This window comes from Pinus tabuliformis, chromosome 1_1 (assembly GCF_031772625.1).
Source record: "Pinus tabuliformis cultivar Carrire ecotype Pingquan chromosome 1_1, CPIR1, whole genome shotgun sequence".
NCBI classification, from domain to species: domain Eukaryota; kingdom Viridiplantae; phylum Streptophyta; class Pinopsida; order Pinales; family Pinaceae; genus Pinus; species Pinus tabuliformis.
In genome coordinates this window covers 190860256-190932344 of record NC_142297.1, presented here as the reverse complement: position 1 = coordinate 190932344, position 72089 = coordinate 190860256, and positions in this window count along the sequence as shown.

The following is a 72089-nucleotide window of genomic DNA, read 5'->3' as shown; positions in this document are numbered from 1 at the left end:
CAAAATGTGGAGACTTTACAACTTTATTACAAACTTTGACCCAAAATATGGGCTTTTAGCCCCAAAATTGTCCTTGGGGGATCCCGTTCCCAACAGGCCTCCGACCCAAACATCATGACTCGCCCTCAAGTCACTTTGCAAGCATGGAGATCTTAGCATGAAGACCTCCCAGCTCGACCTATATGACCGCAACCTCGACAGTGCATTGTGCAGCCGCCTGCTTCGCGTCTTCAACCATCTGCTCAGTCACTACTCCTCAATTGTCGGCCTGAACATTTTTCTTAGTTGCTTGTAGAGTCGCAAGCTTTCCTGTAATAGAGGTTGTGACAACATAAGCCTCATCCAACCAGGGCTTCAATCGCGTCTTCAGTACTACTTCCTTATGCTGCGCTACATCCACCTATTCTTTTAGCTGCTTTGCCTCCTACAACTTTGCCAGTCTTTGTGTGAGCACGATGGTTAGCTCTATGCCTTTGACCTCATCATAGCGTTGTTGTAGCTCGCATGCTTCTGTCTCCAGTCATTGCACAATCCTCCAATTGCATAGCTCCCCAACCCGGGCAGTGTAGTTTATAGTCCTGCACCTCCTTTCAGCTACCCGGAGTGCTAAGACTGTGCTACCCTCATATAGTCACATGGTCAGACCACCGGTGTATGGCTTCAATCGGCTACCATTCACCTTCCATGGGAAGGGATCTCCATTCAATTTGACCAACTGAATTTCTCCTTTGTTGGTAATCTCGTTAATGACATAGGGCCCTAACCAGTGCATTCTGAATTTCCCTGGCAATTTATCAAACTTGTTGTCATATAACAAAACCAGGTCATTTACCTTAAAGGTGCACAACTTAATTTTTTGATCATTCCATTCTTTTTCGTGCTCCTTTTAGACCTGTTGGTGAAATCAAGCTAGAAATATTTCTTCCTCAAGCTCAGCCAGCTGTGTGAGCCTCTCTTCCAGGGCTTCGCGGTCTGTCATACCTGTGAGTGTGGCTATGCATAGACTAGGCACAATGTATTCCATGGGCATCACCGCTTCAACACCATATACAACCCTAAATGGTGTCTGTCCAGTCAACATATTGAATGTCATCTGATAGGCCCATATTACTGCGGGTATGCGTAGCTCCCAATCACTTCTCTTAGCATTGCAAACCTTGGTCAACATGTTCTCCAACACTTATTGAATGCTTACACTGTCTTGTTAGCCTGCGGGTGATAAGGCGTGCTCTTCTGGTGATATACCTAAAATTCCTCTATCAGCGCAATGATTGTATCATTCAGAAAGTGCATACCATGATCACTCATCAAAATATTGGGACACACGAATCACGTCAGTACATACTCAAAGAGGAACTTTGCAGCAGTCACACCTGCACAATTCTTTACAGGTTGTGCCTCTGCCCATCGAGTCAAATACTCTGTCATGGTGATAATGTACCTTACTCCCATCTTCTTCCCTTGGGGTTGAATGGGTCCTACAAAGTCTATCACCCATTTCTCAAAGGGTTGTAATGTCATCTATGGATTCAGAGGAAGCTCATCCCTCTGCGATGGCCTACTAGTCCTTTGACACACACCACATGCTTTGCAGTAAGCTTTTGAATCCTAATGGAGGGTTGGCCACCACAACCCTGTGCGTAGAATCTTCTGTGTGGTCACTCTCCCTGCATAATCTCCTCCCGTGGTGCCCCCATGAGTGTCCGTGAGGATACTAGTCCTTTCAAACTCCAGTACATAAGATCGCAATGTTTGATCAAACCCATTTTGTACAGGTGCCTGAAAATGAATAAACATCTACCACACGCACCACTAACTCCTTCTTCTGTTGGACAATGTATCCTTCTGGGATAGTTCCTATCATTAGGAAGTGTATGATATCTTCAAAATGACCATCCGCGATACACACCTGCAAATAGCTGTGAGTTAGGCAATCCGTCCTCCAAATTAGTGGGCTCTTCCCTTCTTTCGATGCACGATAGATGGTATGGTCCTGCATTTTGTCGTCCAGGCTTCACAATAAATTCAAAAGCATACTCTTGGAACAATAACAACCACCTGTAGATTCTCCCCCCTAACACAGGCTTATTGACTAGGTATTTCAATGCAGAATGATCTGTATACATCTTAAAATGGCCACCCAACAAATAGTATCTAAACTTTTGGAGCGCGTATACAATGTCTAACCCTTCACACTTAGTGGTGGAATAGTTATTGTCCACCTTGGATAACCTTCTGCATGTGAAAACTATAGGATGTTCCAAGTCTCCTCTGTCAGCTTGTGTTAGTACTACTCCCACCGCTATACATGACGCGTCGACATGTACATGAAACTCCTTCTTCCAATCCAAAAAGACTAGAATCGGCGCGATGACCATACTTTCTTTAAATACACCAAATATTTTCTTACAGTCTATGTTCTAGTAGAATGTGACATCCTTTTTCAACAACTTCTCCATAGTCGTGGTGATTTGGGCATAGCCTTTGATAAACTTTCAGTAATATCCAGTATGTCCTAATTTAGCACGCAACTATTTCACACTCCTCGGTGCTTCTAAGTTAAGTATCACCACGATCTTCATGGGATCTTCCATCAATCCTTCTCTACAAACCACATGACCCAGCAGGGTCCCAAAAGGAACACAAAACAGGGATTTCTTCAGATTGAGAATGATCTGGTATCTTTGACAGGTATCCATCATTAGGCGCAAACTTGCCACATGGTGTTTCACCAGCCCAAACATAGTTCATTCATCAAATTACCCTTCCAGGAACTTATGAATAAATTCCTTGAATGCAGCAATGACTATGCACGAAAAAATCGCAGGTGCATTCTTCAATCTGAAAGGCATTACAGTGTACTGAAAACATCCCCACTCAGTCGTGAAGGTTGTCTTGCTCCTATCCTCCGATGCAATTTTGATCTGATGGTACCCAGAGAACCCATCAGTGAAGGAATATTCTTCTTGGCCACCTACATTGTCCAACACTTCATTAGTGAATGGAGTTGGGAAAGGATCATGTACACAAGCATCATTCAACTTCCTGAGATCTATGCATATCCTTATTTCATCCTTCTGCTTCTTTTCTTGTACCACCATTAGGCTTACACAATCAGATTCTTCTATGGGCTCAATGATGCCTATCACGAGCATCTTGTCTAGCTCTAAGCTGACCTTCTCCTTATACTTCGGATTGAGATGGTAAGGCCTTTGCTTAACCGGCTTCACATTGAGCTTCAATGTGATCTTCATTACACCCAGGTCTCCTAGTATCCCTTTTAGATCCGTAAACTTGGTAGGGAACAAATCCTGGTATTTGCGGAGCAACTCAGTGACCTTATTTAACGTCACATCATCCCAGTAATCTCCAATCTTCGTGAATTTGGGCTCTGCCTCCGTACCAATATTTACTTGTTTTGTTTTTAGTGGCACGGTTATATCAGGATTCTCAATATGCGATCCCTCAACCTCATGGTGACCTTCTATTTCAGGTATGTTAATCTTTCGCAGATCCTCATATTCTTCTTCAATGGTTACGTTATAGCATTATAATGCATGACTCAGCTGAGTAGTCCAATCGGGTTGAATCAGGTCCAAAGGATCTTGCAGTATCCTAAATATTGCTACTTTCACTCCTTGTAGCACCTCGTCAATACAGTCAAACACGTCTTCAAAGTTGAATGTCATTATGGATCCTTTGTGTCAAATATCCCGTTCACTTGTACCATGAAGGATCTTTGTTTCTAAGTACCGGTTCATCAGGATGACATCCAAAGTGTGATAGAACAAGTGCACCCATTCAATTTGGGGCTTTGCTCAATAAGCCTCGGCCCATTTGGTCAAGTGTGCATGCAGATCATCCTTGCCATCATACTTGTCTGTCATTCATACCTTTAGCTTCCCAAAGCATGTTCTCATCATCCTCCTACATTTGCACCAATCATCAAAGCTACCCTTGTGCATACCCCACCATCTTGCGAGCGTAGCATGCAGTGCCTAGTCCAAAGTGTGGAAGCGCTACTTTTCTAGTACCTCCCTCTCAAATGCATCCAAAAATACATCTACATCATTCAGGTCATCATAAGTTGGAAGATTTCTTACCTCTGACGACACACAATGTAGCGACCGAGTCATCATGTTACAGCTTAGTGTGGTTACTTCATGTAACTGATTCTGCCAGTGCTATGATTCTTCATCAAAATCTAAGGTGCAGGAACTCTCACGATCCCATGTAATTCGTCCATCCACTGTTGGATTCACCCAATTTTGGTCTCGCGATGTTATCTTATATATACAGTCCAAATTATCATCTCTCTAATAATTGCAGACTGGTTCAATATAGCGCGATCCTTCAATAGGATCTAGGGGTACTATTACGTAGAGTGATTTCTTTTCGAATATCATCTTTCGCTTCTTTAGGTTGATTACCCATTCATATTCAGTAGCCCAATAAATGCAAAGGAGCGCAGGGTAGGGGTTTCTATCATCCACATTTTCTATTACCTCAAAGTCAACCAGCACGCTCGCACCTTCAATATCTACAGTCATCCCTTGTAGCCGACTCAGGGGGATGATCTTCTGTCGATTTTCCATCCTTAACTGAATCGGAGACCACTGTAGCGCAAGTCTTCCCATATATTCCCAAGTTTTCTTTGGTAGGATGTTCACGTCTGACCCCAGATCCAAAATAACCTGATCCATTTCATACTCTCCTATCTGCGTGGTCAGCCTCATTTCTCGTCATGTCCTTGTTTTATGCTTACCAATCTTTCGTACAATGTGCAGTTCACCCGGAGTGTTTCCGGCGCATCTATTTATAAGCTCCTATAATCCCTCCACGACCTTGCTATCACATAGCAGCTTAATGCAGGTCTCTAGAAAGGTCGTAAACATAGAAGGGTCCATTTCTTGATCAAGCTTATCCTTTCTCCCTAAGGTGGAGGCCTCAGCGAAGCTCTTCTTTGCTTCCATGAATGTTTCAAGCGCGCGCTCCAAATCAAATTCAGCCTCCTTTGCTGAGGCTTTGCGAACCCATGTGTTGTCTTCAGACTATTTCCCCTTATCATCCCCTATTGCAATTCCACTTCGAAGCATTATATTCAAATTCAGATCCTCTTTGCGAGGCTCACACCTCATCATTTGCAAGTTCTAAGTCAGCTGAGATGGTAGCACCCCTTTGTCACATATCCTCGCTATCATCATACGATAGTCCTTCATTTCATGATCAAACAAAGTGCAATATTTGCACGACGAGCACGTTGGGTTAGTGAAATCACAGTCGTAATGTCTTGGTCCTCTGCAATTGTAGCAGATTAGCTGTCCTCGACCTCTACCAAGTCCTCCTCTGCCATAGCCTCGTCTGCACCCCTAAAAGCTTGTTCGTGCCATCCCTACACTCTGGTCAGGGGGCCACGTTTCTACCTGAACCCTATAGGTGGGTGTTATGTCCATCATCAATTCATAACTTCTACAGTTGCGCTCATCATGCCCTACCGACCTACAGAAGTTGCAGAACCATTGTTGCGGTGTTTGTACAAACTTATGTAGCAAATGACAGCTATCCGTCATATGTTTTCCTGCTACCCGACATACAGCGCACCATAACTCAGGCCCCACGCTTGGTCCTGCTTGAGCTTTCGGCCTCAAAGGCTTAAATCCTCCTCCTGCAATATAGTTCACAAAGACGGGACAATGGTCTTTGTCATGACCCTGACCTTTACATTTCAGGCACCATACCTCTTCGCGCACTTCCAACCGAACTGTTATGTCCTGCTTCAAACTTTTCATTTCAAGGCAAAGATTTTGCAACTGTGCATGGATCTATTGAACCCCCAAATTTAGATCTCGCATTGGTGCTTCATGCAGTCTCATTGCAATCTCCAAGGCCTCTACCTAAGTCGTTATTTTATTTTGTCACAGTTGAACCCTTAGGTGTGGCAGGAGCAAAGCCATGAACCATTTGCGGTGTTGTCCATCTTTTAAGTTCATATTAGCTTCGCAGGTTTTACACTTCAATATCTGATCTAATTCCCAAGGTGCATCGCCTAATTTGATCGAGATTTCCTTGAACCCCACAATCGATTGTGCCTCAGATTTATTCCTACTAAATTCTTTATTCAGCGTGGTCTGGATGTTTGCCACTCCAGTGTTTGGGTTATCATTAGAGTATTTAATGTCCCAGGTTAGCACGTGATCCTGCAAAGCACTAGCCAATGTTTCCTTCTTCATGTGATCATCCATGACACCCCGAGCTTCCCATACAACTTTCACAATGAACCAGAACTGGTCTGGGTCCTCATTTCCCAATCCCTTAAACAAAGGTAGCTTCACTGAATTTTCCATGTTGAACTACACTGGAGGCGGTGGTGGTATGGTTGAAGTCGTAGGTGATGGTGGTGAAGCTGGATTTGATGTGGGTGGAGGTGGCAGTCACGGGAATCCTTGTCTTATTAACTGAATAACACTTTGTGGAGAAGCTTGTGCTACTCCCTCTTCATCACCCAATGGAGGTGAAATCAATGCACTATATTCAGGACCCTTTCTTCCTTTGTTCCTTTAAGTCTTTCCACTTCATGTAGCCTTGAACATCAAGGTAGCTGCATAACCCATTTTTCACATAATAGCATATTAATCCAGGTATTCAAAGACTTCAAGTACTTACCTCGAGGGCCTTTGAAAAAGCGTCGCTCCACCTCATTGTAGCTAACTGAGGTATCTACCACGAATTCAGTCACAAATCCTTATATGATGTGATCAAGACAATAATAACAGCGCAGGCGATCTTATCCTCGAAGGCTTCTAATATTTGTACTAACTTCGGGGTCTAGACAATAGGACCGTTAAGTCTCCACCTTCCTTGGCTATCTGTGAGCTTCGCGATCCACTGATATAGCTCAACTAGAAAGGAATAGAAAAAGATCTCATGGATCTCATATATAGGTACTTGTCCAGCCACTATTCCTTTTTCAGTCGTGGATTTCTATTCTCCTACACCGCAAATCCATGGATCTTCCTATCCAACCAGTCTCTGATCTCTTTCTTAGTTGGATTCCAATGATACGACATCACACATCTCTTATGTAGATTCTGGTCCCAGTAATAGAACCATTTGTTGGCTGCATGAGGCCTAACCCAGGTTCACCATTAGTTAGCCAAACAAATCCCTACACTACTATCCCTTTTGGCATCAGCCTGCAGAGCGTAGACCGAAGTCTCACTCGAAGCAGTATGGGGGGATGTTGGAACCAAGTTTTCACACCCTAAGATGGTCATGATGTTGGGTTATTCCTTTTGTTCCTGCTTTCACGTAGGTCGTTAAGTTCTAGGGCTCTATCTATCTAGCCCTTTATTCTGCCCTTTGGTACCTCCACGAAGGGGTACGATTGACCTTCACGCAGCCCTAACCTTTGGTTCAGGTACTTTCATGCTACTAGGGCAACTTATTGTGCAGATTCCCAAGTTAGCTTAACTGTCTTACTTATCTTATTAAATGATTAGGGTTAGTGCTGCGTAAACAGATATCCTTACTTGCATTCAATTAACCAACGTAATTCACACATCACATAAGAATTATAAATGAAATTCATACACAATATGACAAGATGCATTAACAGGAAAGAAAGACACAGAATTTGTAGAATGCTTCTCTTTATTGATATCTTCAGATGATTACAGACTCTATCCGCCATGTGCACACAGCTGCAGGGATCTGCGCACTCAACTACGGACTTCCACCCTAGGCCTCTGTGCACTCAGCTGCAAAGCCTCTACCTACGCTAAGACCCAAAACTTAGAATTCTCTAACGACTTCCTCCTTATCGCTCAAGAATTCTTACTTCTATAAAAAGCTACTGAGAGCTTACTTACTTAGCTCTTTTTATACAATCCCATGGTCTACAGACCATGGGTAGATCTTTACAGCTAACGTTACACTTTACAAAATAAGGGCAGACAACCCCTTATGACTCATGACACCTTCGCACTCCGCGACCACAAAATGCAGAGACTTTACAACTTTATTACAAAATTTTACCCAAAACATGGGCTTTTAGCACCAAAACTGTCCTTGGAGGATCTCGTTCCCAACAATCCCTCAGCCTTGTCTTAGGCTTGGCTAATAGGCTATAGTAAAGCTCACTAAAACACACAAAAAGGTCATCCCGTGAATTTCACGAACATTTTCCTATTAAATTTTCTCTCTCCTCCCATAGGAATGGCCTCCATGTCAGCTTCTCAAGGATATGGGAGGATGGATTTGGACACCTAGAGCCAAGAGAAGTTATCATTTGGAATCAACCATTATGCTAGGGAATATCAGGGCATGTCAAGAAGTGCTACAGTGTGCTAGGTAGTTCAGGGGTGTGCTAACATGTGCTAAATAGTGCCAAGGCATGCCAGGTGCTAAGACATGCTAAGATGTGCAGGGTGCTAGAGTATGCCAATATGCGTCAAGGAGTTTCAAGGCAACAAAAGATATAACCAAGCTAAATTGCAACGAAATGAACCCATAAGAGTGTTAATAAGTCGGGACTTTATCTTTTTCAAAGGGGGAATGTTAGGCACACTAGTAATAAGTTCCAATACATGCCAAGTGCCAATGTTTGCCAAGTGCTCATGTTTGTCAATGAATTATTATGCCAAGGTGTTCCAAGGCATGTTAGGGACAACAGGGCATTTCAATACATGATAGACGAGTGTTGTGCTATGCTAGGGGATGCCAACTTGTGCTTGGGCGTCCTACTCATGGCAAGATGTTCTAGGTACAAAGATGTTCCAAGACATGCGAGGTGCCAAGGAATGTTAGTGTACTCTTCCAAAGCATGTTAAGGTGTGTCATGAGTGTTGAGGAGTGCTAGGTCTCTCTCATTAATAGAATTGACAGAGCTTGATTATGTATTGCATAATATAGTTCCTACACACAATAGTGGATCTTTATTTAAAATAAATTTGTTAGATAATAAGCCTAATAGAGATTAATCATGTGTTGACTCATAGGAAAACTATATTCTTATGACTTGAGGGAAATGATACACACTAATTACTTCTTAACAAATTGATTGACTATTATAACCACTGTGACCTTGGACACATAATGAAAAAGACTCCACAACAATGGTCTTAAATTGTTACCTTTTGACAAAAACTATAGTAACAAGTACATAGCATCATCAAGAACTCATTGGAATGATCAATTATGACAAACATTTTTTGATTGTCACCAAAAGTAACCAAAAAGAGCATTGGTGAGGGTCAATAAAAGATCATCACTAGAAGTGTCACAAAAGAGAGAATTAGCGATGGGTCTTTAACGAACCTTACCAAAAGTGTTGGAAATAATACTGGGGGGGGTGAATTAGAATTATCAGGTTAATAATTTTATTTCCCAAACAGATTTGTATACGCTACTTCAGCTAAGTGAACCAGTGTGTACACGCGACTATACTTAAAGCAACCAAGGTATATGCATAGAACTTTTGATTTACATAATTTATCATGCATTGAACTTTAACCAGTATATCAGAGATTTATTAGACAGTGCAGTAAAAGTAGAATAAAGCATCACACATAAGCAACACACATGAACACCAAGATATAAGGTGGAAACCCAATGTGGGTAAAAACCACCTGCTGCTATTGTCTCTGTCTTCTTTTAATAATAAGAAAATCTGTTTACAATCTTGTACTGGTGCAGACTTATACCAGTACGCAGGCTTCTACCTGCAGAAGGTTACAACCTTCTCTCATTCTCCAGCTTCTACTAGAAGGGAGCTACAACCCCCTAACTCTTGTACTAGCTGATATGTTTACTAGTACGTAGATGGTGACCTACAGAAGGCTACGACCTTATTTATTCCTTCAAGGACCATGTTTCATAAATTTCCAGATTGGATCCATCAACAACATCATAATTCAATCATCAAATACATCTGCATCAACCAATCCTGAAACTTAACCACAACTGAATCAATCAATCATTTTGACAACCTATCATTAAATCACAATCAATCTGATCATTCATAATACTGTCACCAGAATACAGTAACCAGAACCTAGAATTCTGCAACATCAAACAGAAACAATTGAAACATACTTTATGAGCTATACGCTACTTCCATGTGTCTAACCTGCATGTATACACACTTTTATCGAAGCCAACCAGCGTACACATCTGCAAATATTAATTCATAATTCTACAGCTATTCCAAACTTCAGTTATACCTATATCATAATATTTATAGAACAACACATGCGTCAGTATTCAGATCTAGACTATACATGATCATACCACATAATGATAATTCATTTCAAGCCTTAAGATCCTGATCCATCATTAGATCTTATCCTTCATCAACCACTAAGGTTCATCTTTGGTTCAGATCAAGCACGGCACCATAAGCCAATAACCTACATACTAGATCTCACACTTCATCAGATATTTGATATTTGCACTCCTAGCCTAATGATCTTCTCCTCCTTTTATAGTTTTAGGCCTTTCTCAATACCATGGACCAAAGCAACTTAGGACCAATACCTTGGACCAAATACCTAGGGTCAATACCTCGGACCAGATACCTTGGACCACTACTCTGGATCAAAATACCATGGACCAAATGCCTCGAACCAAAAACTTAGTTTTCCAAGATATACGTGTTTTTCCTTTTGTGAAGGTGCATGTGTACGTGAAGGCTAATGTTCCCCCTGAACCAGTGCTACTTATGCATTGTTAGCAAGTCAAAGATCAAGGCATCTTTTTTATTTAGATAAAATTAATGAACAGAGCATATTAACCATCAATATCAGTTACAACACCTATATCAGAGCCTACCGCATTGTTTTTCTTGTTTGAAAAACATATACACTCCTTGACCCATAAAAACCCGCTTGTGTACGCGACTACACTTCAGGAAACATGCATATAATCACCTTTCTCTAAAAAGTTTGAGTTAATATCAGGATGATGTAGCAACTACTCCCAGCTTTTGTCTGAGATATTCAAATGTCTCTCTGGGCAGTGGTTTAGTGAATATATCAACAACCTGTTCTTTGGAGGGAATATATTCTAATTTGACCTTTTGTTCAAGAACTTGTTCACGTTGAAAATGATATTTGATGGGTGTGTTCTTGGTCTTGGCGTGCATGACTGGATTCTTTGAAATATTGATGGCACTTGTATTATCACATAGAATGGAGATGGGTGGAGTACATGTGATTCGAATTTCTTGCAATGTTTGCATCATCCAAAGTAGTTGTGTGCAGCAAGATGCAGTAGCCACATATTCTACTTCAGCTGTAGATAATGCAATGGAGCTTTATTTCTTGCTGAACCAAGACACTGAACATATATAGAATGCACCACCACTAGTGCTTTTTCTGTCATCAACACTTCCTGCCTAATCTACATCTGTATATGCATGAAGAGTAAGATCTATATCTCTAGAATACCATAAACCAAATTTCTGTGTTCCTTGAAGATATTCGAAAATCCTTTTGACTTCCTGAAGGTGTGATTCCTTTGGATTTGCTTGGTATCTTCCAATTATTCCTACTGCATGCATGATGTCAGGTTGGGTACCTGTTAGATAAAGTAGACTACCAATCATGGATCTGTAAGTTGGTTGATGTACTGCTGCCGATTCATCATTTGAGCTGAGACTGCATCCTATTTTTTTTTTCTCAATTAGTCTACTCCTATTATTTATACAGAAAAGTTACAGCAAGGCCACATCCTTGAAAAGTCTTGCCATGAAGATGGAAATTTACAAAATGATCATGATCTCAGTGCACAGTAGACCTCCAGCCGAATTTTGACTTTACATAGAATCAGAGCCACATTTTTAAATGTTCTTGTAATCACCCATCGGAAGCCACCTCCCAGCTGCATATACGTCTATGGCAAGCAGTGCCATGTATAATTATTAAGACCCCACGGCTACCCATATCTAATACACAGGAAAACTTTATAAAACAACCCTTCTGAACCCGCGGTCACACATATATAAAATGAGGAAACTATGTAAACCTCGCGCCAGTTCACATATGTGGACTTCAAGGATTAAAAACCTGCCTTTATAAATATCGGTAGGTCCAGTTATCGGCAGTCTCACTAAGCTCTCGACTCCGACCTTCGATGCCCTCGCGGACCTGACATTACTTTATGTTCCCTTTTATGACAATTTCGAGTCCGCCCATTGGCGGTTCTTCGTCGGCTAGACTGTAATTTCGTGGATCTGTGGACCTGATGCCCCATTACGCTGTTCTTTATGTTGTTTCAGGTCCGGTTATTGGGACAGATAGTCCTGAGTCTTGCAGGCTCGACGCCTTTTACATGGAAATACATAATATTTCAACTCTGGATTTCAGCACTTGCCCCTTTGGTCGTGCTACGGGCTCCTTTCGGACCCGAAACTCTTATGAGTTGCACTTTATATGTCACTTCGGCTCCAATATGTTGGGGCTTCCGCATAATGGTTCTAAGGTCACTTCTCCGATCGCCGATGAGATCAGAACCGTCAATCCCGACTTGTGATCCGATGGTTCATGATCCGTCGCATAATCGCCATTGCAATTGTTCCTTGATAACATCCAAGGGTTCTGCCGATGTGTTGAGGTTCCGCCATTGAAGCGTTAAGGGATCGGATCCTTGATATCTCAAATCCGACAGTTCCTGTGCAATAACCCGTGGCGTGCTTGGGCTGACACCTACCCATTTGATACGCCACCATCGTACCATCCGTCCTATCAAGCACCCTCATCCAGAAGCGAGTAATCATGTTGCACCAGAGAAGTGCATTCCTGTTTGAGTTGTTCATCATCTGAGACTTCTAGGGGTCCTAAGAAGTAGGGGAGTTGCTAGTTTACTCCTTGATTGGCCAGTCTATCTACAACTTTGTTGGCCGTTCGTCTGACATGCTTGAAGGTAATGCTTTGGGGATTCCGCAGCCTTTCCTCCAAGAGTTCCAGTCGGCTGAGAAACCTCCAGCTGGATGCCATCTTGGCTGTCGAGGTGCCTGGTTGTATTCTGATAACTGTTGTTATTAGGATAAGTGAATCTCCCTCAACCTCTAAGGGGAAGAAGTTATTTTGATCTGCAATGCAAATCCCTTTCCACAGTCCTTCCAGCTCAGTTGCATTATTAGTGTCTTTGCCAATCGATCCGTAATAGATATGCAATACTGCACCCGTGTTGTTCTTGAATACTCCTCCAAATCACGTCGGCCCTAGATTGCCTTTGGCTGCCCCATCAAAATTCAATTTGTATGAGTTAATTGCAGGAGGGGACCAAGTGAGGGGAGAGGCTGAGTTGGTTGGTGGACGGGCTTTGACCTGGGCTAAAAAAGATAGGTCCAGATTCCAGGCTTTCAGGATGAGACGTTTCTGAGGAGAGTCTGGTAGATCCGTGTCATGCTAGTTTCTGATAGCTAGAGTTTCTTGCAGATTTTGTTTCAGGAGGAGCCATAGAGCATCAATTGGCCTGCTGATGTTGTTGAAAATTCTGCTATATCTTTCCTTCCAGAGAATCCAATAGAGAAAGCCTGGGATTAGATTCCATAGAGAGTTTAGAAGCGGGCTTTGAAAAGGGTGATTTGGCCATTTTCTAATCGTTTCTGTGATATCTCCCATCCGATTTTCCATTCTCCTATTGCATTGTTCAATTTTCTCCCATAGTTGAGTTGCTAGAGGACATGTCTCCATTAGATGCCTGATGGATTCAGAGTGGAGATTGCAATTGGGGCATCTTGATGGGCCAATGAATCCTCTTTTTTGCAGGTTGTCCCGGGTGAGGATGCGCCTCTTACTTAAAAGCCATAGAAATGTGGAGACCTTGGGCCATATTCCTCGTTGTCAGACCCTTTCCCATATCTGATCCTTGTCTGTCTGGGAGGCTGAGTAGCGAAGCTGGTGAGCTTCCTTAGTAGTGAAAATTCCCTTTGGCATGTGACCCCATCTCAGTTTGTCCGGTTGGTTTGAATATTTGATTCTTCTATAATTTAATTCCTAATCTATTTCAATATGAGTTTCCCCTTGCCAATCAGCCTGCCAGGAGCTAGTGGGTTTCCAAATTTGAAAATCTTGGAGCGTGTGCTGCTACCAGAATTGATGAACATGGGTGAGATTTGCCTGCTACATGGAAACTTGCCAAATTGGCTTGTGAAATAGAGTGGCCAGTTTTGGGAGTTGTTGCCAAGAGTCCTCCCAGAACCTTGCTGTGGTACCTGAGTGAATTTCCCAAAAAGTATGCTCTTGAATGAAGGCGTTGTGGAGCTTTGCGGCATTCCATATCAGAGAACCTTGGGTTGTAGTGCCAATTCTGATGAGGTTGCTCCATTGTCTTCCCGAAGCATATTTTGCTTGGCATAGCCTCGCCCAGGGTGTATGTGGTTTGGAGATCCAATTCCACCATATACGAGCTCCCATTGTGTTGTTGCTTTGGAGAGGATCCCTTAGTTCGAGCCCGCCCTCTGATTTTGTTTGGCAGACCTCCTTCCAATTGACAAGAGCCCATTTCCTGTTGAGTCCCAAGGAGCCCAACAGAAAATTTCACTGAAGATTGTGGATTGCTTTGAGAACCCATTTTGGCGCTGCTAGGATGGAGAAAAGATATAGTTGCATGGCCTGGAGAACCGATTTGATCAAGATGAGTCTGCCAGCCATATTGAGAGAGTGAAAAGTCCAAGATGAGAGCCTTGATTCCAATTTTTCTAGGAGAGTCCTCCAGGAAGCGTGCTTAATGGCCGAGTCTAGCAAAGGAGCCCCCAGGTATTTAGAAGGAAGCACTGTTGTAGAGAACCCCAGAATACATGCAATATTCCTTTGAGTGGAGGCTCGGGTGTTGAAAACGAAGAGTTGGGATTTTGAAGCATTGATGGAGGTGCCGGAGGCTTCAGAGAAAAGAGTGAGCAAGAGTTTGAAAGCTTTAGCCTCTTGAGAGGAGGGATGACCAAATAACATTGTGTCATCTACAAACTGTTGATGGGATAAGGGATGAAGACCATGGAGAGAAATACCTTTTAGAGCTTGGGTGGAGACAGCGCATTTGAGAAAATGATTGAGTCCTTCTGCCATGAGGACAAAAAGGAAGGGGGATAGGGGATCCCCTTGACGAATACCACGGGAGGGGCAGAAGGGCGATGAGGGGGAACCATTGAGTAGGACAAAGATACTGGGAGAGGAAATGAGATTCATGATCCATCTTGTCCAGGTGGAGTTGAAGCCAAATGCCAATAACATCTGATGAATATAATTCCAACTAATTTTATCAAAAGCTTTGGAGAGGTCCAGCTTTAGAATCATACCTGGTTTTTTTAGAAGCTTTAGAGAGTGGATTACCTCATTTGATAGAATGATACCGTCCATGATCTGCCGCCCTTCTACATAACCCGTCTGCTCCGGAGAAATGAGAAGAGGAAGGAGAGGTTTGAGCCTATTCGCCAGTACTTTAGAGATAAGCTTATAGATGAGATTGCACAGTGCTATCGGTCTGTATTTTTTGGGATTATTAGGTTCATCCCCTTTAGGTACTATCGCTAAGAAAGTAGCATTGAGGGAGGGCAGAATCCAGTGCATATTTCTTGATTCCTCCACTAATTCCCATACCTCTGTCTTGATGAGCTCCCAAAACTCGTGAAAGAAATTGGCCGTAAAACCATCAGGACCAGGTGCCTTGCCATCCTTGAGTTGGGCCATCGCATCTTTGACCTCTTGAAGTGAAATGGACTGGAGCCGTTTATTGTTATGATCCTCCGTTATGATTTTAGGAATGTGTTGCGTGATAGTTCGGATTGCTTGATCTCTGTTTCGTGGAGGCTCCCTGAGAATTTATTGAAAGTAATCTTTAAATTCCTTCTCCATGTCTTCATGCGCTTCTAATCTTTCCCCTTGTTGATTGTTAATGAATGCTATGTTGGTGTGCATTCTTCTTTGGATGGTGGTTCTATGGAAGAATTTTGTATTCTTCTCCCCCTCCTTGAGCCACCTGATTCTGGACTTTTGTCGCAATAGGATTTCCTCTTGCTGCCTATGGGCTTCAATTTGATTCCAGAGGGTCTGCTCCTAATGTGCTTGCTCATCTGTCCTACCTTCCAAGATGAGAGTCTATTGTAGTGTGCTCATTTATTGTTCCAGCCTTTTGCGATTTTCAAAAGTGTTGCCAAACTGTGTGTGGTTCCAGACTTTGAGAACTTGTTTTAAGTTCTTTAATTTCTGTTGGAATTGGAACATTTTTGCGCCTGCCGGTGGGAGGAATGAATGCCATGCCTCACTAACCACTGTCTTGAAGTTAGATTTGAGAACCAGAAGGCTTCAAATCGGAAAGGTCTATTGCTTCTTGTACCTGGCCAAGACCATTGTAACATAATTGGCCAGTGATCTGATCCACCTTGGGGCAATATGGAGGCATGAAAGTCCCCTCCCAGGTGTATGGCATTGTCCGAGATGAGGAACCTATCTAGCCTGGAGGCAATGTGTTGAGTGCCCCTGCGCTTATTGGTCCAAGTATATACTCCATTGGAAGTCTGAATGTCCATTAATTGATTATTTTGAATGAATTCTCTGAGACCATTGCTATCACCTTCTAACCTTGTTCTGCCTCCTTGTTTCTCCTCCATTGTCTTGATGATGTTGAAATCACCTCCACCGATCCAGAGGGGGAACTGCCTGTTAGCATTAAGAATGGTGAGAGTGTCCAAAAGTTCTAATTTTTGCTGTAGATTCTGCGGAAAATACACATTTAAGAGATCTCCATGGATGTTTGTGCCGATGAGATGGAAGGATGCTTGGATGAGGAAATGGGTGGCATGAAAATCATGTAGAATGAGAACCTATGGGTTCCACAAGATAGCTAATCCGCCAGAAGCCCCAGAGGCATCTACTGAAACTGAGCAGCTGCCTGACCAGACCTTGTTGCGGATTCTTTCTATAGCAGTACTATTGCTTTTCGTTTCTTAAAGAAAAACTAATGAAGGTTTTTCTTGTTGAATCAAGTTTTTTAACATTCTGTGTTTTGAGGGGCTATTGAGCCCTCTCACATTCCAAGAGATGAGCTTCATGAGGGGCAGTGGGGTTTGGGTTTGTAAAACTTTGTCAACTTAGGGAACCGCCCGGATTCCATAAGTATTTCTCCTACTATGATGGTTCTTTGCAGGTCTATTTTGCGCCCTCTTTTCTTCATTTCTTTGAGAATTTTTTTTCCATCCCATGGGCTTCCAACTTGTATGCCAAGATTTGTATTGCACTGTGATTTGATTAAAACTCCTTCAAGCCTGTCGATTTTCCAAGGGGGTATTGAGTTGTATTCTTTCTGCTTACAAGCTATTTCTAGTTTGAGGATATCTAGACCATCCAGACTGATGTTCTCTGGATCTTCATCTACGATGGTGGGGGAACTCTGATCCTCCATAGATACAATGTCCTATAGACTGAGGGCTAGAGATGCTTCTAGTTCCATTGATGAGGACAGCTGGCCGAACTCTGGAATAGATTTCTCCGAGGTAATGGGGAGTGAGCTAGTATCTGGAACAAGCTTTTTTTCCGGTTCAGGGCAGATTAGGAGGCTAGAAGGAATGGGTGTGGAGGATGGCCTTGGGACGTTGGGAGCTTTGGAGGATGAGGAAAGGGAGGGGTTCTCCTGAGGTTCGGAGCTTGGTTTTTCTGGGGGATCAGGAGAAGAGAGCAAAATGAATCTGTTCTGGGAATCAGGTTTTTTGGGACTTTCTGGGACTGCATGATTTTTCTTTGCATACCTACGGCGATTTGGAACTTTGATGAATCCTTCAGAGTCTTCGTTAGATTCATTGGCAGGGGATTTGGACTGAGAATTCAAAGGACAATCTCGAAAGAGATGGCCATGTTCATGGCATTTACGACAACAAAAAGGTATATGCTCGTAATCTAATGGTTGGATCCATTCAAAATCGTCATGAAAGAGACTTACCGAGTTGGCGAGAGCTTTGGTCAAGTTCATCTGGACATAGATCCGGGCATATGAGGTGTATCTGTGGGTTTTGGTTTCCTCAGCAACTTTGATAAAAACCCCTACTTTGTTGCCAATGTCTGCTAGCGTTTCTTCTCTCTAGTATTCCACAGGAAGGGAGTACATACGTATCCAAACTGGAGCCCAACTAAAATCTTCCTTATCTGGGTTAAACCTAGCTTTCCAATCCTGAAGGTATAGACCTGAGGAGTTAAATAAGTACGGGCCTCCTTGGAATATGCAAGATTTGTCCTCCACACAGTGGAAAATGGCCGTGAAGAAACCTTTGGGTCCGAGCTGCAGAGTGACCTGTCCTTTGGGCTTCCATTTTGAAGCTATCCATTCCTGCAGCGCCTTTTCAGTTGGCCAGAAACTGAGGAACTTGCCTATGAGTGCATGGTCCTATATGTATTGGATATCGCTGTTGATACGATGACTGGGGAGATCGACTTTGATTCATTCTGCAGCTTCCGGGATGCAGGTTTCCGAGGTCACCTTTGGCTGTGACGAAGAGGATGTTTGGTTCGCTCCTTTATCTTTGTTATCTGTGTCACACGCTGCTGAGGGATCAATTTCGCTATTGATCTGTCGTGATCCCTGATCTGTTTCTGGGAAACCGCCAGGAGAGGACAGAGGTATTGCAGACTTTCCCGTGTCAGAGGCAGAAGCATTGTGAGGAGGGGGGGAGGATCCCGCCCCTCCTGCAGGCGCGTCCATGGAAGGGAGGTCAGAAGAAGCGTGGCGGCGCGAGCTTGGAAGGCCAGGGGAGAGCAGGGATTAGGGTTTTCTCGTACCTAACAGAGCGAGGCATTCGCAGAGTAGGAGATCCCAGCCTAGGGTTTACTATCAATGTCCTATTCTTAACAATGTGGAACCATCAGTCAGACTGCATCCTGTTACCATTGGGGTACATACAAGTTTAGAATCTTCCATGTTGTACTTTTTTAAGATTTGTTTGAGATATTTGGTTTGTGAAAGAAAAATACCATCTTTATTTTGTTGAACTTGTAGACCAAGAAAATATGTAAGCTCACCAAGCAAGGACATTTCAAATTCTTGCTGCATTACTGAAGCAAAATTCTGACTCATGGATTCTTCATTACTAGCAAACATCATATCATCAACATAAACAACAATTATCAGCAATTTATCAATGTCAATCTTCATATATAGATTGTTATCTGCTGACCCTTTTGAAAAACCTTGTTGGTGGAGATATTTATCAAGGCAGTAATACCATGCCCTTGGAGCTTGTTTTAGACCATATAGAGCCTTTCTGAGTCTGCATACAAGTTTTGCATCATTTCCAAGAATGAATCCTTCTGGTTGTTTAATATAGACTTCTTCTTCTAAGTCTCCATTAAGGAAGGCAGATTTTACATCCATTTGGTATACTTTGAATTTCTGAAAGCTATAAAGAGCAAGAAACATCCTTATGGCTTCAATTATAGCAACAAGTGCAAAATTTTCTTCAAAATATATACCTTCTTGTTGAGCATATCCTTTACAAACAAGTCTGTCCTTGTTTCTAATAACTTCTCCTTGTGTTTGAATATCCATTTAGTTCCTATGATATTTTTATCATGAGGTCTAGGAACTAATTCCCAAGTATTATTCTTTTCAGTTTGCTCAAGTTCTTCATTCATGGCCTTGACCCAACATTCATCTTTGCATGCTTGTTTTGCATTTTGAGGTTCGGTGGAGGATAATAATGCTAAATAGCTTAAGGTTTTTGTAATAGTTATTCTTGTTTGTACACCTACCTCTTTTTCCCCTAAAATTTGAGTTTCTAGATGATTTTTCTAAACATACCTGGATGGAGTCTTTTATTCTACTGTTATCTCTTCTTCTAGTGCTTCATTGGTTTCTTCTTTAGAATCATTGTGATCTGATGTAGGAAAAAAATCCCCATCTTCTTCATTTTCATAATCTTTTGTTTTTACCTGTTTTGGATTTTTCCATGCTTCATCAACTACAACATCAATACTTTCAACAATTTTCCCAAGTATTTTAATATAACATTTATATCCTTTACTTCAAGAAGAGTAACCAAGAAGAATACCTTCATCTACTCTAGGCTCAAACTGACCAAGTTTTTCATCAATCCTTTTGATATAACATTTTCTTCCAAAAACTTTAAAGTATTTTATAGTAGGAGTCTTACCATATCAAAGTTCATGTGGAGTTTGAGTGTTGTTTACCTGAACATTTGCTTGGTTGAGAATAGTTACGGCAGTGAATGCAGCTTCAACCCAGAAGGTTGCAGGTGTTCCAAATTCATCTAGCATAGTTTGAGCCATTTGTTGAACACTTCTGTTCATTCTTTATACCACTCCATTTTGCTGAAGAGTCCTTGCGATGGAGAACTGCCATTTTATTCCATGTTGTTCACAAAAGTCAAATAATTCATCCGAGGTAAATTCCCCTCCTCGATTAGATCTAAGGCATTTGATTTTGCGATCTGATTCTTTTTCAACCAAAGCTTTGAAGGCTTTGAACTTTTCAAATGCTTCATCTTTATGCTTTAGAAGACCTATCCAACACATTCTGGAAAAAGCATCAATGAACAAAATAAAGTATTCTTCTCCAGGAGGTGACTTTTTCCTTGATGGTCCACATAAATCAGTATGGACAAGTTCAAGAGGCTTACTTGCTGATCCTTCCTTTTCAATGAAGTGAGCTCTAGTTTTCTTACCAAATTGACATGGTTTTCATATTGTATTTTTAAGGATGTTGATATCTGGAAGATCACAAATAGCCTAGAATCTACATGTTTTTCTTATTTGAGAAAAGCTTAGATGTCCCAATCTTCTATGCCACAGCTAGTTTTCATCATTTTTGCTTAGATAGCATTGTTGTTGTCCTCCCTTGAGTATGTATAAGTTTTTTGGAGTTCTTGTACCTTTGAACACGGTTTCTCCTATATCAAGCTCATGAAAAACACATCCGTTTGATTGAAACACCACTTCATTTCCTTGATCACACATTTGACTGACACTCAACAGGTTATGCTTTAGACTGTCTACATACATAACATTCCTAGCTTTAGCCTTTTCTTTCAAGAAAACATAGCCTTTACCTTTTATGACAGCAGGAGTGTCGTTTCCAAATGAGACATTCTTTTCCTTTTCCAAGGCATTATATGAGTGAAGTTTTTCTTTGTCACCTGTCATGTGTTTTGAGCATCCATTGTCGATGTACCACTAATTTTATTTTCCTTCTGCATACAAGGCTATACCACATCATTCTGTTTGAGGTTCTTTCCTTCTCCATATCTTGGGATTTAATGGATTTTTCATCTTTTGAGATGTTTGTCGAAATTTTCTCCTACATTCAGATTCTTCATGGCCAAAGTTGTTACAGATTGAGCATTCAATATCATTTTCAAGAAGATAAAAGTTATTATAGGAACTTTTCTTGATCCTTGTCACATTCCTTTGATTTCGTGCTTCTCTAGTCATGATGGTTTTATAAGAAACACATTGAGCAACTTTATGTCCAAAATTATGACGTGAGAAACATTGACCATTAAAGAAGTACCTGCAATTATCGAATCTATTGACCTAGTGATTGTAGTTTCTATTCATCTTTGGAGAAAATTGAGTATGGTTTAGCTGAGGTTGGTTGTGGCTTCTATTCATACTTGAAGCAAATTTAGACTGATTTACCTAGTGATCTACTTTATGCCTTTGCTAACAATTGTCATACTGTTCACTGTTCTTTGTTGCATCAAGATAGCTTTTAGTGGAGGTTGACAACTTCTGTGATTGAGATGCTTCTTCAGTATATCCAAGACCTGTCTTTATCAAAGGAGAACGCTACACTTTGATAAGTTCATTTAAGGTTTCTGATCCTTTATCAAATCTAAGATTGAGAGATTTCATTTTCTCAAGATCCTTTCTTAGACCCACAATTTCACATTCTAGTTTTTCATTGTGTTTTTCTTTTCCAGCAAGTTAGTATGTCAAGGAATCTATAATCATATTCTTTTCTTCTAAACAGATTTTGAGTTTAGAGATTTCTTCATGAAGGTCATCTTCTTCTAAAGCATCCCAAAAATTATCATCAACATAAGCCATTAGAATTCTATAGTCATTACTATTTTCATCTTCATCACTATTTGACAAACCATCGCTATCTTCATGAGTATAGTAACACTTTTTACTTAAAACTTGTTTTCTATTCTGTTTTGCATATTCCTTCCCTTTATCAGATTCATCTTTATGAGTACATTTGGCAGCATAATGACCGACGCTACCATAGGCAAAACATTTGGAGGGTAGTTTGCCTCTAAATCTTCTGAAACCCCGTTGAAGCTTCTTAACAAAGTTTACTTCATCTTCTTCTTCTGAAATATGTTCTGATTCATTGAGTTCTTCCTTTCCTTTTGTTGAAGCTTTAATGCAACTTCTTTCATATCTGATGGACCTCCTTTCTCATCTCAAAGGCAGTTAAGGTTCCGTGAAGCTATGTCATAGTGATAGTCTGCAGATCTTGTTTTTCTTCTATGGCAGACACTTTTGATTCAAATTTAGTAGACAAGGATCTTAAAACTTTCTCAACTAAGGTAACTTCCTTTATATATTCACCTAGATTCTTCATACAATTGACAACCTCATCTATACGTAAGAAGTAACTAGTTATACTTTCATCATTGTGCATCTTAAGAGTTTCATATTGAATTCTGAGAGTTTGAAGTTTAGCACGTTTTACCTGAGAGTCTCCTTCGTAGCTCAGAACGATTTTGTCCCATATTTCTTTGGCTGATTTGAGCTACATAACTTTGAGAAACTCTGATTGTGACAGACTTCCCAATAATGTATTGATAGCCCTGGCATTGGTTTCATATTGCCTTTTACCTGCCGTATCTGTAGGAATTGTTGATGCAAATATATATCCTCCTTCCACAATTTCCCAGACATCCATTCCAAGTGATTGGAGATAGGTTGTGGTTCTTATCTTCCAAATAACAAAGTTTCTCCCATCAAATATTGGCGGTCTGATGGATCCCATGCTTTCTTGATTACTCATGATGATGGATCTCCCTTCAAGCGATCAAGCTTCTTTGAAGGACCAACTCTGATACCAATTGTTAGAAATAATATTGAGAGGGGGGGGGGGGGGGGTGAGTCAGTATTATCAGGTTAATAATTTTATTTCCCAAACAGATTTTTATACGCTACTTCAGCTAATTGAACCAGTGTGTACACGTGACTGTACTTAAAGCAACCAGCGTATTTGCAGAGAAATTTTGATTTACCCAATTTATCATGCATTAAACTTTAACCAGTATATCAGTGATTTATTAGACAATGCAGTAAAAGAAGAATAAAGCATCACACATAAGCAACACGCATGAACACCAAGATATAAGGTGGAAATCCAATGTGAGTAAAAACCACCTGCTACTGTCGTCTCTATCTTCTTTTAATAATAAGAAAATCTATTTACAATATTGTACTGGTGCAGACTTATACCAGTACACAGGCTTCTACATGCAGCAGGTTACAACCTTCTCTCGTTCTCTAGCTTCTACTGGAAGGGAGCTACAACCCCCTAACTCTTGTACTTGCTAATATGTTTACTAGTACATAGGTGGCGACCTACAGAAGGCTACTACCTTCTTTCTTCCTTCAAGGACCACGTTTCATAAATTTTCAGGTTGGATTCATCAAAAACATCATAATTCAATCATCAAATACATCTACATCAACCAATCACTGAAACTTAACCACAACTGAATCAATCAATCATTTTGACAACCCATCGTTAAATCACAATCAATCTGATCATTCATAATACTGTCACCATTATACAGTAACTAGAACCTAGAACTCTGCAACAGAAAACAAAAACAACTGAAACATACTTTCTGAGGTGTACGCTACTTCCACGTGTCTAACCCGCATGTATATGTGCTTTTATCAAAGCCAACCAACGTACACATCTGCAAATATTAATTTATAATTCTGCAGCTATTCCGAACTTCAGTTATACCCAGATCATAATATTTATAGAACAACACATGCGTCAGTATTTAGATCTAGACTATACATGATCATACCACATAATGATAATTCATTTCAAGCCTTTAGATCCCGATCCATCATTAGATTTTATCTTTCATCAACCACTAAGGTTCATCCTTGGTTCAGATCAAGCACAACACCATAAGCCAATAACCTGCATACTAGATCTCACAATTCATCAGATATTCGATACTTGCACTCCTGGCCTAATGATAGTCTCCTCCTTTTATAGTTTCAGGCCTTTCTCGATACCATGGACCAAAACCACTTAGGAATAATACCTTGGACCAAATACCTAGGGTCAATACCTCGTACTAGATACCTTGGACCAATACCATGGACCAAATACCTCGGACCAAAAACTTAGTTTTCCAATATATACGCGTTTTTCCTTCTGTGAAGGTGCGTGTGTATGTATATGCTACTTGTGATCAGTGAACCTACATGTATACGTAGCTTGGTCAAGGTGAACCTGTGTATACCTCTCTTTCTCCATTCTTTTTATTCTGATTTGTAATTATTTTATGTTAACCTGATGTACTGTGATCTTTCATCTGAGTGAATTTCCATCAAGGACAACACCTATATCATAATGTCAACAAAAAGTGTCACCAAAGAGAGAATTAGTGATGGGCCTTTAACAACCCTCACCAAATGTGTCATTGAAAATTGATTTGGTGACAAACCTTAAAGAACCATCACTATATACACTTACAAAAACGATTTTTAAAGACCGTCACCATATGCGACATTGGTAATGAACTCTAAAGGTTCGTCACATGCATGAAGCGTCATCAAAAACTCATTGGAATGATCAATGATGACGAACAATTATTGACCGTCACCAAAAGTAATCAAAAAGAGCATTGGTGACGGTCAATAAAATATCGTCACTAGAAGTGTCACCAAAGAGAGAATTAGTGATGGGCCTTCAACGACCCTCACCAAAAGTGTCACCAAAGAGAGAATTAGTGACGGTCCTTTAATGACCCTCACCAAAAGTGTCACTAAAAATGGCTTTGGTGGAAAACCTTAAAGGACCATCACTATATACACTTAGAACAACGCCTTTTTAAAGACCGTCACCATATGCGACATTGGTGATGGACCTTAAAGGTCTATCACAGGCATGACCCTCACCAATGACATTTTTTCTTGTAGTGCTAAAAGCTACTTAGAGCTTACTTACTTAGCTCTTTTTATACAATCCCATGGTTCGTGGACCATGGATAGATCTTTACAGCTGAATTTACACTTTACAAAATAATGGCAGACAACCCTTTATGACTTATGATACCTTCGCGCTCTGTGACCACAAAATGCGGAGACTTTACAACTTTATTACAAAATTTGACCCAAAGCATGGGCTTTTAGCCCCAAAACTGTCCTTGGGGGATCATGTTCTCAACAATCCCTCAGCCTTGTCTCAGGCTTGGCTAATAGGCTATAGTCAAGCTCACTAAAAAACACAAAGAGATCTCCCCAAGAATTTCACCAATATTTACCTATTAACTTTTCTCTCTCCTCCCTTAGGAATGGCCTCCATGTAAGCTTCTCAAGGATATGGGAGGATGTATTTGGACACCTAGATCCAAGAGAAGTTGTCATTAGGCATCAACTGTTAGACCATTGGCAAGTCATCATCTCCCATTTCGAATATATCTCCTTGGAAACAAGATGTTCTAGAAGATATGACCTTCATCTCTATGTCATATAGCATCTAAAGCATTGATGACAAGATAATCTCTCTTTTCACACTACAAAAAAATAATGCATTGATCTATATCAAGGTAGATGGAGTGATGAAGCTTCAATTATTGTCTTCCAAGGGTCATGAGAAGTGTATCTCATCCTACTAATGATGTAATTTAGGGTAGGGTTTCTCCTTTGTCTCTAGGGTGTCAAATAGTGTTATAACCATTCATATGCTATCTTGAGTGGGGAATGATTGATGAATCATATACAATAAGAAATGTTACAGATACAGCGACTAGTTATCCATGTATTTTGATGAATGGTAACTTTTTTATATGGAATTCAACAAAGATATTGCGACCAAGTTAATCACACAAGTCAATTTTAAGGCGGGACTGTTAAAGTAGTTAGGGTAAATTTGACTTGGTCATAGAATCAATTTCGATGCAGTAATTAATGGGTTTATCATTGGCAGTTTACAGACCTAATGTTTTAGCTACCCCATGGTATTTTCATGTAATCTAGCCTATTTAAGGTCTTGAGGACTCCATCGTAAGATGTCTCTAGCCCAAAGAACAATAAATATATTATTAGGAGTTGGTTTTCCCAAAAGGGTTTCGAGGAAATTTATGGTGTTCATGTGTTCTTACCTTTATGTGTTCCTATTATACTTTTATTTTTTCTCTCTTTTTACAACAACATGTTCATTAGGTTATCATAATAGACCATGCAAATTAGGTCCACATCATCTATAGCAACTTATTGACTTCTTAAATTTATTCTTTAGTCTTTGAATTATGGTTTTCCCTCGACTTCAATATAATACTATGTATAATGGCCCCTACACTAAAGATTCCTTGCACCAGAGTTAACTGCAACCTATTTATTTTAATAGATATAATATTGATTTAAACCCAAAATATTCTTCTTTGTCTTCCTTCTTCATCTAACTTGATCTAAAAAACATTTATATTCATATTATTATTATTATTTTAACACTGATGAGAATTTATATTATAGTAAAACTTTTGTGCCTATGTCACAGCTTATACATCATGAGATTATAATTTCCTTGAAACCAAGGTGAAATGAGGCTAGGGCTTCTTCTTAATTGTCACATATTATGGCTATCTACCGACATACTTTCCTTAAATACGAAGGGTCTTTGGAAGAGAAAACTTTGCAAAAGACATATAAGATTTCATAAAATTTACAAAACATAAAGACAAAAAAAATTAAATAAATCCTTTGGACTATGTTTAATTATTTCCCTAATTTAGAAGGATCATGTTCAAGTCAAAACGTGTCTTATTTTCAAAATTGACTGTGCTACGAACAATGGGGGAGCATAGGTTCATTATGTTGAGGAGAGCTTGCAATTGCTCCACTAGTTGCCGCAAAATATCCAACTCATCATTTGTTCTCTATGTTTTCGACTTATTTTCCATCGTTGTCTCAAATGAAATTATGATTGCAACAACTAATTGGTTGAATTTCAAAAGCAAGATAGAAATATTTTATTTTATTTTGGTTCAATTCTCAGATATTTTTTTGGTTGTATGGCACATATAAGGAAACACCCACAAGTAGGAAATGCATGCAAGGTTTATCAGTGGGCCAAAGAGGTTCACATAGTCTATAGCATGTGTATAGGATTTTGGGTTGTAGAAAAATGATGTGGGCTCAAATAGAGGTGTACACAAGCTATAGAATAACTTGAATGTGCATATTGGTTAAAAATCATGAATGGAAAAGGAAAAAGGAGAGAATGTAGCTCCAATGTTGTGTTGATGTAAATCTCAAGTGGATAAATCTTACAAGTGGAAAACCAAAGATGATATTTCACCAGAAATCCCTAAATCTAATATAAATATAAGGTTAAAAGTTGAAATAATCTCCTCCTTGGTAGAGTTTCCAAATCCATCTTTGAACTTTTTCTTATGGGGATCAAACCATGAATATGTCTTCATAATTTCTATTTCTTTTTAGTAATGAAATTCCTAAAATTTTAGGATTTTAAAGTCTCACACATTAAATCTCTTAATTGAGAACTTCAATATAGGGTAAAAAAATATATTGTAAAACAACTTCAATATATAGTAAAATATAAATTGCAAAGCATTTCGTCGTATTAATTCATCTCATGTTGTTAATTAGGTCTATCATAAGTGGTTGTATGACATATTGGTATTATGCTCACACATTTTCTATTTATCTAAGTGACATGACACTACTTTGAGATTCTATATAATATAATTTACCATCCTTAGAATGAGAGGAAGTGCCTCGTGAGTGTCCTCGAACTCAACTTAAATTACTATATTTCAACTCATTTAGATTGAAATTTTTTTAAGTATAATCCAAATTGCACATAAATGTAATGAAGTTAAATTTTAATCACAACATAAATTTTAGAAAAGATGGGTGAATTTGAATTGGATTAGAAGAATTTTTACCAAAAATAATATACATCAATAAATTTTATAGAAGATCATGAAAACATTTGATCATTATGATACTAAATATTTGAAATGATTTAGTTAAACATTAAATAGGAAATAGAACACAACTTTGACAACATTACTCCACAATGTATATAAAAATTAATTAATTATCTAATTATCTATCTTTTAAAATGAATTATTAATGATACTAGCATCGAATAGGTATTTCCACATAGGTCTAGGTGTCTTGACATCTAGGATTCATCTAGAAGGACCTAATATCTTTAGCAATTACTTTAATAAATGGAACTATGAAAGTAATTTACTCTTATAAGAAAAAGCATGTTAATATAATAAAATTCTAAGGTTATTTGTATTAGTGAATTAGTTGAATCTTAATCATTAAACTCAAGCGACGTTGAGATCTAATATCAATCATTAATCACTTTGGATATTAGAGTTGTGGATTAGGTCAATAACTCAAACTTATAAAAGGAAGGTTAGGATAAGGGAATGGCACATCTAGGGAGCACAGGTAGTAAGATATCAATGATTAGGTGGAGAAGGAAATTCTTCCAAGTTTTGTAGATTGTGAGTGTTGGGAGTGGGATCCCCCAAGGCTAGTTTTGGGGCTAAAAGCCCATGTTTGAGTCAAATTTTGTAATAAAGATGTAAATACTTTGCATTTTGTGGTCGCAGAGCGCAAAGGTGTTATCTGCCATTAAGGGTAGTCTGCCCTTAGTTTTGTAAAGTAAAGTTGGTTGTAAAGAGATATACCCATGGTTCGTGGACCATGGGATTGTATAAAAAGAGCTAAGCTCTAAGTAGTTTTAGAGACATAGAATAATGACTAATGTAAGAGAATCATAGCTCTATAGTAAGAAGTCTAAGTCTTGGGTTGTAGCATAAGTAGAGGCTCTGCAGTTGAGTTCACAAAGGCCTAGGATAGAAGTCTGCAGCTGGGTGCGTGGACCCTTGCAACTATGTGCATAGGGTGGACAGAGTTTGTAAACATTTGGAAGATATTAATAAAGAGAGATATTTTGCGATTCTTGTGCCTTTGTTATGTTATTGCATCTTACTATGTTATGTATGAATTTCCTTTATTACGCTTATGTGATGCACAAATGAATGCAATTACATTGAATAATTGAACACAATTATGATTATCTGTTTACGCGGTGATAACTATAATTATTGGATAAGATAAGCAAGTCACTTAGAGTAATTTGGGAATCTACATAGCACATTGCCATAGCAGCGCGAAAGTACCTGAGCAGTAGGATAGGGCTGCGCGAAGGTTGATCATACCCTTTCACGGAGGTATTGAAGGACAGGATAAAGGGCTCGTCTTGCAAGCCCTAAAGGAAGTGACCTACACGACGGTAGGAATAGAGGGAATCAAACAACATCACAACCATCCCAGGGTGCGGAAACCTGGTTCCAGCATCCCCCCATACTGCTTCAAGTCAAACTTCGTTCTGTGCTCCATGGGCTAATACCGAAAGGGCCAGTAGTGTAGGGATTTGTTTGGCTAATTAACGTTGAACCTGGGTCATGCCCCTTCAAGCCAACAAATGGTTCCATTGCCGGGACCATAATCTGCATAAGAGATGTGTGATATTGTATCACTGGAATCCAACTAAAAAGGAGATCGGAGACTGGTTGGATAGGAAGATCCATGAATTCGTGGCGCAGGAGAACATAAACCTATGACTGACAAAGGAACAGTGTTTGGATAGATACCTATATACAGAGATCCATGAGATCTTTTTCTGCTCCTTCCCTATTGAGCTATATGAGTGGATCGCGAAGCTAGCAGATAACCAAGGAAGGTGGAAACTTGACGGTCCTATTGTGAGGACCCCAAGTTAGTGTGGAGGTTGGAAGCGTCAGAGGATAAGATCACTCACGTTGTTGATCATTGGCACAATCGCTTCATAGGAGGATTTTTGACTGAATTTGCAGTCGAAACCTTAGTCAACTACAGCGAGGCGGAGCGGTGCTTTTTCAAAGGACCGCAAGGTAAGTATGTAAAATATTTGAATACTTGGATTAAAACGCTATTGTGCAAAAAACAGGTTATGTAGCTACCTTAATGTTCGGAACTACGCGAAGCGGAAAAAATTATAGGAATGAAGGAAAAACGGGTCCGGAGTATAGTCCATTGATTTCACCTCCGCGAGGTGACAAAGAAGAGATAGCGAAGGTGTCTCCACGAAGTTCTGTTCAGTTAATAAGACAAGGATTTCCATGAATACCACCTCCGCCCACACCACCTCCAACTTCACCAACATCGCCTCCAACTTCACCCGTACCACCTCCACCACAGTTGAGTATGGCAAATATAGTGAAGTTGCCTTTGTTCAAAGGCTTGGGAAATGAGGACCCAGACCAATTTTGGTTCATTGTGAGGGCTGTACGGGAAGCTCAAGGTGTTACAGATGATCATATAAAGAAGGTGACGTTGGTTAGTGCTCTGCAAGATCGCGCGCTAACCTGGTATATTAAGTACTCTAATGATAACCCGAATGTTGGAGTGGTAGACATTCAGAAAACATTGAATAAAGAATTCAGTAGGGTTAAATCTGAGGCGCAATCGATTACGGGATTTAAAGAAATCACAATGAAACCAGGTGAGATGCCTTTTGAACTAGATCAGAGGTTGAAATGTACAATCCATGAAGTGAACATGAACCTAACAGACAGACAACATCACAAGTGGTTTGTTGCTTCACTCCTGCCACACTTAAGGTTTGCGCTATCGCAGCAGAAGATAAACACTCAGGTGGAGGCTTTGGAGATTTCCATGAGACTACATGAGACTCCGATGCAAGATTCAAACTTGGGGGTTTAGCAGATCCATGTGTAGCTGAAGAATCTGTGCCCTGATATGCAAAGTCTGAAGCAGGACAAGACAGTTCGACCAGAGGTGCAAGAGAAGGTTTGGTGCTTGAAATTCAAGAGTCAGTTACATGAAAAGGATCATTTCCCTGTCCTTGTGAACTATATTGCAGGAGGGGGATTGATGCCTTTGAGGCCAAAATCTTAAGAAGGACCTAGCGTGGGGCCTACATTATGGTGCACTATCTATCAAGTAGCCAGAAAACATGCCATGAATAACTATCATTTGCTACAGAAGTTTGTACGTGCACCGCAACAGCTATTTTGCAACTTTTGTAGGTCAGTAGGGCATGATGAGCGTACTTGTAGGAGCTATGAATTGATGATGGATAGAACTCCTGCCTATAGGGTTCAGACCAAAATGTGCCCCCCTAAACAGATCGCAGGGATGGCGCGGACAAGATTTTAGGGGCGTGGAAGAGGCCGAGGTAGAGGAGGACCTGGCAGAGGTTGAGGACAGTTGATTTGCTACAATTGTGGAGGATCAGGACACTATGCTCGTGATTGCACTAATCCAACGCGTTTGTCATGCAAGTATTGCACATTCTTTGATCATGAAATGGAAGATTGTCTTATGCTGATAGCTAGGATATGTGATAAAGGGGTGCTACCACCTCCACCGACTTCGAACCTCCAGATGATGAGGTTTGAGCTACACGAAGAGGATCCAAATGTAAATATAATGCTCAGGAGTGGAATCATGATAGGAGATGACAAGGGAAAACAAGAAGAAGACAATACATGGGTTCGCAAAGCTTCGACAAAAGAGGCTAACTTTGATTTGGAGTGTGCACGTGAAACCTTTGTGGAAGCTAAAAAGAGCTTCGTTAAGGCCTCCACCTCAGGAAGAAGGGATAAGCTTGAGCAGGGGATGGACCCCTCTATGCTCACAAATTTCCTGGAGACCTATATGAGGTTGCTGCGTGATAGTAAGGCTATGAAAGGGCTACAATATCTCATCAATAGATGCGCTGGAACCACGCCGAGTGAGCTGCGTGTAGTATGAAATATTGGCAAGCATAAAACAAGGACGGGACTGGTGATGAGACCGACCGCGCAGATAGGAGAGTATGAGATGGATTAGGTTATTTTGGACTTGGGGTCAGACGCAAACATCCTACCGAAGCAGACTTGGGAACGAATGGGGATACCCGTGCTGCAATGGTCTTTGATTCAGCTAAGGATGGCCAATCAGCAAAAGATCATCCCCATGGGGGGGTTGGAGGGGGTGACTATGGATATTGAGGGATCGAGTGCGTTGGCTGATTTTGAGGTGATAGAGATAGTGGATGACAGAAATCCCTATCCTACGCTCCTAGGAATTGACTAGGTCATTGATATGAATGGGGTAATCAATCTGAATAAGTGGAAGATGATCTTTGAGAAGAAATCACTACGTGCAATAGTATCTCTAGATATTGTTGAGGGATCATGTTATACAAAACCAATCTGCGATATGAGAGTGATGATGATTTGAATTGTATCTATAAGATAATGGCACAATATCAAGATTGTGTGAATCCCACCATGAATGGATAGATTACATGGGATCGCTAGAGTTCCTACACTTCAGACTCCGATGAAGAGTTAGAGCACTGGCATAACCAGTTACATGAAGTGACTATGCTGAACTGCAACATGATGACCCGATCGCTACACTGTGTGTCCTTAGAGGTAAGAAATATGCCTACTTATGATGGTCTGAATGAGGTAGATATATTTTTGGATGCATTTGAAAGGGAGGTACCAGAAAAGCAGCGCTACCAGGCATTGCACTGGGCACTGCACACTACGCCCTCAAGATGGTGGGGTACACACAAGGGAAGCTTTGATGATTGGCATGAATTTAGGAGAATCATGAGAACTCGCTTTGGGAAGCCAAAGATATGAATGATAGACAAGTATGATGGCCATGATGATCTGCACATGCATTTGGCCAAATGGACCCAGGCTTATGTAGAAAAGCCCCAACCTGAATGGGTGCACTTGTTCTCTCAAACCCTGGATATTGTCCCAATGAACTGGTATGTAGAAACTGAGCTCCGCCATGGGATAGACGAATGGGATATCCTACGCAAGAAATTCATGATGACATCCAATTTTGAGGATGTGTTTGACAGTATTAATGAAGCACTACAAGAAGTGAAAGCAGTAATATTTAGGATACCGCAGGATCCTTTAGACCAGATTTAGCCTAAATGGGCTACTCAGCTAAGTCACGTACTAGAATGTTGTAATGTAACTGCTTAAGAAGAGGACGAGGATCCACGGAATATTAACATTCCAAAAATAGAAGGTCACCGTGAGGTTCAAGGACTGTAGAGTGAGAACCTTGATATAACTACGTCGTTGAAAACGAAACAAGTAAACATTGGTACAGAGGTAGAAACCAAGTTCACAAGTATTCGAGACTATTGGGATGACGCGACGTAGATAAGGTCACTGAATTGCTCCGCAAATACCAGGATTTATTCCCTACCAAGTTTACGAACCTGAAAGGCAAAATCGGGGACCTAGGAATGATGAAGAGTACATTGAAACCCAACACAAAGCCGGTTAAGCAAAGGCCTTACCGTCTCAATCCAAAATATAAGGAAAAGTTCCACTTAGAGCTGGACAAGATGCTCATTGCAGGCATCATTGAGCCTATGGAAGAATCTGACTGGGTAAGCACAATGGTGGTAAAAGAAAAGAAGCAAAAGGATGAAATAAGGATATGTGTGGATCTCAGAAAGTTGAATGACGCTTTTGTACATGATCCCTTCCCGACTCCATTCACTTATGAAGTGTTGGACAATGTAGGTGGCCAGGAAGCATATTCCTTCACTAATGGGTTCTCTGGGTACCACCAGATCAAAATCACGTGGGAGGACAGGAGAAAGATGACCTTCATGACTGAGTGGGGTTGTTTTCAGTACACTGTAATGCCATTCGGATTGAGGAGTGCACCTGCGATCTTCTCGTGTGTAGTTATTGTTGCGTTCAAGGAATTTATTCATAAGTTCCTGGAGGTATATTTTAATGACTGGACTATGTTTGGGCTGGTTAAGTGCCATGTAGGAAGTTTGCGCCTGATGCTGGATACCTATCGAAGATACCAAATCGCACTCAATCTCAAGAAGTGTCTGTTTTGTGTTCCTTTTGGAAACTTGTTAGGGCATGTGGTTTGTAGACAGGGACTGATTGTACACCCCGCGAAGATCGCGATGATACTAAACTTGGAAGTGATGCGGAGTGTGAAGCAATTGCATGCTACTCTAGGAAATACGAGATATTACAGAAAGTTTATCAAAGGCTATGCCCAGATCACCGCGCCTATGGAGAAATTGTTGAAGAAGGATGTCACATTCTGTTGGAACGATGACTGCAAGAAGAGCTTGGATATATTGAAAGAAAAGATGGTCACCGTGTCGATTCTAGTCTTCCTAGACTGGAAGAAATAATTTCATGTGCATGTCAACGCTTCATGTGTGGCGCTAGGAGCAGTACTGACACAGGCTGGTGGAGAAGGCTTGGACCATCCTATTACGTTCGCAAGCTTACGATTATCGAAAGTAGAGAGAACTATTCCACCACTGAGCACGAAGGGCTAGCTATGGTGTATGCACTCCAGAAGTATAGCCACTCCTTGTTGGGAGGCCATTTTAAGATGTATACAAATCACTCCGCGTTGAAGTGCCTGGTCAATAAGCCTGTGTTGGGGGAGAGAATCTGCAGGTGGTTCTTATTGTTCCAGGAGTATGATTTTAAAGTTGTTGTGAAGCCTGGACAACTGAACACGAATCCATACCATCTGTCGCGCACTGAAATAGGGGAGGAACCCACTAATTTGGAGGAGGGATTGCCTAACATGTAGCTATTTGTAGTGCATGTCATGGATGGTCATTTTGAGGATATAATATAGTTCCTAATGACAGGTACTACACCAGAAGGATACACTGTCTAGCAGAAGAAGGAATTAGTGGTGCGCACGGCTTATTTCTCTGTCATTTTTGGGCATTTGTACAAGATGGGGACTGATGAGATATTGTGACGGTATGTACCAGAGTTCGGAAGAAGCAACATCCTCGTAGATGCTCATGGGGGTTTCGTGAAAGGAAATTATGCAAGAAGAGCAACCACACAGAAGATTCTATGTGCAGGGTTGTGGTGGCCAACCTTTCATCAGGACTAAAAAGCACATTGAAAGGTGTGCGATGTGTGTCAAAGGACTAGCAGACCATCATGAAGGGATGAGATGCCTTTGAATCCACAAATGACGTTGCAACCCTTTGAGAAGTGGGTGATAGCCTTTGTAGGACCCATTCAGCCCCAAGGAAAGACAGGAGAAAGGTACATTATCACCGCAATGGAGTATTTCTCTCATTGCACAAAAACACAACCGGTGAAGGATTTCTCGGGCGCGACTGCTACAAAATTCCTATTTGAGCATGTACTAATGTGATTTTGCTATCCAAATATCTTGATAAGTGATCATGGTACGCACTTCCTGAATGAGATGATCAGTGCACTAACGAAGGAATTCCAGGTATACCACCAAAAGGGCACATCGTATCACCCACAGGCTAACAGGACGGTGGAAGCATTCAACAAAGTTCTTGAAAACGCACTGACCAAGTTTTGTAATGCTAAGAGAAGTGATTGGGACCTACGGATACCTGCAGTGCTATGGGCTTATCAAATTACATGCAAGAAGTTGATTGGACAAACCCCTTTTAGGCTCATCTATAGCGTTGAAGTAGTAATGCCTATGGAATACATCATGCCTAATCTGCGCATAGCAGCGCTCACAGGTATGATGGATTGTGAAGCTCTAGAGGAGAGACTCACACAGCTGAATGAACTGGAGGAACTAATATTTTTGGTTGGATTTTACCAACAGGTCCAAAGGCAGCACGAAAAGGAATGACATGATCAACACATCAAGTTGCACACATTTAAGGCAATTGACCTATTTTTGTTATATGTTAGTAAGTTTGATCAATTTCCAGGGAAGTTCAAGATGCACTGGTTAGGGCCTTATGTCATTAAGGAGATTACCAAATGAGGAGCGGTATAGCTGGTCAAATCGAATGGAGAACCCTTCCCAGGAAAGGTGAATGGTAGTCACTTGAAGCCATACATCAGCAGTCCGGCCATGTGACTAAATGAAGGTAGCACAGTCTTAGCACTCCAGGAAACTAAAAGGAGGTGCGGGACTATAAACTACACTTCCTGGATTGGGAAGCTGCGTGATTGGCGAATGGTGCAAAGCAAGGAAGTGTCACTAGGTCCACTGCAGTGCGGAGGGAGCTACGCTACCCGGGGAGAAATCGCGTAGGTCAGCCAGAAAGTGACCGTTAAAGTCATTGTTCATGAAAAGAAGGCAGAAGTGAGACCAAATGGAGAGGGCGACCAACATTTAAGACAAAATTTATGGCTTAAATCCTTCAAAATCTACCGCCAATCCAGCATTAGTTAATCGATTTTGGGGGGAACAGTTGGATTTGAATTCGAAATGCCCTATAAATTATGAGTGGTTGCCCAGAAAAAAGCACTTGGCATTTTGAGAATAGAATTGTTGCGTTGTGAGGTGCACATGAACCATGAATTCTTTCAAGATTTGATAGCGAGTCCAGCGTTTGAACAATTGTCAAAGGAGACACGGGAACTAGTGAATGGCATCATGTTGACACAAGTAGAAGCTATGGACACCAAAGAAGTGGCAGCCGAGGAGAATGTGTAGGAAATTGATATGGAGGCTGAAGAAGCTGCCTCAAAGGTTGCCAAAGTATTGGCGGAGGTCCCTAAATCCCCGAGAACATTGAGACCAAAGCCAACCCCAACCAAGGAGACTGTGAAGGACAAGAAGGGAAACCAGCCTACCATACCAGTGCACGCCTTGCCAAGGAAAAACCCGCTGAAGCCCACTACACAAGAGAAAGGCAAGGCTATAAACCTAGAAGGCGAGAAGGAAGACATCGAAGACATCCTAATGGAAGATGAGGAAGTGGGAATGGAAGTAGAGGAGGTTGAAAGCTAGGGTGCAGACCCTATTACACAGTTTTCGGAGTATGTCCCTCAGCACAATCCTGAGTCCAAGATCCCAAAGGAAATTGATGAAAGTAAGACTCCCCTGCAAACCCCTATGCTACCGGATGAAATTGCTTTCGACGATCCATGTTTGGCATGGGTGCCGATACTGAAGCTTAAAGATTGGTACTTGGTGAACCACGAGAAGTTCCCGCAGCTGATGCGCCGCATCATAGACACAAATAAGGGAATGACCACCTTGGAGCTGTGGAGGTGGCTCAAGGGGGTAGAGAAGGCAGGATTGTTGAACCTACTCAGGGTGCCGCACTACAATCGCATCCCGGTGACATTTTTGGTCATCAAGCAGCCGCTGTGCTTGGTGCATGATGGGTTTTTGTGGCTGGAGGAGCCGATACCCATCAAAGATATGTTGATTCACCACATAAAGTGCTTGCCATACACAAGCGAGAATCCAATGATGATCTTTGGCGGCAAGGGTGGCGAGTAGGCTCTCACAGAGTCAATGAAGGAGAAATTCACGTTGGTGAAGAATCCACGCAAGTACACGATCTCTAGCATTTGCAACCCCACTGTGAAGGTAGCAACACAAATACTTGTAGGAAAGGTGATGCGGAAGTACCGCGCTGATGAGGTATCAGCGCCTATCATCGCGCTTGCACAAAAGTGCACGGAAGGAGACCAGTTCAACTGGTCAGACTACCTTCATGGAGAGTTCCTAGCGAACTGTCGCGAAGCACAAGAGCAAAGAAATACATTCCACTACACATGGCTCTTATTGTCGATTGTGCTGGTAATGTGGGAGCTACCAAAGGAAAACCAGTTCTCTTCATTCATGCCAGAACTTCCTGAAGTAGAGAAGTATGCTTTGCTGTGGGTGACCAAGGACGTGTAATGATTTCAGGACAGCAAGATCTTCAAGATCTTTATGGAAATGAATATCAGGATGGCCTTCAATCACAAGCTGCAATTATCGCCCATAGTGTACACTAACCTATAGAGCTATGCTAAGTTTAAAGTTGATTTCCATCAAATATCAATCAGGGGGCGGAAGGACCCTATGCAGAAGTGGTACAACTTGTCGTATCTAGCCACATATGACGCCATCGATGTGATGCTTGATCAATGGCCAGTGGAGTGGCGCACTACCATGGACTTGGCGATGGGTGGAAGCAAGTCCACCACGCAGAAGAAGGAAGAGGCCAAGCAAAAAATGGCAAAAGGAGGCCACTAAAAAGGCCCAGGTAGAGCAAGCAAGAAAGGAGGCAGGAAAATAGACAGGTGGCATAGAACAGGGCTCTGACAAAGGTGCATAGTCACCTTCACTGGAGACCGAAGAGGAAGACACAGAGCAACACGACGTGAACCCTCAGGAGACATCCCCCCACATTAAGCACCCAAGAGAGTTGGAGAAGGGAGGGTCAAGAAAGAAATCCAAGGTGATCAAGACCTCACTGGACCCTATCACATTGATGGAGGGCGACTTACATGATATTGGTGACACAGTCAGAGATGTCATCACAGAGGCCCTACAACAAGTTGAACATCAACAACAGATCATACTAGGGGCTATCCAGACCGAGTTGCGGGAGTTGTAGATCTGCGCACAGACTAGTATGATGTCTACCAGCTTGGCCATCGTCACTACAGAGGCTGCCAATATGCTGCGCACGAAGCCTTCCATTGCAATAAAGTTGCCGGATGGAGCACTGACCATGGACAATGAGGTTGACAGTCCCACTGTCAGTGCCTTGAAGGGAGCTAGGTTGAAATTGGCAGCGCTTTCGCACGAAGAACTCCACCTCTTACAGGATGGAGTAATTGCATAAATGAGGGCCTGAGAGCACCACACCCTCCAAGTCAGATCAGCAGCAGTGGATCAATAACAAACAGATGGCCCTACCGAGAAATGTTGCCATTGTCATTTAGACTGAGGTGACAAACCACCACAAGAAGATCATGCAGGTCGTTGAGGAGACATGTAGAATGGTCCCAGAGTTGGCCATTATGGAGGAAGAGCCAGTCAAGGTCCGCATCTGTAAGTTGGCCACAGGGGTGCACGACATTCGAACTAACATGGCACAGGTTCAGCTGGAGTTGAACCTGTATATTATAGAGCTACAGTTGAGGGCCAAGCCTTCAACACTGTCGAAGGTAAAGGAACAGTGGGCGACCATTGTCACAGAGGTAGTCGCAGCGGTGGAAAGTGTAGTAGCAGACTGCACACAATTGTTCAAGAAATCATTTGAGGTGCTAACAAGCTTGTAGGAGGACCCAAATGTATAGAGGCTAGAGACGGAAGCATGCGAGCTACAACAGTGCTATGATGAAGTTAAGGTCACAGCGTGAACCGTCGCATTGACACGGAGACTAGCTAGGCTGCAAGAGGCCAAGCAGCTGAAGGAACAAGTGGACGCAGCACTACACAGGGAAGTGTTACACTAAAAAATGTCACCATGACTATTTACAGTTAGTATGGCTCTATCAACAGTCATGCTATCCTCTTAGGCAAGTCTTATGCCTCTGCTCTCCATGTCAAACTCCAAAAAGAGAGAAAGTCTTTATAAATGTATTTATCTCTGGGGACACAGGTTCTCTCAACCTTACTTGTGGGGACCCACCCAATGTTCACAAAAGCTGCGTCTTTGGACGCTCTGTATGTAAAGGGGTAGGGGCGTCCCCCTGTAAAGGTTAAAATGCGCAAGTTTCATCTTTAAAAAGTTACTTGTGGTCATTTCTAGAGCATTCTAGAAGGTTGTTCGACGTGTATTGAGCGCCTCCAAATGGTTCATGCACTCCTACCAAAGAGGAACTTATCCCATCAATAGGGGAGCTATCCCATCCAAAGAGGGGATTATCCCATTGATGGTGGACCTGATTAACTTCCTCTTGAGCACTATAAATACAGGCATTGGGCCAGAAGGAGGGGAGGTTGGAAGCTATACATTTCTAAGGGTAGATGTTGCAGGAATTAGGACTCGCATTTAGAAGCTTGTGAGGAGAGATTGCCATCTTTGCTTGTTCTATTTGGAAGTGGGTGAGCTTTGTCAAAGTAAAGGAGAACTCTTGATGGACCCTGGGAGGGACTTGCACAACACCAAGGCTCAAGTTGTATTTGTTCCTTTTGTTACCTATTAATGCAAATGAGTCCATTCTTCTCAATAACTTGTTATTTATGAGTTGTTTCATGTACTCCTTGGTCTATGTGTTAAATATGTTTTATTCTATGAGATTATCAAGTGCTATTTAATTGTTTGATTGTTAGTGTATGCAGGTTTCAAAGTGAAGGAGGAGCTCATCCAGATCAGCGGAGCTGGATTGCTACAACAGCGTTAGATTACACGTAGGATCTAAACACTTGATTTCCCATATAGTAAATGCATGTTTAGAGAAGGATTGCTCTTGTTTGTCTTGTTTGTCACTAGAGAGTTTTAGGCTCCTAGGGAGGTTGGTTGTGTCCGCACAATCGACTCTTTCCGCCTGACAAATTGGTGACTCCACTGGGGACTCCATTGATGTGAAAGTCTTTTCCTTTGTATGAACTTTGCTCTGAGAAAATTGGTTTATTTTTCTGGTTTTTGGCTCTGTGACTTTGTCTTTGGGTGGGTTAGCTTAGGGTTAGATTCATTTTGGTTTTTCTTGAATTTTCCAGTAGGACGCACCCTCTGAGTATTGCACAGAGCGGGCCCGCACCTGTTCTAACGGGTTGCCTGCGTCCCCTGCTAAAATTTGAGAAAATTCCATTTTTTGCATTTTTTCTCTTAGTTTTTGCTTTTTCTTAGTTTTTACTGCCCAGATTCATTAGTCTCTTGTCAAAGATCTTCACCTGAACTTGTTTCGATAGCATTGAGTGTTTTAGTGGATTTCATCGAAGTTTAAGCCCTAGGGTTTGATTTTTGAGTAGGTCTTTTAGTGACTTTGGTGGTAGAAGTTGTCAAGCCTTAGATCTCTCTGGTTTTGTCAGCATTCTTAGAAGTCAGACCTGTCATAAAGTCTACCTGTGAGAGCAACTTACCATTGAGTTGTCTCTTTGGGCAAATTTCGAAGTGCTTGTTGATTGAGTCTTGAATTCCATTTTACAAAAAGAACGAAAAGATTTCAGTTTTGTTTTGACTAGTCTTTTGATTCTGCATTAGCTAGTCCTTGATTTGATTTTGGTCAAGTAAAACAACCTAGAATCATCTTTGTGAGCTTTTTCCTTGTTAGGTTTACTTAGAGTAATTTCCCTTTTGATTTGCTTGTGAGTCAAGTTTTCATAGATTTTATAGCTTTTGAGATTGATTTTCGTTAAGATAGATTTATATGCTTTATTAAAAAGAGAAAATACAAAAACATCTCCTTTGAAAAGTTTTGTTTCAAGTAGCTTTGAAAAGTTTTGAAAGAAAAAGAGTTTTTCATGCACATAAGGAGTGGTCATGTTTGTATGCTTGAAAAAATAAAGAGAATTGTTTCTTTGATTGTCTTTACTAAGAAAGTTGTTTTCTATAAAATTTGCATCTCTCAACTCTCTTAGTTAAGAATTTCATTGAAAAAGGAAAGTAGCGTAAATCATCTTAGGTGCATCTTTGTAGTGGTTTGAGTCGAGTCTACACACCATTGGTTTCACTTCCGCTACCTTTTGTCTTTAAGAAAAACCATAAAATTAACGCTTAAAGTAAAATCGACATAGTAACTTTTATTTACTAGGGCTCTGAAACACCAATTTAGATCAGGCTAGTGTCTTGGAGTAGGTGAGTAATTAACTCTCCAAGACAACAAAACCAAACAAGTAGCTTATCTTGTGATAGAATAAATCCAATTGTCTCATTTTTACTCTGGGAAAGCTCCTCTTAAAGGAGAAGCACGAGCTCATGTCCGAACCAGTGAGGGGATCAATCCCCCCTCGTTGGGAACGACGCCAGACACACACGTATTACAAACGGTAAACCTCGGATTAACCATTGTCGAGGAGCCAGGGGTCACTTGTCGGTAAACCTTGGATTATTGTCAAGGAGCCGGCAAGGGGATTGAGCTTGATACTCTGCCCTTGCGTGCTGTCGGAGTTTAGACTGTTCCCCCAGGTGCATTTGTTGCGGTTGGTAACCTTAGTGACCATTATCTTTAGGATTCTACCGAGGTGACGGTGGAGGGAAGATCCCACTGTACCTGGAGCAGACGTCAGCTAGACTCACTTGGATTTTCTGGGGGGTTCACTTCACTCGAGACGGTTAAAGTGGAGGAACTTGGTCCAGTCTATTCATTAAGCAGGTTGCCGGGGTAACTGTTCCACCCGCCACTTCTGTACTGAATCCAGCGATGTTGGGCTTCATCACCAACTAGCGCTTTTGGTCTGGAAGGCTACTGTTTGTGCTTGGTTTGACGCCCTAGATTCTTTAGGTGTGTGATTCAAATTTGTTTGGTTCTTTAGAGACTTTAGGTGGTTTGATTTGAAATTTTATTTTGTTTTCGTGTGTAGTAGTTAAAAGTTTTTAGCTATGGCGGAATTACCAAGATAGTCCCGTAGACTTCGAGGCAAGTCACCTGAGATTGTTACTGGAACAGATTTGTTAAGAAAACTCCGTAGATCGCGGGGTGGATCTCCTGAAGATGTTTCGGGTTAGTACGAAGGTTTAAAGGTCCTTGTAACTCCTCCTAATGGCAGTAGAGTAGGTTCACCTGAAGAAGGAGAATCTTCCTTGGTAGTCCATCCAGATTACCAAAGTTTAGAGACAGGTTATAATCCCGAAGCTGTTACAGTTTCTGAGCTTGTTGGCAGTTTTTCGTCTGCTAGTGATACAGGCGAAGAACCTGAAATATCTGAACCTGTTACTCCGACTTCTAGTGTTCCAGATTCACCGAGAATAGAAAGAGTTATCACCGAAAATCTTCCTACTGCTTTGATTGCTATCGAAGAACTTGCTCCAAAGGAAGAAATAGGCGTCTCTAACTTCGAAGATCAACTTACCATTGATCTAAGGGAGCGTGAATCTATCTTTTACAGTCCTCCTAGAAGTACTACTTGGTACCTTTCGTTAACCAATTTGTTAGACAACTCAGGGGTAGGTTTTTCTACACCTCGTACTCCATTTCCACCTCGAGGTATTTATACTCCTGCAAATATGTCTGGCCAGTCGTCCGTGTTTAGTCAAAGTCCTGAATCTTTCTTACACGGCGGTCCTTCTGTTCCCACCGGGTATCAATCACTTTCTGGTACCTTTGCGGGGGCATCTCCTCAACCCGTTGATCATGGGTTATTTACTGGAAACAGTGGTAAAATACCATTGGGTGTAGGAGACATTTACATGATGTCAGGTTCAGTTCCCGTTTCCCAACCTCAAGGTGGCTAATTACCGCCTGGGGGGCAGCCTCAGTTAACGCCTGGGGGGCAACCTCAAGGTACACAAATCGTGTCTGGGGGGCAACTTCAAGGTCAATATGCACCTATGGTACAATACATGCCTCAAGGTCAACCCCAGCCTCAATATGTACCCCAGGGTCAACCTCAGTATCAATATCAACCTCAAGGATGGCAACCTCAAGGATGGCAACCCCAAGGGTATCAACCCCAAGGGTATCAACCTCAAGGGTACCAACCTCAAGGTCAAGGTCAACCCCAGTATCCGTATTTACCTCAAGGTTATCAACCTCAAGGTCAATACTCGAGTCAAGGTTATCAACCGCCTCAAGGTCAGTCATATGTTCCAAGTATGGGAACTGCACCTTACAATTATCAATCCTATCCTCAATCCGGTTATGGATCTTAGTATCCTCAACCTGTTATGGGTCGATACCCTGGAATGTTAGTGTGGGATCCATCACAGGGTCAACAGGTGTTGCAGCCAAGTATACAGTTGGTACCTCAAGCTGGACAACCCGTAGTTTCTGGTCCACCCCAGCAACCGCAACCTGTCCAGTCAAATGTTCAAACTTCTGTAACTTCGGTAGTTACTCAGCCGCCAATCGCACCTAGTACTCCATCTCAAATGGCTGCTGCAACTACCGCCACATCTACCATACTTATCTCTGGAGTATCGATGGCTCCGGTTTCTACTATCTCTGTATCCACTCCTCAGACATCTTTACCGTTGTCTGGATCTACAATTCAAACCACGGTCCAGATGCCTGCAGGTCAGCCTGGTATAAGTACGGTTGTCACTACTCAACCTCAATTTGTTCAACCACCGTACCAGGGACAGTACCAACCTGGGCAAGCTGTCCAACAACCGGTTTACCAGTATCAACCGTATCCTGGGTACACTTATCAACAACCTCAACAACCCCAGTACGGTCCGGTTAATCCTCGTTTTCCAGGAGGATATAATATCCCAAATGCGACTCCTGTTCCTAGTTATCCTGGATATCCTCCTCCTGGGACTGGTCTTGTGACCCAGAGTTTTAGAGATCCTAACCGGCAGTTACCGTTTATCGCAACTTTGGATTTACCAGACTTGACGCGCCTAACGAACGATCCAATTCAATATCTTCAGTTCTGGCCGCCAATGCCAAATAAGTTGCCCAATGATATACCCAAGTTCGAAGGTAAGTCTGGAGAGGATCCGTCCAATCATGTGATGACTTACCACCTCTGGTGTGCTTCAAATTCTATCTCGGATGATTCAATCTGCTTACGTCTTTTCCAGCGTACACTCATTGGTCTCGCGGCCAAGTGGTACATTGAGTTACCACGGGCCTCTTTTTACAATTTTAGCCAGTTAGCTACCTCGTTCTTAACTCATTTTCAGTTGCCGGTCAGATACGATAACGGCACGGAGTTATTAACTTCACTAAAACAATCGACGTCCATGTATATTTCTGATCACATTCATGAGTGGAGACGTCGAAGAAGGCTAGTGAAAGTTTTTATCCCGGACCAAATCTTAGCTGAATGGTTTGTTAAATCATTATTACCGAAGATTACTGAAGATGTAGCTAAGGCCGGAGTAGTTACTGAGGAGCAAGTCATTGCTCAGGCGCAATACCTTGACTTAGTTTACACTCAGTCAGGTACGTTACACGAGAAGATTCTGGATCTTCCAAAGTCGAATCAAATCGCTGCTGCTCCTTCGGGATCTCATGCCGCTGATGGTATGATTGGTATCATGAATACAAAGAGCAAGAAGAAGTCTTCCAAGGCTTCAACTACTCCTATTATCACTTTGCCTGATTCCCCGACAGGAGAGTCTTCTCCTGAACTTACCGCCGATATTCACGCTGTAGAGACATCTACGGCCAAATCAAAAAACGGTGGAAAGAAGAAAGGAAAGAAGAAGGCTAAAGCAGACAAGGCTCCTAAGGAGAAAACGGAAAAGTCGGAAACCAATGACGAAAAGCGCAAACCTCGATATCCTTGTCTTATTTGTGAAGAGGATCATTTTACGAGAGATTGCCCTCATCGGGCCGAGGTTGTGAAAATAGTCAAAGGTTCTCCCACTCCTGCTGTGTTAAAAAATCCATTTCCGGAGCAGGAGAATAAGATGATAGGTTCTTCCTCGAATGCCAGTGAAGAACCCATTTTGATGATGTCTCATGTGAGGATTGCGACTCGATCGCAAGATTATGGTAGTAAGAATTCTGTTGATGGTAAGGAAGCAGAATCTTCTCACTCTAACCCATCAACCTCAGCTCCTGGTTCCGATCCACTACAGATCGAGAAACCTAACCCGGACTTAGTAATCAAACCGCCCGCCAAGGGTGTACTTCGAAGGTCTGCTTTCAATCCACATGCGAGAGCAGCCCAGAATTACAACATTGTTGAGGACTTAGCTGTTTCACCCTCAGCAATGTCGGCGTTAGAAGTGCTGCAATCATGCCCAGCACAACGAAAATTACTTTTGTCGGCTATCGAAGCTGTTGATGTTCAGGACCCGAATCTAATAATCTTCGATCTAGAAAATAGTACACCGCGTCTCCCCCATCAAATGGCTTTCCAAATTCCAGTGATAGTCAAAAACAGGCCTATTCATCGGACTGTGATTGATGAGGGAGCCTCTACGTGTATTATGTCGATTCAATGTTGGAGATCTCTTGGTTCTCCTTCGTTGAACCAATCCCCCACCATCCTTAAGGCCTTTTATGGTCGTGGGTTCCGTCCGTTTGGTATTCTACAGGAATTGCCTATAGGGGTAGAAGGTAAAACCGTTAGTCTGGATGTGGAAGTGGTTGATGCCCCTCTAGACTACAACCTTCTTTTGGGTCGAAGTTGGTCATATGCTATGACGGTGGTCGTTTCATCGGTCTTCAGAGTAATTAAGTTTCCATATAATGGTAAGATCGTGACTATTGATCAGCTGACATACTTTTCATCCGACCCAGCCTCTTCAGAGAGTATCCAGCATGTCGATAAGACGACAATCCCTTATAGGGACGTTGGCGTAGGTTTAGTTAAAGATTCTGGTTTACTGGGAACTTTTCCTCTCCCTCCAATCAACGTAGATCCTTCATTTGCATCAATTCATATGATTACATCAGAAAATATTATTTATGATGATCCTTGGATTATCCCATCTGAATCTGAGATAGACTCATTCGGTGATGCTATGCCTTTGAGTCCATATGAAATTGCTTATGAAGCCGTCATGTCTTTTACCGACTCGTGTTCAACCCAAATCGACCAAATGAATGTGGTCAGTGAAGAATCACTTTTCACCTCAACCTTAGAACAACTTCGCGAATCCTAAGTGTAGACGATCTACCATGGGAAGATCTCCATCACAGATCTTCGTTTTTACCTAAGGATGATGCATTTGAAAATGATTTCTCATCTATCTTTACCACTGAATATGTCAAAGACGCTCAGGATCCAACGAAACATTCTGATTCAGAGTTGAATTTGGGAATATTTCTCGTACTATTCCCATTGATATTTCAGTGAAGCCCGGAATTGAGGAGAACATTCATATAGGTGCCGCATGTACAGAATATGAGATCCAAACTTACAAGGCCCTATTCCAAGAATTCCGCGATGTGTTTGCCTGGTCTTACGAGGAAATGCCAGGAATCGATCCTGCCATTGTTGTTCATGAAATAAAGACCTACCCGGATGCTAAACCTGTCCGGCAACGGTTGCTTCAGATTCACCCTCGAAAAGCGGCTGCGATTAAAGCAGAAGTCGAAAAGCTGTTGAAAGCAGGTTTCATTTATCCGATCCCGTTAACGGATTGGGTATCGAATATTGTTCCAGTCAACAAGAAACAAGGAACAATAAGAATCTGTATCGACTATAGGGATATAAATCAAGCTTGTCCAAAAGACAACTATCCTACGCCTTATATCGATCAAATTATTGATGATTGTGCCGGAAGTGAAATGTTTTCCTTTATGGATGGTTTTTCGGGCTATAATCAAATCAATATTCTACCTACCGACCAACCAAAAACGGCATTCATTTGTCCATGGGGGACATTTGCTTATTGCAAATTACCTTTTGGGCTTAAGAATGCTGGGGCCACTTTTCAACGGGAATGTCTTACGCATTTCATGACATCAAGCACATTGTGCAACCGTACCTCGATGATTTGCCTGCTCATTCTTTACATTGAGCTGATCACCTCGTTCACTTACGAGCAATGTTTATGAGGTGTAGGCATTATCGAATTTGGTTGAATCCCCACAAGTGTGTTTTCTGTATAGAAACAGGTCGATTGCTGGGATTTGTTGTTTCAAAAGCCAGCATTCGCGTCGATCTCTCGAAGGTCGAAGCTATCATCAAATTGCCTCCTCCTTCGAGTTTGCGCCAACTCCAAAGTTTGCAAGGGAAAGCGAACTTTTTACGCAGATTCATCCCAAACTACGCCGAGGTCACTAAAGGTTTTACACGGTTGTTGAAACAGAACGCTCAATTCTTTTGGGACGAGATTGCCCAACAATCTTTTGATGCACTTAACACGCGTTGACCCATGCACCGCTGTTGCATCCTCCCAACTACAACCAGGACTACTTCTTATACCTCGCAGCTTCGCATTCCACCATTGGAATGGTGTTAGTTCAAGAAGATGAATTCGGAGCGGAACATGTGATATATTATCTTAGTAGGACCTTAAATCCCACTAAGCTAAAATATTCGCATGTGGAGAAATTGGCCCTGGCAGCCGTTCAAGCTGTCCAGCGTTTTTGTCACTACATTCTTCTCCGTAAAACTATAGTTATTTCGGATTGCAACCCTATGATTTATATTTTGACAAAACAACTGCTAGGGGGCAAGTACTCTAAATGGATCATTATCCTGCAAGAGTTCGACTTGGAGTTCGAGAAATCCAAGTCTAAGAAATCCTTAGTTTTTGCGGAATTAATGTGTGATTTCCCGCGTGCTGACACAGAGACTGTGGCAGAGGAGTCCATTGCGGACGACTCTTTGTTTCTTATCAATACTGTAGATCCATGGTACGGGGATATAATCATCTATCTCCAAACCCAAACCTTTCGGCCTGAAGCTTCCAAGGCGGAACGTCGAAAAATTCGGTTTCAATCCCAGCAATACAAAATTATTGGAGATACACTTTATCGCCGGGGGGCAGACTTAGTTTTTCGACGTTGTTTAACTCACGAAGAGGCTGAGAGGGTTTTGAATGATTGTCACTCTGGAGCATGTGGTGGTCATATGTCTGGGTATGCCACAGCTCAGAAGGTGTTGCGCGCTGGCTATTTCTTGCCATCTATGTTTAAAGATTGTATCATTGCAGTCCGGAAGTGCCACAACTGTCAAGTGTTTGATCGCAAGATGCGCGCACCACCTGCTCCTCTCCACCCTATAATTGTCGTTGGTCCATTCGCCAAATGGGGTATCGATTTTATTACTTGTAACCCTCACTCGGCCGGGGGGCATGCGTATATCATCCTCGCGGTTGATTATTTTACTAAATGGGCCGAGGCGATGCCTACATTCGACGCAAGCGGAAAAACAGCTGCAGTTTTCGTATTCAATCATATTATAACTAGGTTTGGTGTCCCACAAGCAATCATTACTGACCATGGGAGCCATTTTCGAAACATCATGATGACTGAGCTTACAAGCCAGCTTGGTTTGCGCCACGATAGCTCTACTCCTTATTATCCGCAAGCCAACGGTTTGGTTGAGTCTATCAACAAAGTTCTAGTTATCATGATCCGACGAACCATTGGTATTCATCGGTCGAATTGGCACAACATGTTATTTTCAGCACTATGGGCATACCGAACCTCAGTGAAAACTTCAACAGGGTTCACTCCTTTTCAGCTAGTTTATGGCTTGGAAGCTGTGTTACCCATTGAATGCGAAATCCCATCACTTCAAATGGCTGTCGAATTACTTCCAGCTACTTCCGAAGAGGAGAAACGTTTATTGTACTTAGCTAAATTAGATGAGACTCGACGTGACGCTACATTGGCAATCGAGACTCACGCGAAGCAAATGAAAGCTCAGTATGATAGAAATGTGACCCCTCGGAGTTTTTCGGAGGGAGACCTAGTGCTATTATATGATCAAGCTAACAATAAGCTAGGTGCTGGAAAATTCGTTCCTATGTGGCATGGACCCTACATTGTAAAGCGAAAGCTAGCAAAAGGGGCTTATGAGCTGGTAGATTTTGATGGGGACTCTTTGGGTAAACCCAGAAATGGACTTTACCTAAAGAGGTATTATGCTTAAATGGTGGGTATGGAGAATTTTTAGTTAGGTTAGGTTTTCTTTCTAGCTAGTATGTTTGTTAGTTAGTCAGTGTGCTTAGCTTAGAGAGTGTGTTTTTCGTCGTTATTCTGGCTTATCTTGGTTTTACTCTTGATATTGCAGATGTCGACGCCTCTCCAAACATACATTGGATTTGCTGATGGTGCTTGTCGTAGTACACGGAATATCTCTTCCGCAGCTTGGGTTATCTATTCGCCCTCTGACGAGTTAGTTTCTATGCATGGGGTAAGCCTCGGTCAAACAACGAACAACATTGCAGAATACAGTGCAGTGGTTGAATTATTATCCGAATCTATTTCATTTGGAATTCGACGTTTGATAGTGAGGTTAGATTCTGAACTTGTTGTATTACAGCTTAATAGAGTATATGCCATTAGAAATCCTGTGTTATTAAGGTTGTTTTTGAGAGTGCGTCTCTTGGAACGTGAATTTGATTACATTGAATATCAGCATATTCCAAGGTCTTTAAATACATTAGCAGATGCAATTGCTTCTCGAGTGTTGGACAGACATTTACGATAATCATGCAAGTAAATTTAAAAACATTTCATCACATATGTTAAACAAGATAAGCCGGTAATAGTGATATATATATAGATAGGAGTGTGTCAAAAAAATATACATCGTCTTCGATCATAGGTTGAAAAACACCTTATGATCGGCAAAAATGATAAAGTACAAAAAGTCAAAAATGTCACATGTGTCTACAAAGTGACTAGCCAATCACTGGTGGTGCTCCCTATACGACACCACTGCACGGGCTACCTTACACAAAAATCTCCTAAACGGTCCAGGGACTGCGACTACATAGCGCTGAAGTCTGATAGGAATATCATCTATGGTAGTCTCAGGCATATCCGCCGTCAGACGCTCTAGATCCTGCTCCAACTCAGCTAGTGACTCTGCAGCCGCGTCCTGTGGGGCCGGTACCGGTGCAACTGGATGTCTCCTCTCAAAAGGCCGGAGGTTGGCTAGGCGCTGTGGACCAACATCTGCATTTTGAAAATTTTTACTGTCAGTTTTGAGACGATATATATAAAAAACAAAAAAAATACATAATTTGAAAACTTGTGAAAAATAAAGTACCTCTGTCATCCCATTGTTCTCCCTGTGGAAGAACCATGTCCGGATCACCTCGAAAATCTACTCCGGCATACGGAAAGTCCTGGATTGAAAAAACCTGGTCCTCTAACCAGTGAAAATAACTATCAGAGAATCTAACAATCGCCGTGCCCTCGTCAGGATGCCGGGCCATCACTGTAACCCATCGTATCAGCTTTGGCTCCCGAGGACCCAAGATATCAACAGTGAGTTGCTGAGGGATCAGCATCGGAACTCTCTCTAAGGCAAAGCTCACAACTAGAGGCCCATATCCAAAGGTCTTCAGTCGTCCGTCCTTTGCCCTAGTAAGTTGGCTCTTCATATTAGCCGACACAGCATCACACCAGTTGAAAATGGTGCCTTGGTAACAGTCAATCGCCATCCGCATTTGGGACCCGGAGGCAATATGTAAAGCGGCTGCGCCGCAAATTCTGGTAACCGTGAAAGCTATAACTTTGAGTTCACGCAGAGATATGTGTTTGATTTCCACGCCTTTCGCATGGTGTGCATTGGGTGTGCACCAATCTGCCCGGAGACTAGCAAGGGATTGGCCACCCGGCCTAGTCCCGGCTAGATTGAGTTGCTCGCCTCTATTTGGCAAGCCAGTGAGAAAGTATATGTCAGAGGGCTCTATCTCGAGCTGGTGCCCTCCAATGTAAAATCATTGCTCTTGAACGTTCCATCTCTCAAACAGCCATTCCAAGAATATCACCTGAGCCCTCATGCCAGGTATGGCCCAGTATTTATATAACCCGCATGCTTTTAGGGCATCAATGGAAGGTTGATGTTCAATTGCGGCTAAATCAACGTCCTCGTGCTCTCTTTCTCTCCAATCCAACATGGTGAGTGCCCTACACACCAAGAAACAATGATTAGAATTGATTTGGGGAAATTTGAATGGTTATTTGTGGAGATTGGGGTTTCAAATTCCGCCTTTCACGGGGGATGCACCCCGCGTTTAGAACACAGGGCGTCGGGACGCAGTTGGCCTGAAGGTGGGCTGCGTCCCCCGACCTTTTTCCTGTACAGGAAAAAGTCGGGGGACGCAGGTCACCCGAAGGGCACCTGCGTCCCCCAGAGCGCACTCACCCGAAGGGCACCTGCGTCCCCGCAGAGCGCACTTTGAAACCCAAAACCCCCCAAAAATCAAAACTAAAACCTAAAACACAATTTTAATCGGATGAAATTGAAGAGTAGGATGTTGTAAAATACCTAGAAGAGACGGCGTTCGATTCTGACGGTCGGATTTTCCGCAACAACCACGGGAAGTTTCTTGCCAAAAGCCCTTTTTTCAACCTCAACAGTAAAATGGTAAAAATGACATGGTAAAAAGTCTTTATATAGGTTTTTTGGATGAATTTGTTCATTTTTCACCATGGAAGGATGCTTTTCAATGTATTTTTGCCTATCTTAAACAGGTATGAGTAATGTGTCGTTTTTGTGCAGGACAAAGGGATTTAGAGGGAAAATTGTCATTTTTCACGAACCAAAATATCAGAGTCATCTTTTAAGCCCTTTTCTGACTCCTAAAAAATGAAAAGATTGCCGAGCGTTTCTTTTACACTCGTTAAAACGGAATTAAAAGATGGTCCCCTTATAGCTCTTTTCTGACCGTAAAATCAGGAAAAGATTGTTGGGTTTTTGTCGTTTCAAACTCGATACGGAAATAAAATGACGTGTCCTTGATCGCTTTTTACTTTTCAGGTCGGTGGCACTAATTATGAAAGTACTCCTTGGTCGCAAGATCAAGCGGTTCCCCCAGGTATTATTTTATACTTTTTCGGGCTTGAGGGACACAAATCTACGAAAAAGTTCAACTTGGAGTCTTCTTAAGTTTTTCAGACTCTCTAAAATTGAAAAACGCCGAGTTTCTCCTATACTGGGCTCATTAAACATTTCACAGTAAAGGACCTGTTCAATTACAAACAGGAACGAACCACTCCTTCCTAGGGTTCGAATCAAAACTAGGTTGGACTCATCCGAAGGATGAGCTTATAATCAAGCATATGTTATCCTCCTCAAGCTTGTTAAAAATAAAGAGGTACTTGCCAGAAATGGTGGGGGAAAAGAGAGAAGAATGAGCCTATTTGTTACCTTTTGTCTCAGAAGGAACTTTATTACCACTCTTGAACACGACACTTTTCGTTCACCTGGGTTGGGAAATCCTTTACCTCACAGTTGATCAAACCACTTTGAAAGTCTTCAGCCGGGTTCCGGGGATTAACTTTGAGTCATTTATCACCAAGCCATCTGTTGTGTCGTTATGTGTTCAAGAGGTCTGCAAGAAAAACTTTCATCTGCAAAATACTTGTCATCCATTTGACCATCCCTGAGTCAGTCCTTACAGCAACATTTCTTCAACTTGAACAATGATTTCGTGTTGCGGGCTTGCCTGCAACGGGTCGCTTTCTATCGACATCAGCACATTATCTAGAGAGATGACTTAGAAATCGTCAGTACCTTGAAGTCTACATGCATCAATGGCAGGTTTCTCGCCTTTGACGTCAGTTTACATCATTGACTTTCGATCAAAGGATTCTGTGAAATGTTCGACATCAACTCACTCATTCACATCTCATGGATTGTACTGGGTACTTTGAGAACCATTGACATTACTGGTGGTATCTCTCACGCTTTTTAACAGTTTTCATCATCGACTGGTAATCAAGTGGTTTCTACCATGTTCGACATCAACTCATTTATTCGCATGGCTAGAATCGTACCATTTCGGGAAGTAGAAATGAAGACCCTGGATCTAGTTTCCACCATCCAGGCTGCGAGGAGTTTTGTATTCATTATCTAAGTAGACTAATCATAAACAGATGGCTGCGCCCATACTGTGTCTACAAAAGTCTATGATTATGATGTACTGCAAGATCATTCCTGTATCAGAGTAGTTAGTCTGTTAGTTAAAGTTTTTATCTGAGTATGGGAATGCCTACCTCAGTGATGATATAATCTTATACATGTATTTTGTGTTGAAAATTGCAGGTTCTGACCAGGCTCTCCACGAGATAATCCTTGAAATGATAAAGCGCTTCACCCTTCCTAGATAATACAAAACCCTAATCTATTACAGGCTTCGCACTTTAGGGGGCAATCTGTTACACTAAAAAATGTCACCATGACTATTTACAGTTAGTATGGCTCTATCAACAGTCATGCTATCCTCTTAGGCAAGTCTTATGCCTCTGCTCTCCATGTCAAACTCCAAAAAGAGAGAAAGTCTTTATAAATGTATTTATCTCTGAGGACGCAGGTTCTCTCAACCTTACCTACGGGGACGCACCCAATGTTCACAAAAGCTGCGTCTTTGGATGCTCTGTATGTAAAGGGGCAGGTGCGTCCCCCTGTAAAGGTTAAAATGCGCAAGTTTCATCTTTAAAAAGTTACTTGTGGTCATTTCTAGAGCATTCTAGAAGGTTGTTCGACGTGTATTGAGTGCCTCCAGATGGTTCATGCACTCCTACCAAAGAGGAACTTATCCCATCAATAGGGGAGCTATCCCATCCAAAGAGGGGATTATCCCATTGATGGTGGACCTGATTAACTTCCTCTTGAGCACTATAAATACAGGCATTGGGCCAGAAGGAGGGGAGGTTGGAAGCTATACATTTCTAAGGGTAGATGCTGCAGGAATTAGGACTCCCATTTAGAAGCTTGTGAGGAGAGATTGCCATCTTTGCTTGTTCTATTTGGAAGTGGGTGAGCTTTGTCAAAGTAAAGGAGAACTCTTGATGGACCCTGGGAAGGACTTGCACAACACCAAGGCTCAGGTTGTATTTGTTCCTTTTGTTACCTATTAATGCAAATGAGTCCATTCTTCTCAATAACTTGTTATTTATGAGTTGTTTCATGTACTCCTTGGTCTATGTGTTAAATATGTTTTATTCTATGAGATTATCAAGTGCTATTTAATCGTTTGATTGTTAGTGTATGCAGGTTTCAAAGTGAAGGAGGAGCTCATCCGGATCAGCGGAGCTGGACTGCTACAACAGCGTTGGATTACAGGTAGGATCTAAACACTTGATTTCCCATATAGTAAATGCATGTTTAGAGAAGGATTGCTCTTGTTTGTCTTGTTTGTCACTAGAGAGTCTTAGGCTCCTAGGGAGGTTGGTTGTGTCTGCACAATCGACTCTTTCCGCCTGACAGGAAGAAATGCTGAAGGCGTGACTAAAGCCCTAACTGGAGGAAGCTTACACAGTCACAAAAAATATTGAAGGTAAGCTTGCAACTCTGCAAGCGAAGCAACAAAATCTTCAGGCTGACAACATAGGGAAAGTGACCGAGAAGATAGTGGAAGATGTGAAGTAGGTGACAGCTCAGTGCACGGTCGAGGTAGCAATCATACGAGTTGAGCTGGATGGGCTTCGCACAAAGATCTCCACGCCTATTGAGTGACTCGAGGGTGAGTCATGATGTTTGTGTCGGGGTCATGTTGGGAGCGGAATCCCCCAAGGGAAGTTTTGGGGCTAAAAGCTCATGTTTGAGTCAAATTTTGTAATAAAAATGTAAAGACTCTGCATTTTGTGGTCATAGAGTGCGAAGGTATTATGTGTCATAAAGGGTAGTCCACCCTTAGTTTTTTAAAGTAAAGTTGGTTGTAAATAGATCTATCCATGGTCTGCGAACCATGGGATTGTATAAAAAGAGTTAAGATCTAAGTAGTTTTAGAGACATAGAATAATGACTAAGGTAAGAGAGTTGTAGCTCTGAAGTAAGAAGTCTAAGTCTTGGGTTGGATAGAGTCTGTAAGCATTTGGAAGATATTAATAAAGAGAGATATTCTGCACTTCATGTGTCTTTGTTCTATTATTCTTACTATGTTATGTATGAAATTCCTTTATTTTGCTTATGTGATGCGTGAATGAATGCAATTACATTGAATAATTGAATGCAATTATGATTATCTGTTTACATCGTGATAACTATAATTATGAGATAAGATAAGCAAGTCACTTAGAGTAATTTGGGAATCTGCACGGCAAGCTGCCATAGCAACGCGAAAGTACTTGAGCAGCAAGATAGGCTGTGTGAAGGTCAATCATACCCTTTCGCAAAGGTATTGAAGGACAGGATAAAGAGCTTGTCTTGCAAGCCCTAGAGAGAAGTGACCTGTGAAAAGGCAGGAATAGAGGGAATCAAACGGCATCACAACCATCTCAGGGTGCGTAAACTTGGTTCCAGCATCCCCCCATACTACTTCAGGTGAGACTTCGGTCCGCACTCCGTGGGTTGATGCCAAAAGGGCCAGTAGTGTAGGGATTTGTTTGGCTAATTAATGTTGAACCTGGGTTAGGCCCCCTTAAGCCAACAATGAGGAAGAAGAAAAAGGGGAAACAAGGGGGAGGGATCTAATATCAAACAAGATTCAAGGATAGGTTTTGTAGAGGGTTTGATCAGTTAGAATAACTCGATGTTTTGTTGTTTGTCTTTTTCCTCAAAGGGAATTTTACTAGAAAATAAACCATTATATGTGATAAACCTCATCATTGGGTAACGATATGAACCTTAATTAACCTCCTAACTTAGTAAAATCAACTCTTCTCACAATTTATCACATATTTTGATTGTATTTTATTTAATGACATGAGTCAAAGTGAGATACTATGCCTAGTGGACTAATATGCATTGAATGCAGGTTTGTGAGAGAAAATCATGGATTTTTGGCTAATTAAGGGTTGGAACTCAAATGAGACAAGTAGAAGAGATTGTATGAGGTAGATCCTCCTCATTTACTCATCCATTATTCGAATATTCCTCCATCAATCACACTAGCTCGGAGTACAAGAAGTCAAGTCATGGAGATCAAAAGGCAACCAAACAAATGACAGTCAAAGAGCTAGTTTATCTCGAGTTTGGAAGCCGAGCCTCCCTATATTTAAGGAAGTCATTGGAGACTTCAATTGTATAAATAAAGAGGCCTAGAGCCTCATTAGGATTCAAATTTTTAGTCATTTTCGAGTTCAAGACTTGTGGAAAACATTGCTATGTAATTTTCTATTTTGATAATGAGAATGAGCATTTCCTTGATTCAGCACTGAGTTAACTCAAAGGGATGAAGCTCTTGGGTTAGGGCCCAACCCTAGCAGCAAAGGATCCTCTTCTTGTATTTGTATTCTTATATTGATTTCATAGATTAATGGTTGAATTGTCTTTATAATTATTTCATTGCAAGTAGTGTAGATATGATTAGTTTACTTATTAGTTTGCTTCCATTTATGCTTTACTTCAACAATAGTTTAGAAGAGATAAAGGAACATCAAAAAGATGTCAATAGGTGGTTTTGGCCTCACTCCTTCCTTCAGGGATTAGAGTTTGAGGAAAGAACTCCTATGCAGCCCCAAAAAGACAAAATTCTAGTTTCTCATGGAATTTAGGGTTTTCTGTACTTAGGCCAGCATTTGATTAGTTTGCAAGAGTAGGATTTAGTTGTCATTTCTTCTATCTTTAGTATTACATTATATCTCATCCATGTTCTATATTATTCTGTAACTTTTCCTCATGCATGAAGTAGGCAGTTAGATCATGAAATTATATTTTCCTAGATCATTGAAATTCTTCTTGTTTACATGATTTTTGGGTAAATGTCAATGTTTGATGCAGCATAGTTGTTTCAAAATTACAGAGAGATTTAATAGTTAGCAACCTCATTCCAACTTCATCATCCATGATCATTCTCTTCTTTCACTAAAACCCTCACCAATTTCATCATTTCACAAGGAAACTTCTCCAAGCTTATTGAGAAAATCCAACCATCTCCCCGCCTTGGTTTTGAGTTATGAAGTGGACCTAGCCACTCACTTGCCTTATTCCATTGACCAAACACCTTCCCTAAACCTTCCATCACCTTCAGCACCCATCCTTTTTTCTCTCAGTTGTATCCTGTAGAAATACAGGGGATCTTGTAGGTTTTTAGGACATCTTGTAGGTTTTCCTCTAGTGGCCTGTTTTGAGGTCAGATTGAGGGAAAAGCCTCTAGGAATCTAGAAAATTTCACCTGCTAGTCTCCCCAAATTTCTAACTATTCACCAACATCCCTATGCCACCTGCCACCTCACCAAAAGAGATTAGCTTTCACACTTTCACATTAAAAAATGACAAAAAGAAAAACAGATTTGTTTTATTCATTTACATGCACAGTAGTAGAATGTTTGATGTTTTGAATTTTCATGCTTAGGACAATAGGATTGCATACATGTTAACTTATCATTCCTTTGAAGCATAGCCTTTTAGTAGTTAGTTAGAAAATGGTGTTTTTTTAGTATTTGATTTCAATCTTTTTCCTTAATGTAGTAGACAAGCTTTCTCTTAGAGTAGATTTCTATTTCCCTCATTAATAATCAAGCTTCTTTTGAATCCATAGAAGTCTAGCTTGAAAAACCCTAGTGATCTGTCGCCAGCTGAGCAGTGACAAAGAGAAGACCCATCACTTTTACTTGTGTATACAGCACTGTCACCTCCATGTTTGTACGAACCTCGGGTTGATAAAGTAATGTTGGTAGCCCCAGGAGTTGCAGAACTCTTGCTGTAATACTAGTGCTTATCATTTTTTGGCGTTGTTGTCGGGGAGGTGTCTGAGTAATATGTGATTACTGCTTTCTTTCCTCCATTTATTGTCTCTGATTTTTATCTATTAGTTTCATTTCTGCAAAAGTAATTTAGTTTGCTTTCTTTTCCATTCTGCATTATTTGCTTTCCTTTCCATTCTGCAAGTAAGATTTCATTGAAGAAATTATTTTTTATTCAGTCAATTAGTTTTCATTCAATCTACAATTTCAATTTTGCAATTATTTTCAAATCTTGAAAAAAACACAAAACAAAACAAAAACACTTCTTTCATGCCTCATAGGAATATGGATAACTTAGGGAAATTTTTGCCAAATACCCACACTACTTCAAAACCAACCTTCCCTATTCTTCAGTGGTTGTGAATTGGAGGAACCCTTAGGTGAGAAACCAGAGATATTTGAAGAGCCTACAGGGGGAGAAGAAGAAGAAGAACCCATTCCAAGTGACCCAATGGCTGAAAATAGAAATGACAGAGGAAATAGAGAAATATTTGAGGGTGCCTTCCCCATCAAGGAAACTAATGGGGATACCAGGATGAAGAATATAAGCCCCTCTCTCGTTCCTCATTTCCATGGCATGACCTTAGAAGATCCAGACACTTTCTTGTTTGAGTTTTCTATCATATGCAGAACCTATGATTACACCAATGATGAGCAGAAGTTGAAACTATTCCCATCCACTCTTAGGGATGCAGCTTTGCGCTAGTTTATGGGTTTTCTTGGGGATAGAATCACAACTTGGGCTCAAATGTAGCAAACCTTCAATAACAAGTATCGAGACTACTACAGGTCTAAAGACACTAAAGAGGAAATTTTTAGGATGACCTTAGGGCATGATGAATCCCTAGAGGATTATGAAGAAATAGTCCAGCTTAACTACAAAAGGGCCAGGTGCACACTTGACCCTGAGTCACTAAAGCTAGTCCTGCTTAGAGGGGTAAGGGAAGATCTTATGGATACCCTAAACGTTCTAGTAGGAGTGGACATATACCAGTTACCCTATGAGGATATCAAGACCGTCTTTAGAAACCATTCTAGGGCAGCTAGGAAAAAGGGTAGGGATAGTCAACCTATGGTCAATCCATCCTCTTCCAATACATCCATCAAGGGTGAAATTGGAAACATGCTGGAAGATTTCAAGAGTGAGATGCTACAAACCCTTGCCCTACAGATGCACACTATGCAAATTAAGAGAAAATAGGAGGAAGCAGAGAGAGCCCTTAGCCATTTTCTTCCCTAGATGCACAAGGAGGCACCCTAGGAATGAATGTCCATTATGTTAGCTACCTATACCAATAGGTTTCATATTTCATGATTGGCATTGAAAAGGTCCAAATATGCTCTGCTTTGATGATGCAAAGATCACATATTTCCATAAGAATATAATTTGTGCTTATAGCTTGATGGGGACTCAAATTTTGATGGATGGTCCAACAACCTAATCTGGATCATGCCATGTTTTGAATTTTCAGTTGTAGAATAGAGAAAGAAGTCTGTACAAACTGTTTAATCTTGGCAGACAAGTAGTTTAGGTAGAGAAGAAAGGCTCCCAACAGCTTAATCTGGGACCTTGGAAGAAATAAGGGTAGAAGTAGATAGAGAAACAAAAGAAAAAGCCAAAGAAAAGAAAAGGCAAATAAGGGTCTGCAAGCCTAAGTGCACCCTCCAAGAAGAAACAAAAAATGCTAGGCAAGTAGATGGGTAGGCAGTTGGGGTTGCAGAAGTATCATTCCTTACAATTGAAGGTATGCTAACCTATTTCACAAAGCAAAGTCAATGGATGGAGAAGTCTTCTTCTCTATCAGGTTGCAGCAAGCAAAGAAGCATGTCTAACTTCCCACTTATTCCCTTTCCCATTCATTACTAATATCCCCTCATCAGTTGTGATTCATGAAACAATTCATGGCTCTATGGTGGTTCTTAGTCCTATTAGAAGCCACATTTCTTGTCTAAAACTCTTTTCATTTTGATCTACTCCTTAAGCTAAGTTATTTTCAAAAAAGCTTAGTGTTATCTCCCCTCACCCACTCCTTTTCATCCATATTAACCCTAACTCTATTATGTAACTCCCCTATATTACCCTTTCCCTAGTATTATAACACCACGGTGTATAAACCCCAAACATTGTATAAATATCCCTCCCCTTGGCATTATAGCCATATGCCTTCTATCAGGGATCAAAATGACATCTAGTCACTTTGATAAACCTAAGCCTAACCCCCCCCCTCCTCTGAATTCATTTTGCCCTTTAAAACCTTCATTTACCAAGAAAACATTATAAAAAGACCCATTTTACCCATACCCGCTCTAAATTGCAAAATAATATCAAAACCCACTTTTACCAATTATCCAAAGTGTCGGGGCCGCATTATTTTTCATTGGAAAACATTACAAACACTATATCCCAAAAGTTTCCGCTGAGCGCGCGCCCCAAAAATATATTATTTTAATCTTCATCCCCGTCTGTATCATCCGATCAACTCAGCGACCCGTCAACCGTCCGATCGAGCGCTTTTGATCGGACGGCCTCAATCCATATCGGACCGGCCCCGACGTCTGACAGATACCTTCCGATATCTATCAGAAGGTGACGTCAGGCCTCCGCCACGCGTCATCCCCACAGTTTATCGGAGGTACGCCTGACAAATCCCTCTTCCGTATCATAAGCGGTGCGATGAGAAACCGCTAACCGCTCCCGGTTTTCGGTCGATCCGCCCAGCCAACGTCACCACCACGTCATACCCACGTCAGTGCCACCCCGCCGTTGCGTCAGCCCCTGCGTCCGCCCCCATGCTGATCTGTCTTGCCACTTCATCATCCCCGTGGACCAATCAGAGCCTGCCACCTCACCTGATGACGTCATGCTGACGTCATCCGACCTTGACCCCACCTGATGACGTCATGCTGACGTCATCCAAAAAATGCGCCATTATGCCAAAAATCCATATTTAGGCCAATTTTCGCGTTTTTTCATACTTTTGCTGCAAGAGCTGTTGCTTTCTCTGCCAGATTTTATGTCCAAATTATACCACCTTTGCTGAAATCGACTCGGAGACGTCCAGCGCGCTATTTCCACAGTCATCCGTGACCATTGCTCACTCTTTACCAGGTATTCTCCATTATAAATTCTTCATATGCCTACTTTGTCTGTGAATTCCCTCAAAAGAGCTTAAACGACAAAAAACTCGCAAAATTCACCGGCGAAATCTTGGTGCCTAGCCCCCATTTACAACTGTGAGCTCGAAAAACACTAGCTGAGCCTTGTTTGCCCATATTTTCACAAAAAACTGCACTTTGTTCGCGCAATCGCAAAACAACTTACTGAAACTGCACCTACCTGTTAAAAAAGACAGATTGAGACCACACATTGGTCTTACTCGCACCTTAAACAGTATTTCAATTGCTGCAGCTGTTTCACTCACCCTCTGTGCCATACAATTCACATTTTTCGTTGAAGAAAACTCTTTGTGTTGCTCTGCATAGCAACTCCATCCATAATCTTAGGTGAAATCATGGATCCACCAGTAGCTCCAATAGCATTGAACATTGCTCCATTAAATGCCCCTTAGAGACAATTGGAATGGCAGTCTCTGGCAGACATGGACTATCAGATTTCAGAGGAAATGCTGATGGGTACTAAGTTCCACATCCACCTGCTCAATGAATTGAAGGCCAAGCATGAGGCTGGAACAGATGTGCTGGGCATATGGGACTCATTCCTCCCTATTTTTAAGCTCCCTCAAGTTAACCAATTCCCTGATTTGATCCATCTGTGTGCTGAAAACTATGACCCCACTCAGAGGGCAGTTCTTGACCCTTCAGGATCAGCTATGTTTTATGTCACCCCAGAAGCTATCAAGGATATGCTCTGCTTCAGGACTGAGAAGAAACTGGTCCCTCTATCACTTGTAGACCTGATAAATCAAGGAGCCGGAATGATAGATGCTTAGGTCACCAAACTAAACCAGCTATACATTGGCTCTGACTCTGTGAAGTATCCTCCTATCAATCAAGTATACCTCAACCAACTGGGCAGAGATCTGGCAGACATGATTAGTCCCATTTTGGGCTACAACTCCATTGAGTTTGTTGATCAAACTGTGTTGGTAATCATGCTCATGTTTGCTCCTGGCAAGTCTCCTGTCTGCTATGACTATGCCACCTATATAGCAGACAAAATACATGAGCAACTAATGAACCTGGCAAGAGAAAGAGTGTTCAGGTATACCTCCTACATTTACCACTTGATCTTATATCGTCAACATCAGAAATTCTCTTTCCCAATCAAAAGAGAGGATGCCCAAGGCAATCCAAGATCAGTGGTCTATTGGTCATCTGTTTTCCACTGTAGATTTGAAACTCCTTATACTTATTGTGAGTTCATAGATCAGTTCATCCACCCAGCTATGTCAATGATGATGGGCTCACCTCCTCCGAGGCTCACAGATGAAATGCAAAGGATCCTGCAGTTATCCAAATCATACAGCATTGGGGACTGGTACTTTTACCAGCACCACACCGTCATCAGGATGTATGGGTGTGAACTACCTCCCTACAGACTACCCAGATATGTGCCTATGAGGCTATTTGCCCTAGAATACTTCAGGCAGTTTGGCAATGTTGATGTGCTTCACTTTTCAGGCAAAGGCAAGAAAGCACAGTTAAAAGTCAGGAACCAACTTGGCCACTTTGTCTATAACCAAAGGGAGGAAGGTTGGAGAGAAGCAGACAGGATGCTTGAGTCCCTTGGCCTTCAAACCAGTTTCCTCTGGAAACCTTATGACCCCAACCACTTCATCACTTTGAGAAGGCTCAGATATAGGCTCTCTGGCTATGATCATGTAAAGATCCCTCACATTGAAAAACATGCAAACCAAGCAAAATGGAGGAGAGGAACCCTAGAAGAGCTGGTTACACAAGAAGAGCTGAATCAAAGAGCGGTGAGGAATCTTAAAAAGATGGCTGACCTTGAACTTTGTTCACAGGTGTTTTCACTGCCAAGCACACAAGTGGGAGCAGTTGCATCCTCCTCGACTGTAAATCAGCAAGCACCCAAAGCCACTGAAGATATATCTAACAAGGGCAAGGAAAAAGAGATGGATACTGAATAGCCACCGCATGAGAAGGTGCAGCAACAGGTACAACAACAACAACAACAACAGGAATTGCAGCAAGAAGAAGGGCAGCATAATAAAGAGCAGCCCCCACAGCAAGAAGGGGCAGTTGAGGTCCCAATTTCCACAGAACAGCAGGCACAAAATACGGTGCCTCCTAGGCAAGAAACATCAGTTGATGCATCAATCCTCCAAACTCCACAAAAGGAGGATACTAGCAGAAAAAGGGACAGAGAGACTCCCTTGACCACATCAGAAAGTCATGGTGAGAAAAGACAGAGATTGAACCCTTTCTCTGATGAGGAAATGCCAACAGGGCAGTCTCTGGGCATGGGCCCACCTAGCAGGGAATCATCTGCAAGTTCCTTCCAAGAGGAACAGAACAGAACTGTGGGAGGAGAAGTCAGCTCCTCTAGCCAGCAGAGGGAGGGTGAACTAAGCATCAAACAGCAGTTCATAGACATAAAGAAAAGAAGTGAGCCCATAAAAATACAGCTCTATAATCATTTGCTGAAGATGGCTCCCACTAACCAGCAAAGACTGATGTCTACTTTTGATGTTAGTGAAGGCAAAATGATCATGATTCATTTCTTGCCAGTTGTAGCACAGCCCCAGTCTCATGCAGATTATATAAGGACCAATCTTGAGGTCCTTGCCAAAGACATCCACCCAATGGATAAAATTGAGTTGCATAAGCAAACAGGTGAGATGGTCTATGCCTCCTTGGCTGACAAAACACTAGACAATTATAGGCTGGAAAATAGCCTTAATAATACAGCTGCCCAACTTGAGTTGGAAAGGGCATCATCACAGGCTAAGGACAATAGAATTAGGTCCTTAGAAGATATAATTATTGAGATTGGGCATGATCCCAAAGATATCAAGGGCATCCAGGAGATATTGAAGTTAAGGGATGCAGACATGGCTGCTTTGAAGAAAAAGATCAAAATGCCAGCCACAATCCACCCTCAAACAGATGAGGTTGCCCAGCAGAGGCATGATCAAGAGGCCTCAAACTTGCTGGTGTCTCTATACAAGCAGTTAATCCAGACACAAGAAAAGCTGGGAGAATCAGAGGCTGCATAGGCAGCACTACAGGCAGCTTTGAAGCAAAGGGAAGAAGGTCAGACCTCCCAGCCTCCTCCTGAAGTAATAAACCTTCAGGAAACTGCTCCAATCACTGTTCCTCCTCCTCAACAAGCAGAACAGGCAACAACATCCACTTCAGCAGCACCACCAACAACAGAGCAGGCCCCAAGCCTGGACATGCAAAAGCTGAGGAATGAGATCCAGGCCCTGGAAGCTCAAATGACAGAGCTGAATGAGACCAGGGATAAATTGGCCAAAGTGAATGATAGATATGACAAATCCAAGCAGTCTGTGGCAGAAAAGGGCCGGGAGATAAAAGCCCTCAAAGATAGAATCAAAGAGCTAGAGAATGAGCTCAAATTAGATAAAGTGGTGGCTGAGCTTAAAATAGTGCTGTGGGCTAACATTGGCCAATCTATAAATGAGCAATGGCATTATATTGAAACAATCCATGAGCAGTTGGACCTCATTCCAAAAGCACAGACTGAGATTCAAAGATCAAGAGCTTCTCTGAGCAACATGCCTGAAATAGCCACCAGGATGATTAATGTGCTTAATAATAGGACAAGTACTCAGTTGGCTGCCATGGGAATCTCAAACAGAACTGAGCACATTCAGTTAATCAAAAGGGTTCTTACACTGAGAAACTTAGTACAGACATTAGAGAGAAGAACCTAGGATATGCAGACTGAGGTAAACAAGTTTTTGGAGAAGTTTCAGGTGTTAGAAAACAGAGGGCTCCCTAGCTTACTGAACAGCGCAGGGAGATTGTTCACACATGACCAGTATGCCAAAAGGGTTAACACATTTGCCACAAGTCAGATCAATGAGAAGCCCAGCACCTCAGAGGAAACAGGGCCAGCCACAGGACAGACTCTCTACAACAGAGTAGAAAATTTATTTTTTATAATGAATGAAATCAAACACCTGTTTGAGGCGCCTCCCAATTTTTATAAGTATACAGAGGCAGAGGAGACTATGGATGCAATTCTCAGGCATCAACTACCTACACTAGAATGGTGGACTAAGGCCATACAGAAAATTTTATAAACAGGAAGCCATTCAACAAATTTTGATCATCAAAAATGCAAAATTGTCATACACAGGACAGTTTAAAAAGAATCAGCATGCATTAAAGATTAAAGCTGAGCCAACTCATCAGAAATTTCGGCCAACGAAGCAAAGTAGGAAGCTACAGGTGTCCAGGCCGAGAAGCTACAGCAGAGTAGCTCCAAAAGCACATTTCTCAGTATTAATGCAGATCACTCCAACCGACTCAGTGGCTTCCAAAGGCCAAAATATCTTCTGACAAACATAAAGATGCATTTACTTTGTATTCAATGATGTAATAACTTTCTTATCTAAATATCTTGAAAAGTTGGTGAAGATATTTCATTTCTCAGATGACTCAAAGCCTGAGATATTTTGTAATACTGTTTGTATATATTCGCCCCTCGCACAATCTTGGAGGGTTGTTGTTGATTTCTCCTGAAGAAGTTCTTATGCTGTAATCCTTTCAGAGTTTAATAAAGAAAGTGATGGAATTTCTCGGATTTCTGAAGTGTTGAATGCGTTCTGGTGTCTGTTGAAAACTGCTGGATTCCTGTGTATTTCACAATACAATAAGTTTCTGTAACTCTCTTTGTTATGTATTTTCGATCTATTAAAATCCATATATGTTTCTAATTTCTAAGTGTTTGACAACAAAGAAAAAGAATAACCTTTAGGACTTATTCATGCAATACCCTGAGTTCAATCTGTGTTGTTAATGAATGTTTTTCTTCAGCTATAATCTTGATAAGTGTAATTCTTAATTGCTGCACTTTCAGAATATATCTTTCACAGTGACCTTTGTTTCAGGAATTCAAGTTTGCTCCTGTGCAACATGTTTCACTTTCACATCACCAGCTTAATAGAGAATTCTTAATTGCTTTCTATTGGCTGACCATGCATCACCACTTAAGTTTAAATTTGTTTGTTTGAGATACACAATAGGCCCTGCAGTCTGAACATCATCACTCCTGCATTTCAAAGCATTTCACAACTCTAGACTCCATTGCCCAATGATATACTATTCTCTGAACACTACATCTTAAGCCCTGAAAGAAGTCCTTCAACCAAAACAAAAAACAAAACCTAAGCATAATAGCTAGCCTAAAAACACCAACAAAACAGAGACAAATCATAAAGAGAGAGCCCTCTCTGATTACAGTTTGGCTAGGAACTATGATCCAAAGATTAGTTAGTGGTTACCCCGGCCGTATTCCCTTGGGAGTCATAGGGAACAACCTGGGTGTTAACACATTAAACCTAATTGAAGTCTGCTCATTCTATGAAGAAAACCACTCCACGGATAGGTGCCCTTCTCTGCCTAGACTAAAAGATTTATATCAGGGAGCTGAAGGGGTGATTGAACAACTCTGCTACATAAATCAAAGGAGGCCTCATGGGCATCGACCATACTAGTAGGGCATGCAAAGGTCATCCCATGCATATTACAACCCCAACCAGACCACATTCATTCCCTCTTAGGGGGCCCCTTCTCATCCTTCCTAGTCTACACCACCTCCTTGGTCCTTTGCACCTTAGTATCATTCCCACCTGGCCAACTAATCATTTTAGCCATATGCTCTGTTGCAGCCTCAGTGGAATGCACTGCCCTAGGGGTGGAGGCCCCCATACAACAATGCTCTAGCTTTATTGCCTTCACCACTTGTTCAACCACAGCTCTTACACCTTGATCCACCTAAACAACCCTTGATTCCTACCCAGCCAAATCTGAACCCAAACAACAGACAAGCACAACAAATATATAGTGGAGAGACATCCTATCCTGCTTATGTTGTATAGGTTCAAGAAATCAACCTGAGATTGGGGAGAGTACTCCTGAATAACCAACCTCTACCTACACCTAGGGAGGGTGAGGAAGAAAGAGAGGAAAGCATGCCTAAAGTAAATCCACCACCCTTTCCTGAGAGATTAACCCAACCAAACCAGCCTACCTTGGAAGAGACTGAACTTCTAGGAGAATTGAAAAATCTATGTGTCGAAATTCCACTTCTCCAATCTATAAAAGATGTACCTATTTACAACAAGTTGATTCAGGAGAAGTGCTTCAAACATCTAGGGAGGCAAAAAAGATATGCTCCTACCATTAATTTCATTGGACAATTGTCTAACTTAATGCTAGGGCAGGTAATCTATCCAAAGTATTTGGACCCTGGAAGCCTTGTAGTAGATGTGCACATCAATGGCACCATTGTCACACACACTTTTATTTATCTTTGGGCTTCCATTAATGTGATGACCAAGGACATCATGCTCAAGCTCAATCTCTAGGGTTCATTGAGGAAGACCACAACAGTCTTGTAACTTGCAGACCGTTCCACAGTGACCCCTGAGGGGATTGTGGAGGATGTGATGGTCTCTATTGACTCTTGCGAGTACCCTGCAAATTTCCTAGTTCTCCAACCTATGGCCAAGCTTACTGGTTACCCTCTCATCCTTGGAAGGCTCTGGTTAGCCACTGTTGATGCCTACATTAGCTATGGGGATGGAAATATGACTATCAAAAATGGGCATATGTCTAAGCAGCTAGTCCTATACCCTCCTGCTCAACCATATTTATAACATGACTGACCTTTATGGCTGGAGGAGGAGGAGGAAGATGTAGTTTATTCAGCCCAAATCTATACCTTAGAAACAACCATGCGGGGAGGACAACAGGACGAATATGATTTGATTGAACACATACTCTAAAGTCCAACTCCCTGTAGGAATTTACAGGGTAAGTTCCTCAGAAAGAACACCAAAAGGACACCGTTCACAACCAGATCACAGATCAATACACCAGTATTTTTGACGTGGTTAAAACCCTCAAAGAGGGAAACAATCCATGGCCTGCGCCAACATGGCTACTACAGGCAATTTATTAATCAAAGAATGAAAATTTACATAAGCTTCTCTCATGCACGGATTACCCGAACAATGACCCTCCATGCGCTTTAAATAGAACTCATGGACCAATCGGGTGTCAAGCCACGGATCAAGTGTCGGTAATACCGAGGAGATAGTGAACCGTTGGATCACTACATATCGTGACCGTCGGATTGTAAGTTACAAAATGTACAATGGTAAAGAAACACACTTTACCTAACTCTATACCTAACTCTATACTAGACCAAGTTGAACTTAACTATTTCCTATGTGTCGGAATATCCTAACATCCCCCCTTAAGAACAACTTGGGATAGGATTGAAGGATTTACAAATATGACACAATAGGAGAAGGAAGGAGGCACTAGAGCCTATCCCCCCTTAGTGACAACTTCCTGAACTCCAAGCATATTTCGAAGTTTAGTGAACTTCGCCTCTGTGAGAGCCTTTGTGAAGATGTCTGCAACCTGATCATCTGTTGAACAATATTGCACTTCAAGAACATGGTCATGAATGAGCTTTCTGATGAAGTGCATGTGTAGTTCAATGTGTTTGCTGCGCTGATGCTGGACTGGATCTTTGCATAGCTGAATGGCACTTTGATTATCACACCAAAGTGTGGTTGGATGCTGCTGCTCAAAGCCAAACTCTGATAGGATCTGACGAAGCCACAAGGCTTCCTTACTAGCTTCCACGGCACCATGATACTCCGCTTCTGCTGATGAAAGAGAAATGGCAGCTTGTTTCTTACAAGCCCATGTAATAGGTCCTGAACCAAGAGTGAAGACATAACCGGCAGTAGACTTCCGATCATCAGGGTCACCAGCCCAATCAGAATCAGTGAAACCAACTAATAGAGGAGCTTCTTTGGCACTGTAATGAATCCCAAACTGTATTGTACCTCGAACATAACGAAGTATTCTTTTAGCTACTTTCCAATGACTTTCACGAGGGTTTTGCATAAAATGAGCAACAAGGCCAACAACAAAGGAAAGATCAGGACGAGTATGGGTTAAATACAAGAGTTTTCCTACAAGTTGACGGTATAAGGTAGCATCAACTTCAGGAGAAGTACAAGAGACTGAAAGTTTGACTCCAGACTGAAAGGGAGAAGGGGCTGGCTTACAGTCTTCCATGTGAAAATGACGAAGAATATCACAAGCATACTTGGACTGGGAAAGGGAAATACCCTCCTTGGATTGCAAGACTTGAAGACCGAGAAAATAGTGTAAGTGTCCTAAGTCTGTCATTTCAAATTTCTTTTTAAGGCTGGACTTCACATGGTTGATAAGGTTGGGATCACTACCAGTAAGAATAAGATCATCAACATAAAGAAAAAGGATGATAAGAGAGTTGCCCACTTTCTTGGTGTAGACAATATTGTCAGAATAACACCTAGAAAAGCCAGATTCTAAAAGAAAGCTATCCATTTTGGCATACCAAGCCCGAGGAGCTTGCTTGAGACCATAGAGAGATTTCTTAAGTCGACATGCAAGGCTGGAGTCTGTTTGGATGAAGCCAATGGGTTGTACCATATAGATTTCTTCATGCAAGTCCCCATGCAAGAAGGCAGATTTAACATCCATCTGATGGACTTCCCATTTTAAAGAGGCAGCAAGGGAAAGAACAAGGCGGATAGAGTTCATTTTGGCAATAGGGGAGAAGGTTTCAGTGTAGTCAATGCCTTCAACCTGTGAAAAACCCTTAGCAAAAAGACAAGCTTTATGTTTATCAACTTTCCCATCTGGTCCATACTTGGTTCTGTAAACCCATTTACATCTAACAAGTTTGCGTCCCTTTGGTAGAGGAACAAGATCCCATGTATCATTTGCCAACAATGAATGATATTCTTCATTCATAGTTGCTTCCCAATGTGGATGGCCTGAAGCTTCTGCAAAAGTGTCAGGATCATGATTTGCTGGAGCTTGAGCCAGTAAAGAAGAGGCTCTTTCAAACTGAGAACGTGTACGTCGCTGATCTGTAGGATCACCGACAAGATCACCTGCTGCATCCCGAGTAGCACGGACCCATCTTGGAAGTTGAGGATCATGAGAAGGTGGGGGAGGATTATCATCCTCACTTTCATCATCTGAAGAAGAAATGTTTTCAAAAGTAGAAGAGATAGGAAGAGGTGGCACATCCGCCGGACTAGGCTCGCAGGCCGATTTATTTTCATCAAATTTTACATCTCTTCTAATGATAACATTTTTGGACTTAAATGGAATAAGTCTATAACCTTTTACATCTTCAGAATATCCAACAAAAGTACATTTCTCACTCTTAGGTTCTAAAGCTTTATGCTTTTCATCTGGAATATGGGCCCATGCTTCACTTCCAAAAACACGAAAGTGACTTACATCTGGTTTAATGGAACTCCAAGCTTCTTCTGGAGTGATATTCTTTAGAACCTTAGTAGGAGTGCGATTGATTATATGATTTTCACAATTAATTGCTTCGGCCCAAAAAATAAGACCGAGTCCTTTAGATTGCAGCATACAATTAGCCATTTCCTTTAAGGTGTGATTTTTCCTTTCAGCTACACCATTTTGTTGTGGAGTGTATGGAACAGTATGTTGCATTTGAATTCCATTTTCGGTGCAAAAGTTGATGAATGTGTTTTTAACATATTCTCCACCATTATCAGTTCTTAGCTTAAGAATGTGATGTCCAGATTGTTTTTCAACAAAGGCTTTGAAGGCCAAAAATGTGTTAAATACTTCGCTCTTGAGTTTTAAGAAGTATACCCAAGTGCGTCTGGAGAAATCATCAATGAAAGTTAAGAAATACTTGCAGCCAGAGAATGAAGCAACAGGAAGTGGACCACATAAATCACTGTGCACAAGCTGTAAAGGGGCTGAGGCGTGCCAAGAGGCATGTTTTTCAAAACTGTCCCGATGATGTTTTCCGAGTACACATCCGGAACAAACACCATCTCTGCAAGATACCATAGGAAGACCTGTCACCATGTTTTCTTTACATAGATGCTGAAGGGAGCGATAGTTTAAGTGACCAAATCGCTCATGCCAAAGTTTGCTCACTTCATCATTATGAGCAACAAATACTGAGGGAAGATTTGATGACCCAAAGTTGTGAAACTTATACAACCTTGTGGAATCATCAGCAATACCAGTAGCTAGAATCTGTTTAGGATCTCTCAGATCCTTGATTACAACATCATGAGGTGAAAATTCAACAATTTTACCTTCACCTGAATGAGTTATCTGATATACAGATAGAAGGTTGCAGGATAAGGTTGGAACACATAATACATCATTAAACTGACCATTGTCTAGATGAACGGTTCCAGTCCCTACAACATTAAGAGATCTATCATCACCAACATATATATTTTTGGTGTTACAATTATTTAAAGAAGAAAACATGGCTTGGTTTTTGGCCATGTGATAAGAGGCTCCAGAATCAATGAGCCACTCATGAGAATGAGAAGAAGAAGATACATTTAATGCATAACCAGACTGAGATGATTGACAACGACATGCAGAAAGTGCCATTCCTGAAGTTGAAGTTGAAGTATGCTCCACATGGATGTTATGTTTCTTCATT